The 72089-nt window shown below is 36.8% G+C and overlaps 7 protein-coding genes and 1 pseudogene across 7 annotated transcripts; 2 read left to right on the top strand and 6 right to left on the bottom strand.

Moving 5' to 3' along the window:
- Positions 1-210: 210 nt before the first annotated feature.
- LOC133851079 (pectinesterase-like) lies at positions 211-6512 on the bottom strand. The gene is made up of 3 exons (XM_062287382.1): positions 5379-6512; positions 4830-4990; positions 211-1142 (listed from the first exon to the last, which is right to left on the bottom strand). Exons 1-3 carry the CDS (start codon positions 6212-6214, stop codon positions 448-450), a joined length of 1692 nt encoding a protein of 563 aa, XP_062143366.1. The 5' UTR covers positions 6215-6512; the 3' UTR covers positions 211-447.
- Positions 6513-8470: 1958 nt separating this feature from the next.
- On the bottom strand, positions 8471-12606 carry LOC133851078 (pectinesterase-like). Its single transcript, XM_062287381.1, has 3 exons — positions 11630-12606; positions 11156-11316; positions 8471-9380 (listed from the first exon to the last, which is right to left on the bottom strand). The coding sequence occupies exons 1-3, from the start codon at positions 12466-12468 to the stop codon at positions 8686-8688; spliced, it is 1695 nt and encodes a 564-aa protein (XP_062143365.1). The 5' UTR covers positions 12469-12606; the 3' UTR covers positions 8471-8685.
- Positions 12607-16650: 4044 nt separating this feature from the next.
- LOC133851080 (pectinesterase-like) lies at positions 16651-17389 on the bottom strand (annotated as a pseudogene).
- A 15867-nt stretch (positions 17390-33256) lies between these two features.
- LOC133851584 (probable pectinesterase/pectinesterase inhibitor 7) lies at positions 33257-35372 on the top strand. Its single transcript, XM_062288054.1, has 2 exons — positions 33257-34308; positions 34598-35372. Exons 1-2 carry the CDS (start codon positions 33318-33320, stop codon positions 35287-35289), a joined length of 1683 nt encoding a protein of 560 aa, XP_062144038.1. The 5' UTR covers positions 33257-33317; the 3' UTR covers positions 35290-35372.
- A 1371-nt stretch (positions 35373-36743) lies between these two features.
- Positions 36744-37280, bottom strand: LOC133851498 (putative invertase inhibitor). The gene has a single exon (XM_062287939.1). The coding sequence runs from the start codon at positions 37278-37280 to the stop codon at positions 36744-36746; it is 537 nt and encodes a 178-aa protein (XP_062143923.1).
- Positions 37281-41996: 4716 nt separating this feature from the next.
- Positions 41997-44081, top strand: LOC133851499 (uncharacterized). Its single transcript, XM_062287940.1, has one exon. It carries the CDS (start codon positions 41997-41999, stop codon positions 44079-44081), a length of 2085 nt encoding a protein of 694 aa, XP_062143924.1.
- An 8951-nt stretch (positions 44082-53032) lies between these two features.
- LOC133851501 (pectinesterase inhibitor-like) lies at positions 53033-53584 on the bottom strand. Its single transcript, XM_062287942.1, has one exon. The coding sequence runs from the start codon at positions 53582-53584 to the stop codon at positions 53033-53035; it is 552 nt and encodes a 183-aa protein (XP_062143926.1).
- Positions 53585-59603: 6019 nt separating this feature from the next.
- On the bottom strand, positions 59604-60658 carry LOC133851709 (RING-H2 finger protein ATL64-like). The gene has a single exon (XM_062288257.1). The coding sequence runs from the start codon at positions 60606-60608 to the stop codon at positions 59901-59903; it is 708 nt and encodes a 235-aa protein (XP_062144241.1). The 5' UTR covers positions 60609-60658; the 3' UTR covers positions 59604-59900.
- Between the last annotated feature and the right edge of the window lie 11431 nt (positions 60659-72089).

Here is a 72089-nt window from a genome sequence, read left to right on the forward strand (position 1 = left end):
TTCAATCACCAAATTACAAGACTAGGACAAAATTATTTCGATTGATTTGCGAGGAAAGCACCGGATGAAGACCAAGATTGAGGGGCACGTATTGCTGGAGAGATCGATGAGAGAGAAAGAAGGGAAATGAATATAAAAATAACTAAAATGAAATAGAAAGAAAGATTGTTTCTCTAGACATAGAGTAGAAATCTGACAGAGTTAGATTAATTAATAGAGAATGAGTAGAGAGCTTGATAAATGAGTGCTTTTCTGAGTTTTCCCTAATTTTTGGAGAAACACTAAAAATAGAGAGCTTGATTATAATAATGCTCTTACAATCTACTGTCTCAATCCATTGGAATCTTTCTCAAAGGGGTTTTAGAAGAAAAACCAATACGAGTGTCATATATATATAGCTTCTAATGTTACCAATAAAACAAAAAGAGGAGACTTAATTTGCTGCCTTCAACTCAAATTGGCATAGTAAGGAATACTCGTAGAATTCAGCCACTCATTTCCCAGTATAAATGCCCCTACTGTAAACTGGCTTGCCTCGGTTGAGCTGTTGATGACCCTATAACCAGGCCATGTCACTCTTGCACTTGTATTTGAGCCCGGACCTCGGTTCATATACTCTCCATAGTAAAGAGTACTCAATGCAAATGTGCCATTCCATTCTAACCATCCAGCCGGGTCTACCAGATCATCAATGTAGGATTTAAGAAAAACAGTCCTAGAGTACTCTTTCCATGGACGGCCTAGATATGTCTTAAAAGATGATTTTACTGGGATTAAATCTGCAGCAGCCGTGACTTTACAGTTCAAGATTGAGATCCCTGTGTTCTGGTTAGGGTCTTCTCTCCCTTGGGCAGTGAAAATGTTCTTTTGGTTCTCGTTTGGTTGACGGGCATATAAGTTGCAGTTTTGGAGCACGACAGCAGCGTTACCAAAGATGAAGTCAACAGTGCCGTAGATGTCACAGTCGCGATAAAACTGTCTGAGGGAATGGACATAGAGGGTGTCTTGGTAGCCAACGAAGCTGCATTGGTAGAATGCTGAGAAATCTGAACCGCTCCTTAAGGCCACGGCTTGATGCTTGCTTGGCCCTGCTGAGTTCTCAATGGTTATGCCCTTGGCTATGAATCCATTCCCCACCACAGCTGTAAGTAATTAATCACAATAAATACAAGAAATATTAGATGGTGCTAATTAATTACTGCATATTATACATGACTATATATTCTTGGTCTCTTTATAGAGCATAGAGTTTCTAAGGGGTAACTTAATCGATCGGCTGGAGACTACGTATCATAAAATAGAGGTCACTAGTTCGAATTCCCGCTCCTCTTTCTGTGTGGACATGTAAAAAAAAAAAAAAAAAAAAAAAAAAAAGAGTACTCCCAAGACTTCACAATCATGTCATATATTGATGATACAGATATATATGTTCAGAGCATTCAGGGAAGGCAAAAGCTGAGCTACGTACAAAATAAATTTGATATTTCTTAGAAGCTTGCTCTAGCTGTTCAGAAAGTACCCGACGTGCATGCGAGTGGTAAAGATATAGATCATCTTGATTTAAAAATCAATTAATCTATTTTCAACTATATATATATATATATATATATATATATGTGATGGACTAAAATTTCTTATTTTTCTATTGAAGTTCGAAAAATGGACATTCTACAATACTCTACCGTCAAGATTAGGCTTGACAATTTTTAACATGACCTGTGAACCCGACACAAACATAATACAAAAATACAAAGTTTGAGTTTAGAGGTAATCGGGTTTGGGTCATAATCGGGTTGACCCGATTATGACACGGTTATAATCGTGTTTAGTGGGTTGACCCGCTAACACGATTATAACCCATTTATTTTTTTTAAAAAAACTGAAACAAACCCTAGCGGCCCCATCTTTTCTTTTTAGTTTTCACTCTCACGCCTCCTCTCCTTAAGCCGTTTCAATGGTTTCATGCCTCCTTCAAGTCTTCAACGAATTGACTTTCATTGTCTTCATATATACTTTCGCTTCAACGTCTTTACGCCTCCTTCACTAGTGAAAAATACAATCTTTTCAACGAATCAACCGAATCGACGCGATGGGCTTGGATGCAATGACGTGCATGTTTCAAATCTTTGATTTCCCAGTTGGCTTCAGTTCACGGCCATGGCTTGCTTGGATGCGATAGGCTTCACGCTTGTCTTCTTCAAACGAAGACCAAGAGTCGAAGACGATCCTTCTTCTTCTTCTGACGAAGTCACGAAGCTTCTTCACTCTTTAGTTCTTCTTCTTCTTCACAACGGGTTACCCAGGTCGTACTCGAATAACTTGGTGAACAATAGGGTCGTGTTCGGGTTTAAAGATTCAACCTTATTATTAATCGGGTCGGGTTTGTGTTGGACCCGATTATGTAATCGGGTCGGTCGGGTTGACACGAACCCGACCTGTTAACCCAAATTGCCAAGCCTACTCAAAATTAGTGCAAGTCCACGTCATCTAGATAAGTTCTAAATTCTTAGACTCCGTTAGTTTCGGTGTAAAATAATTTTCGTCGAAAAATATATGTTTTTATTGAAATAATGCTTTAAGAAAATATTTTTCACTAAAAATATTTTTCGGTGTTTGGCGCGTACATAATATCACAATTCTTTTAATATTTATTTTCATTCAATCATATTAACTTATAAAAATCAATTCTGATTTACAACATAAAAATATTAATATAAAATAATTAAAAATAAAATTAACCTAATAATTTGAGTTCCAAAAGTGGTATGGTTGAGGCCCATCGATGGTTTGTTGGTGGCAGACGGTGGCCTATCCGACGGTTTGAGAATGAGAAACTCAAACTCAAACTTAAAAAAAGATTTACAAAATTTAAAAATGAAAATAATTTTTCAGATTTAAAGAAGCTTTTTAATTTCAATCACACCAAGTACCAAGAAATATTTTACGTCTAAACAAAATGGGCCTTAGTCGAAGGTTATCCATAATTGCCTAATCGAGAAAGGTCTCGATAGTGTTAATCTTTCTGAATAAATTTAGAGCTATATACAATCCAATCAAAGGATTACAGCCACTTCTTAATATCTATAAAAATCAACAAGATGCAAACTAAACAGGAGCATAATGTAACAAAACCCTACTTTAGATCACTGGTCATTTGGCTCATTTGTCAACCAAAAGCAATTTTTATTTTTTTTTATTTTTTTTTTATTTTAAAAAAGCTAACCAAAAGCAATTAAAAGCCACGTCACATGGCTTTGCCGACAAAATAAGCAACTCACTCTCTTCAAGAATCGACTGCACGGGTTCACAGAACGCCGGTCCCAACCACGAGCCACCGACAGGCACTACAAATTATTGAATTATCTTTTGAATGTGGTCCGATCAAGGCACGGCTTCGCAGCTTTTTGATCGTATAATTGGGACCCCAACAATCATGATCACTATAAGCAAAAGTTTCCTCCAAATTCAAATATTAAATTTATTAAACCCACAATTCTTTACGTTTTTTTATTTTTGTTTTTACATGAACTTTAATAAGATAAATTTATTTTGTTAACGAATATTCAAGTGTATTTTTTTTAATTAAAAAAAATTTGTAATGTGACATAAAAGTAAAAGCTGTTTTTTTTTTTTGTTTTGTTTTTTATTTATTTGAATTGTTTGTGAATTTTTTTATTGTAAGAAAAGAAAACAAAAACCAAAATAAAAATTTTAACAAACAATTAAAGCTAATTCTTACATGTTTCATATTATCCTGCTCATAATCATCAAATTAACGACAAAATAAAAATGACTGAATGAAAGGTGTTGATCTGTTTAAGAACATTTGTCAAACTTCAAAAAGAAGAAACTAAAAAGTAATTGAGGCAGATTTGTCAACTATGCTTTTAATTAGACGTTGCCTATAAATGAAACAAATTATGACCGACAGCTATGTGATGGACACAATAAGTATCATAATTCAGTGAGTCTTAACTATCCAATTATTATTCAGTGAGTGTTAATTAATTACAACCTTGAATAATATTCAATCATAATCAAATTATGCGACCTTTAAATCTTACATGGACTCTCGATCTCTTATATATACTTATTCTTTTTGTATTTAAAAAAATATATAATTTTTAAAATTATTATTGAATTAAAATCTAATAATGAAGATCGATCCTCATACTAAAAACACATGTAAAGATGCGATGAGGGGTGTATAGTAGCACCCCTGCATTTTTCTTTGCCGTATGCCATCAGACAAGCCCCGTGAATATATAGGGAATGAACTAATATAGAGTAATTGTTACTAGTACTCTAAAGATGCGATGATGGGTGTATAGTAGCACCCCTGCATTTTTCTTTGCCGTATGCCATCAGGCAAGCCCCGTGAATATGTAGGCTTGTCGATTCTAAGACAAGAATAAAAGACAAAAGCAAAGAGCAAAAAAAATAATTAGATACGTTGAACCCAATTAGCTAAATTCTTGTGAGCAGATTGCCAAATGGTAAGGTTAGCCACAAACTCGTGTCCCACATTTCACGGGATTACGAAATAATTAACGTGTACGTACATCGATCATGCAATAAACGCAAAGGTCAAGAACATCACCGTACGTGTACGTCAAAAAACCAACACAAAACCCTATTTCTTCGTCAAATACCCAATCAAAAATGTTTGTTTTTATTTTATTTTTTTTATTTAAAAAAAATAGATAAAATGTGTTGAAGAATGACACTAAACATTAGAATACTAAATAATAAATATATAGTACTCACACAAATCAAATTAAGTTGAAAAAAAATATATGTATAGGAAAAGTTGAAGTTTTTAAACTCACCTACGGTGGCTGACTGGAATGTAGTCCACCCATCCACCACATTCCTACTCGCTTTCACAACTGTCTTTCCGATCCCATCACCGATGAACATCAAATTGATCTTCTTCCTCACAACCTCCACATTTTCAAAATATGCCCCGGCCTTTATGTATATCACAAACCTACATAACAAAAATATTATTACAAGTTTTTACAAACTTATGAAAGATTTTACGTTAATTACGTAATAAATAATTAAATTTATTTGAATTGTTAAATTATAATGCTAACTCTTTTTATTTATGTACTTATGTTATACCACGTGCATAACATGACACTCAACAGTGTACAATGACGTAAATTATTACATCAATTTATAAAAAGAAATAAAAATTATAGTAAAGTTAAGTACGTAAGTATTTTTGTCTTTAATAATAGACCAGTACTACTCTATGAAAACGGCTTTATTTATTCGTTTTATTTCAAAATAAAGTTAGAGATGACTAATAAAGTAATATCTCAAATTATTAGAATTAGAAGGCCAACTGTATCCGATTTTGTATGACAAACCTGGTTGTGCTTGAGTTTGGAGCTGCAGCCACTGCTTCACCAATGGTGGTGAAATTTCCAGTGCCATCCTTAGCCACCACCAAGTCATATTCGGTCCCATTCACCGAAGATTGTAACAGTTTCCGATCTTTCGGCGAAACCCATGACGGAAACCCATTTTTCATGCTTCCATACTCGGGGAAGACCTCGGACGACATGGATGTTTTAAGAACCCCTGGGATCTTCTTGAGCATGACGAGGGAGTTGCTAACGTGCTGAGAGATTTTATACAATCTGTTCTTGATTTTGTCTCTCACATTTCCTTTGCTATAAGCGAACCCGTCAAGACACGTGTATTGGTTCGTCATTGCGGCGCTCAACAACGTTTGACAGTCGTGGTAATGCTTGGAGACTACTGCTAATTTCTTGGGGGAGAGATCGGAGAGAATGGTTTTAAGCTGGGCAATGGTGTCATCAAAGAGCTCAACGCAGTCGTCGAGAGCCCTCTTTTGAAGCGGATCGAGTTTCTTGAGCCGCCCTCGGATGCCCGTGCAGTTTGACGACGAGGCTTTTACCTCGTACACGGTGTGGTTTACAGTGGCTGAGATTATTTGCGAGAGTGATTTGGAACCAATATCTGGGATGGAAGAGAGGGTCGAGACGCATAGGTTTGGGTAGAGTGTGCCTTGGCATGTTGAGTGGGCTACTTGGATGTGTTTGTGGAGGTGTACACGGGGGATATCTGTGGTTTTGGGGTTCTTTTTCAAATGGGTTATTGAGGAGAGTAGGAGTAGAACAATGGCTGAAATGGGTAAGAAAGTAAGCAAGAGTTTACATCTTTTTCTGAGGTTAAACATGGTGGCCTGGATGTTGAGATAGCTAGAGAGAGAGGAAGAAGCTAAGGGATAAATGAGTGATAAAAAATAAGGTGGTTTTGATGCTTGTTAAATGTAGTGATGGGGGGTTGCCTGTTGTCAGTTGATCTCACAACTCACAAGAACAGCATGGAAACTGGAAAGGAGATTTATTGGATATGGTTGGTAAAAAAGGAACTGAGCCAGGTCTACTTGAATTTGGTTTGGAGTGTAAATGGTGTGTAGGCATCATTCATTTCTTTGCCTCGGAGCACTGCTTTCTTTTATTCTCTTTGATAAATTCCATTGGCCGGACATAAAATTTGAGCCTTCAAAAAGATTTGTATGCTAACCCACGAAACCTAAAAGTAAGGGTACTTTTGTAATTTTATAGTAACCGTTAGGATTTAACTGAAAATCTTAACGGATCGGTAATAATACAAAAAACTAAAAATTCGATACACTAAATTTAGAGTTTTTAACTTTAGAGAGTGGGTAATTAATTTACAAATGTTATAAAAGTTCAAAAAAGATTAAAAAGAAAACTAGAAGAGATCTCATGTAATTTTTTTAACATCCAGATTTTTCATGAGAGAAAAAAAAAAAAAAAAAAAAAACAAGAGTAACTAAATTTGGACGTTGAAAAAACTATCTAAGCCCCCTAACCCCGCCCCCCCCCCCCCCCCCCCCCCCCCCAAAAAAAAAAAAAAAAAAGAAAAAGAAAAAGGGCAAATATCCCAAAACGAAATTGTTTGAGTGATCAATGTAGCACATGGGGTATTTAATCGAGCAAAGAGAAGCCATTGTTTAGGTAGAAAGTGGCTGTACTTTAATTTGATCATCAAAATGATCCTGAGATGCATTGCAAGATAGGGATTAGAGATGGAATAAGCACAGCACCGACAGCTTTTGCTTCTTGCCAGTTGCCCTCTACTTTCCAGAGTACTTTAATGATGAAGGCATTAAGCGAAGAAGAAGATACTCAGAAGGGCCCTCTCTCTAATCATATAGAAGTTGACCCAAGTTCTGCATGCATCTTTATCCTTACTGTGTATCTGAATTTTTTTTCAAATTATTTATCAAAATTTAAAAGAATTTGAGTATTTAATCCAATAAAAATTGAATTGTTCTAATTTATCTTCATCCTGATACATATTGGCACGATCTATAAACTTCACTATGTTAATTAAGTAGATAGTACATGCATGTGGGATTGATTAAGGTAAAAATTATTTAATTATCTAATTAATATTTTAACACAGTGAAATAAAGCTATAATTAATAGAATTACGGAAACTAGAGAAATTGCCACAATCTACAAGAGGGATATCGATCTATAATAGTCTATTTTTTTCTGCCAACTGCAAAATTGTAACCCTGAATTTGATGGTCCTCAAGTCACAAAATTCACTAGCGATCTCCAACAGGCAAAAATCTCAAACGATGTGAATACTGATCAATACTAGCAATCTAGCATTCAGGTCCTTAGCTTATTAAAAAATGACTACATAATGAAGAGCTAGAGGAAAAATAAATGCAAATTATCATACCCAAAATAAGTATTTCTCCAGTCACCGGTGTACCAAAAGAAGCTTAAATAAAATCGCATAAAATGTGAAATTAAATTTGAACCATTAAAAAAATTATAAAGAAAATTTTATAGTCTAAGTCAAATTCAACATTGTTGGGGTGCAATAATGCTGTTTTGCTCACGTAGACGGTTCTTAAAATGTCTTTCGAGATGTGATTTTAAATGTTATAAAAGATTTTGATTTTTCTCAATGAATTCCATTTAAATTTTAGAAGGAATATCGATGGGGTCGAGAACTACTGGTGATAAGATACGGATATTAGTAAATATGGTGGTTGTTAGTGATAAGATAGGAGATCAAATAGGGTTCATCATTTTAGATCTTACAAGGACAGCAGGTTGATCTAGTACTGCTTGCTTTCCCAAAACTACAAGCCTTGATGACAACATGTCGTCGGTGTAGGCCTATGATTAATGATTCATTCATCTTCCTCTTCACATTTGAAGTAGAAAGCGTTTTGCTTGATCCCGACCCACGAGTGCTCAAGATTAACTAATTATCGTACAATAATTAACTAATTTTAATAACGTTTATCTATAATTATTTTTTAATGTTGATATGATTGCTGGATCTAATCAACTCTTAGATTAATTATTGTAAAAAAAAATAAAAATCAAAGATTGATTTAAACTGTCATATAAATATTATAAGACAATTGCAAAAAAAATGCAATATATGACCTTATTTATTTATTTAACAAGGACTGCTCCAATTAAAATTTGACTGTTCTTGGACGAAAAATACACAAAAAGACCCAATTGAAAATTGGGAATAACTAAGAATTTAAAAGTCAAAATTAGAAACCCAAAAAAGAAATTGTAACGATCGAGGATTTATTTTATACTCTCCCCAAAACAAAAGAAGAGGCTTTATTTTCTACCTTCAACACAAACTGACACAGTAAGGGATACCGGTAGAATTCAGCCATTCGTTTCCCTGAATAAATTCTCCCACCGTAAACTGGCTTGCCTCAGCTGAGCTGTTGATGACCCTATAACCTGGCCACGTCACTCTTGCGCTTGTATTTGAGCCCGGACCTCCATTCATATACTCCCCATAATAAAGGGTACTCAATGCAAACGTGCCATCCCATTCCAACCATCCAGCAGGGTCTATCAGATCATCAAGGTAGGATTTAAGAAAAACGGTCCTAGAGTACTCTTTCCATGGACGGCCTAGATATGTTTTGAAGGAGGATTTTTCTGGGATTAAATCTGCCGCGGCCGTGACTTTGCAGTTTAATATTGAGATCCCTGTGTTTTGGTTAGGGTCAACTCTCCCTTGGGCAGTGAAAATGTTCTTTTGCTTCTCATCTGGTTTACGGGCGTATAAGTTGCAGTTTTGGAGAACCACAGCAGCGTTACCGAAGATGAAGTCAACAGTGCCGTAGATGTCACAGTCGCGATAAAATTGTCTGAGGGAATAGACATAGAGGGTGTCTTGGTAGCCAACAAAGCTGCATTGGTAGAATGCTGAGAGATCTGAACCGCTCCTTAAGGCCACGGCTTGATGTTTGCTTGGCCCTGCTGAGTTCTCAATGGTTATGCCCTTGGCTATGAATCCATCCCCCACCACAGCTGCAAGTAATTACAATAATACAAGGATTAGATTATGCTAAATCCTCCATCTTTTAATAATTACAATAACAGCCTTAATGTTCCTGTATGCTGTTCATGTACTTGTTTGAAGATTGGATATGCAGCGAACTATGACTAGATTTCAGCAAGTCATGTTACGTGGAGCCCAAGTACTTTTTGAGAAGTGATTCGATCACTACCAAAAAAAAAAAAAAAAAAGAGCAAATTTTGGATGGTTTTAAACTCATCCAAAAATACAGAAAAATCGTCTTGAATTAATTCCATACGGTTTAAAACCGTCTAAAATATAATGTTGCTAAATGAATTTCTAGATGGTTTAGGCAAAACCGTCTGGAATTGCAGACAGTTTGGTCCAGACCGTCCAAATTTATGTTTATTTATTTATTTATTTTTATTGCTTTTCGGCTTTCGGACCCCTTTTTATTTATATTAATGTAGTTAATTAATTATATAATGATATTGTTTTGTTTTGGGTTTAGGTGCCGCTAGGTTCATTTTGTCTAAGGTGTCAACGGTGCCGTCAGGTCAATCGACGGACGACGACGTCGAAGACTACGAGTGGATCGTCTGTAGCCAGTGGATCCGGATCGAGGGACAGAGCCTGGCTTGCATTTTCCAGTCTCTCAGCTCCAGCGACCGGAAACGCTGCTTGATCTCTCGTTTGTAGCCAATGGATCCGGATCGAGGGACAAAGCCGTCACCGTCTCTCCCTCAACACCCAATCAAATCTCCATCCTTTCCTCTTCTCCCGGCCGATTCGAAGCCGTCACCAAACTCGCCCTGAAATGCGACCGCAGATCCGCGAGCATCGGCGACGACGCGCGCATCCTCATCTCGCTCAAATGTCGCAACCTCATGCGCCTCAAGCTTCGAGCGTTGACGACTCCGCCACCAAAGATCTGAGGCAGTTGCTTCGATTGTCTCGATTCAGAAGTGCCAGAAGCGATCGAGGGTTAGGTCTTGGATGGTTGTGATGTTTCAGGGGGTTGTTTCTTTATACAAGTTTTTTGGGTGTCAAACGAAACGGAAGGTTGTGATTTTGACTTGGAAAAAAATCGGATGGATGTGGTGAAATTTGGAGGCATCACACGGATTGATGACATGGCGTGGGGAAAAATTTTTCCAGATGGTTTCAAAAGAAACCGTCCATAAAATTCTTTGGAAATAATATTTTTCGACGGTTTTGGATGAAACCGTCTATAAATTCATCCAAAACCGTCTGGAAATGTTATATTCTAGACGGTTTAGCTAAAACTGTCTGGAACTTTATAGACGGTTTAATCAAACCGTCCATAATAAATTTTTTAGAGACGGTTTTGAAAAAACCGTCGACAAATTTTGTTTTCTAGACAGTTTTAGAAACCGTTTAGAAAAAAATCGACTATAAATACTTTTTTTTTTGTAGTATTCTTACACAATAATTATACAATTCTATTTACATGAGGTGAGACTCATACGATAGATTTCACCTCATATAAGTAGAGTCGTGTATACTTATTATACAAGAAGTATTTTCCATACTCTTTTTATCCTCTCTTCAAGACATGTACCCGACATACATATTGGGTGTCGTAAACTTATTGGGTTTTGGTCTTCTCATTTTAACTAAGTTTGTGACCTTTCTTCATCACCGACATTTGTTTGTTTTTTCCTTAGCTGTTAATAAGAGATAAGGTTCAACCAATCAAATAAAAAAATCCAAAATTTTCAGCCAGAGAGAAAGAAAAGAAAGTCGAAGTTTTCAATTAACTCACCTACGGTGGCTGACTGGAATGTGGTCCACCCATCCACCACATTCCTACTCGCTTTCACAACTGTGTTTCCGATCCCATCACCAATGAACATCAAATTGATCTTCTTCCTCACTACCTCCACATTCTCAAAATATGCCCCGGCCTTTATGTATATCACAAACCTGCATAACCAAAGTTCAATTACTTTCATTTATCTAATAGACTGCTGCTGGATATTACTGCTTTTACTATAAATATGTGGTATGGTCTTACCTGAGTTTTTTTTTCATTTATGTTGGGACGTGGAGCAGTCATGTGAATTATCACCGCACTTTATAAAGAATTGTAATAAAAGTTATAGTAATTTAAACATTTTCCTCTTTACATATAGACCAGATTTTATTTAGTTTATTTCAAAATAATAAATTAAGTTATAGAGATCTCAAATTATTAGCTAGAAGGCCAACTGTATAAACACAATTTTGTATGACAAACCTGGTTGTGCTTGAGTTTGGAGCTGCAGCCACTGCCTCACCAATGGTGGTGAAATTTCCAGTGCCATCCTCAGCCACCACCAAGTCATATTTGGTCTCATTCACAGACGATTGCAACAGTTTTCGATCTTTCTTTGAAACCCATGAAGGAAATCCATTTTTCATGCTTCCATAGCCGGGGAAAACCTCGGACGACTTGGATGTTTTAACCCCGGGGGCCGGGATTTTCTTGAGCATGACCAAGGAGTTACTTAGGTGCTGAGAGATATTAGACAAGCTGTTCTTGATTTCGTCTCCCACTCCTGCTTTGCTATAAACCAGCTCGTCAAGGCACGTGTACTGGTTCGTCATTGCGGCGCTTAGCAACGTTTGACCTTCATGGTAATGCTTGGAGACTGATAATTTATCAGGGAAGAGATCGGAGAGAGTTGTTTTAAGTTTGGCAATGGTGTCATCAAAGAGCTCAAGGCAATCGTCGAGAGATCTCCTTTGAAAGAGAACGAGAGTCTTGATGAGCTTCTTTCGCAAGCGAGTGCAGTTTGTGAAGGATCCTTTGACCTCGTACATGGTGTGGTTTACATTGGCTGAGATTATCTGTGGGAGTGATTTGGAAGCAAGATCTGGGAAGGAAGAGAGGGTCGAGACGCATAGTTCTGGGTAGAGTGTGCCATGGCATGTTGTGCGGGCGACTTGGATGTGCTTGTGGAGGTGTATGCGGGGGATATCTGTGGTTTTGGGGCTCTTTTTTAAATGGGTTATTGAGGAGAGTAGGACTAAGACAATGGCTGAAATAGACAAGAAAGCATACGAGAGTTTACTTCTTTTTCTGAGAGTATACATGGCGGATGTTCAGACAGGACCGGAGATCAGAACTGAAGGAGAAATGTGGGAGAAATGCGGGAATGCGAAGGGATATATGAGAAGGGTCGTTGACTCGTTGATGCTTGTTCAATGTATCGTATTAATGGGGGTTGTCTGTAGGTGGGTCGCCGTGCTAGGCTGCTAGCTTATTAAATGTGATAATGTATTAAGGAATTGATTGGGTTACAACACCATCTCAATTTGGACACAACCTTCCTTTACAATTAGGTGAAACTCGTGTATGTGGGCTCCACTCTACTGTAAATGGGTTGTGTTGAAGTTATGCAAAAGAGTTGTACATTTAGCATTTTCCAATGTATTAACGGTACTTATTCACAAAGGTTGGCGTTGGAAATGAATTTTATTAAGAGTTAAGCCCTCGTTTGGTTTGTGGAATAGGCTTCTAGAATAAAATGATTATTCTATAGGAATAACTATTCTTTAGTTTTGTAAGGGTATATTCTATGGAATAGCAATTCTCATTGGAATAGCTATTCCCTTACGAAGAGGAATACCTATTCCTGTAAAAAATAAGAGGAATAGCTATTCTTTGGAGGTAAAGACAACATTTTTTTTAAAAAAAAATACTCATTTTTTATTTTCTTTCAAATATATATATATATATTTATTTTTTTTAAAAAAAGTAAATCTAAACCCCCAAAGTGGTTGGCCGACCACCCCAATGGATGGTCGGCCAGCCACTGCATGTGGAGGGTCCAGGGTGATCACACCATCCCTGAACTGCCTCGGGGGACCATTGAGGCATTCTAGGGAGTGGTGTGACCACCCTCAGAGCAAGTGGGGGTGGCCGGCCACCCCCAATGGGCTTCGGGGATGACCGCTGCCACCCCTGGAGGCCACTCGGAGGTGGTTGCGGCCACCCACCAGTTTAGTTCTTTAACTCCGATTAAAATGTGTGAGTTATTACCAAACAAAAGAATAGGAATAACCATTCTATTCCACCACCTTGTATTTCTAAGAATAGCTATTCATTTTCCTAATAGAATAGCATTCCGCAAATCAAACGAAACCTAAATACATTTTTCTTTGTCTGGTTTAAAATTTTTATTTTTTTGCTTTTTCAATTTTTATTTTTTTCATATATAACATCAGCGCTATACAAAAAGACAAAAATAATACTTCCGTCTATTTTTTCATTCAAAATTGACAGATTTTCACATCAGCTACACGTGACACCATTAAAATTGCGACACATGACCCCAAACTTTTTTTTTTAATTTTTGTTTTTTTTAAAAAAAATATAGGGGGTGGCTCAGCAATCTCTTTAGGTCACATGGGGTGGCTGGCCACCCTCATTTTGGCCAAGGGAGTGGCTCCCAAGGCCAGTTTTTGGGGGTGGCTAAAACCACCCCCATTTGGCTTGGGAGTGATTTGTCCACCCTCATGGCCAAAGTGAAAAAAAGAAAAAAAGAAAAAAGGAAAAAAAGAAAAAGGGTTTTGGCCATTGGGGTGGCCGAACCACCCCCAAGCCAAATGGGGGTGGCTTGGGAGTGGTTCGGTCACCTACATGTGGTCCAGCCACTCCTAAATTTTTATTTTATTTATATAAAAAAAAGGCTTAAAATTAAAAAAAAAAAAAAGAAAAAATTTGTGTAGTCACCTGTCGGTGACGTGAAAATCTGCTAGTTTTGAACGAAAAAATTGATAGAGATACTATCTCCATCTTTTCGCATAACACAAATATCATATATGAAAAATTAAAAACTGAAAAAAAAAAAGTAAAATTTTTAAACCACATTAAGTAAAAGGTATTTAACCCTTTTATTAATTATGGGCGTAAAAAAGGAACTGAAACAGGCACTAATTTTGTATGGAGGGTAAATGGCGTCTTTAATAATTTGTCCCAAATACTTCTCGCTGCTTGGCTTCGGCTTCGGCTTCTTTTACTTTAGAAAATTTTTTGAAAAAGAAAAAAGAACCCCTCCTCCAATGGCATCACCCAGAAGGCTAGAATCCCGACAACCTCGAGTGTGCTAAAAGTAATAAAGGTGAGTGACTGAGGACTCACAGTCACTGCAAAGAAAACACACCTTTCTAGGCGTCCAAACTTTTTATACGTACGACGTACGTTGGCTTAATCACTATTGCCGACAAACTTTTTACGGAGTATTTCACTTATAATTAGCGATATTTCATTATTGTTATAATTAATCTTGTGTTTGTTTTGATTAAAATAATTTTTGTAATTTTTTTTTTTAAGTAATTGGCTTTAGTAAAAAAATCACCAACAATAAAAAAACTATTGGTGGAGAGATTCCTTCGTTGGCAGGTAGAATTCCTGTTACTTTCACCAAATTTAGATGATGGAGGACAGAATCTGACAGCAATGGCCGAAATTTGGTCAGCGTGATGGTGACTGGACGTCGCCTAATTCCAGTAGAAATTTTTAGTTTTTAGTCGTACTGGTCAAATCCTGGCTAGTTTGGTCAGAATCTGATCGCTGAAATTCTGCGACAGTGACCGGACGTCGCTGGATACCAGCAGAAATTTTCTAGATTCCGGCTTGTTTTGCCAAGCCACATTCCGGCGGCGGTTGCCAAATTTCGGCAATTGAATACCAAAATTCGGGAACCTTCGACGGTAAATTCGGGTTACTAACAAACTCCAATGCCCAACAATGGCGGATTCTCACAAACGTGCGTGCAAGAATAAAGAGTTTAAATCCAGAAAACGATTTACAGTTTTCAAAAATTAAAGAGGCTTTTACTGTTAAATTGAAAATAATTTCCGTTGACAATCATTTTCGGTTGCACCAAACACCGGAAAATAGATAAAATTTTACGTCCAAACAAACGGAGCATAAGTACTATTCAAACTTTAAAAATTGTTAATTTAGAATATTCATCTTTTAATTATTATTATTATTTTTTTTTTAAATTTCAACTATTCATTAGAATTTTTCGTTAAATTATGTCAAAATTTTCAAAATATCCATTTTTTTTTTTAGGAAAAAAAGAAGAAATACTAATGCTTAAATCTTTGAAATTTTTTTATAAATTTGTTTATTTAAAAAAAATATAAGGGTATTTAGGAAATTTTAATAGAATTTAACTAAAAATTCTAAGGGATGGTTGAAATTGAAAAAAATGAAAGATAATTACTTTAAATTGATATTTTTAAAATTTTGAATAATTAATTACAAAAATAATGAAAAATCATAAAGTTATAAACGAAGTTTATCAACTTTCTAACATTCATGGGGTTCAATTTTTTTTATACAATGTCACACCCTGTGTCGGGAGTCGGGACAATCTTTTTCTCGCCGTAAAGCCGAATGCCGGAAAACTTTTCAACATTCTCGGCGTTCCTTCTGTGGCTTGTGTCGATGAACATTTTCGGTGTTTAGTATGCGCAACAGAATAAACACTCAGAAATCTTGAAACAATTATCGGCGTTTGTATACACGTCCAGCAATTTATCGCCGTTTGTCTAATTTTGATTTATGGGAGTTAATAATTAGTAAGAACACTTCGAGAAATTTGTAAGTGCTTTTACATTAGCAGCTTCTTTTGGAAAACGTCGTTAATTAGACCAGTAATTTTAAAAAATTATGCTGTTAATTAACCAGGATTAATGGTTAACACTAATGGGTCAAACAGCAATCCAAGAATTTATATTTCCTTCCTTTGAAATGGGCCTTTGAAAAATGGGTTGAGAAGCTCGCATGGGCCTTGAATAAATTAAATTACATCCAAAATAATCGTTCCGTCTAGGTCCAATGGCTATAATGGGTTGAAATTGTTTCTTTAGTAATGTTAGAAGCTACATTTTTATTATATAATTATCCTATAATGTTGACGTAACAGTCATAATCAAACTTTGGATCAATCATTATTTAAAAAAAAAAAAAAAATTAAAGGGTTAGTTGAATCTTCAACATTTTCATTGTAAAATAATTATAAGATAAAAATGTGATATATATATATATATATATATATATAACATTATTATTATTATTATTATTATTATGGACTAGTTAGGACGACTAGTATGTTATAATTAGACGAAAAATACACAAAAAGACCAAATTGAAAATTGCGAATAACTGAAGGATTTAAAACTCAAAATTAGACGTATATTTACTCATGGGTTTATTTTATACTTTCCCTAAACCAAAAAGAGGAGGCTTCATTTGCTGCTTCAACTGAAATTGACATGGTAAGGAATACTTGTAGAATTCAGCCACTCGTTTCCTTTTATAAACGCCGCCACTGTAAAATTGCTTGCCTCGGTTGAGCTGTTGATGAGTGATGACCCTATAAGTGGCTATAACCAGGCCATTTCACTCTTGCGCTTGTATTTGAGCCCGGACCTCCGTTCATATACTCCCCGTAGTAAAGGGTACTCAATGCAAACGGGCCATTCTATTCTAACCATCCAGCTGGGTCTACCAGATCATCAATGTAGGATTCAAGAAAAACGTAACAGTTCTAGAGTACTCTTTCCATGGACGGCCCAGATATGTTTTAAAGGATGATTTTACTGGGATTAAATCTGCAGCAGCCGTGATCGACTTTGCAGTTCAAGATTGAGATCCCTGTGTTTTGGTTAGGGTCAACTCTCCCTTCTGCAGTACTGAAAATGTTCGTTTGGTTGACAGGCATATAAGTTGCAGTACTTTTGGAGCACGACAGCAGCTAGCGTTACCGAAGTCCGAAGATGAAGTCAACAGTGCCGTAGATGTCGCAGTCGCGATAAAACTGTCTGAGGGAATGGACGTAGAGGGTGTCTTGGTAGCCAACGAAGCTGCATTGGTAGAATGCTGAGAAATCTGAACCGCTCCTTAAGGCCACGGCTTGATGCTTGCTTGGCCCTGCTGAGTTCTCAATGGTTATATATGCGCGTACATGCCCTTGGCTATGAATCCATCCCCCACCATATCTGCAAGTAATTAATCACAATAAATACAATGATTAGATGGTCCTAATTAGTGCATAATATTATACATGATTATCCTCCGTCTGTTTATAGAGCAATATAGACTCCAAAAGCTTTGCAAACATGTCACTAATGATAGAAATATATAATCTACATGCAGTTACTGATTAAGAAAAACATATATACCCATATTGGTAGCTAATCAGTATTAAATAAATGGGTAGGACCGTAGGAGAAATGGTAATCTACATTTACTTGATATGTGGCAGATCGAGATATTTGAGAACCCCTGTACTGGTTTGAAGATTGGATATATATGCAGCTAATTAAACTGTATGCAATGCATGCTAACTCAGACTTGATTTCATCAAGTCATGTTACATGGAACCCAAGTACTTTTTATATCCTATAGATCTTCAAGACATTTACCCGACATATGTGAAAATATAAAAATAAATGATTAAATCTATCTCTTCTTTTGTTGGGCCTCATAGAGTTTCTGAGTTTGCCGTCACTTTACTCTTCAATTTTAATTAAATATTTCACATATTAGACGTCACCTATTAGAAGGGAATTTGAGCCAATATTTAAGGAAGTGTGTTAAAATACAAAATAAATAATTAAATTTATCTATTCCTATCCGCTTCAGCTTTTCAAATAAATAGTGATTCAACAACATAAATATTGGGTTTTTGTCTTCTTACTTTAACCAGCTTTGTGACCTTTCTTCGTCAACAACTTCTTTTTTATTTATTTATTTTTAGCAACAATAAGAGATAAGGCTACATGGAATTAGAGGTGTACAAGTGATCGGCGGGTAGACGTTATTTAACCGTCAGCCGCAACTGCCTTAAGCGGTTATCAACTTTTGGTAACCGCAATGCTTTAGGCGGTTAGCAATTTCAAAATAACCATTTGTTAGCGGTTATTGAAACTGATAACCACACCGCATAACCGCTTTTTAGAAATACGCATTTCAAGCTTATTTTGGTATTTTAGGTCTTCCTTTTATGAATCTCTTTTAGGTGTCTATTTTAGGTTGTTTTGGGATTTTATAAATAAGGAATATATATATAGAAGATTTGGCTTAGGGGTCGACTGGGGATAAGACTCCAGCTAGGCATTCGTTTGCTGGTTCTACCTCTACGGAAGAACTAAAGCGGCGAGATCTAGAGTTGGAAAAAGAACTAAGAAAGCTTAAGTTAAAGGGAGTCCAGACGACCTCCCAAGTGAGTCATCCATGTTATACAGCTGACACACAGCTAGAAGATGAAGAATCCCAGGAAGGCAATGCCTCTCCTACGGAATCTGATTTCATAGTTGAAACGGCTGTAGACCCCCAACTATGCACCATAAGGAAACCTTTTGAGATGGATTCAGATCTGCTCAACAAGGATTTTATGTCAGAGGCAAATCTCGAAAGAAGATTAGCCTATAAGGAAAGATTCAATCTTGAGCAGAAGAAAGGAATCTTAAGTCACTTTAAGAAACACATAAGTGAAATAGAGATGCATATCTCTTATTTCGATTTTGTAGATGAGTTTTACCCGGTAGAAAACCAGGTCCAAACCGTCTCTAAGGAAAAGTGGGTAAAAGAAGATAACACAGTTGTGTCTTCAAGTCACCCTCCACAAGAAACCATAGTGTTCCAGCATAGAACCACTACGGTTAAGGCCTCACCCTTTAAGGTTGCATCTGAGAATTCAGATGTTAAGAAAGTCATTGAGCAAGCCAATTACACCAACCAGTACCTAAACTCCATAGGAAACCAGTTGGATAAGATTGAGGACAAGCTCGATAATAAGCCTCTCCCAAAAGAGAAACATAAGCCTTTTGAGAAACCAATAGTCAAGTTTCCAGATCTTAAATCAGGAACTAGTCTAAAGGTTAATAAGGAAAAGCCCTTTATTGATAAGATAGAGGATATGCTTAAGGATTTGGTTAAACCCAAACTAGAACAGCCCAGTAGTTCCAAAACTCTGTCTGTTACTAAGATCCCTAAGTCTTCTGAGAATTCATCTGAAACAGAATCCTCCTCGGAGTCTGAATCTGATGAAAACGTCAGAAAAGTTGAGAAAGCCTTTTCAGCCTTAGAACTGAATAGGATCCATAAGCCGAAGTTCTCTCCCATAAGTCTCACTAAGAATTGGTATCCCAGACCTACCCCTCCGGATATCCAGTTTGAGGAAAGAAACTTCCAAAGTCAATTTGCAGTTTCTTCTGATAAACTATACGAGTGGAACATCGATGGTTTAGCAGAGCAGCAAATTCTTGATAAGTTAACCCATATGACCATGGTCTCTAGCAGTTATGTTATGAACCATGATTTAAGCCAACCAGAGGTTGTTGACCTCTTGGTTAAGGGTTTCACAGGAACCCTTCAAGCCTGGTGGGAAAAGCATCTCACCGATGAGTCTAGAGATAGCATTAGAAGTGCTGTCAAAACCAATGAGGAAGGAATCCCCATATTCAATGAGAAAATTGGATTAGGAGATTCTGATGCTGTCAACACTTTGTTCTATACCATTGTAGAACATTTTATTGGCACGCCAAGTCACCTTGCGTCTAGGGTCCATGACCAACTGAGTAATCTAAGAAGCATAAGAAGTCTCGTAAGCATGAGGAAGATAGAAAGCATAAGAAACGGTTTAAAAGATTCAAGAAAAGAAGCTTTGAGCCGAATGATTTCTATAAGAGAGATAAGAGAAAACCTAAGAAGAGGTTTAAGAATTCTAAGAACAACAAAGATGGTTGTTATAAGTGTAGTAAGTCCGGTCACTTTGCAAAGGATTGCAAAGCTAAGGAAACCATTAAGTCCCTAAAAGTCTCTAACGAAGATAAGGAAAATTTAATAAGAATGTTAGAGATAAAAGACACTGAACCCAGTGACTATGAGTCTGAACTAAGTATTAGTTCAAGTGATAACAGCTACCGCTCCTGCAGTAGCAATGAGTCCGGTCCTAACATAAGTTTCGGTTGTAACGACACTTGTTGCAAAACAATTGGTGTTATGACCAAGGAAGAAGAACAAGAAGAGCTGCTTCTTGATCTTATAAGTAAAATTGAGAATCCTGAGTTAAAAAGGCAATATTTAGAAAAGTTAAGAAAACTTCTAACAAAAAGAGAAGTTAATAAGTCTAAAAGCCTTGATATAAGTTTAAGCAACACGCTTAAAAGATTTGATAAACCAAAGGAACAAATCACAATAAAAGATTTGCAACTTGAAGTTAATCAAATTAAGTCTGAGATTAAAATACTTAAGGAAGAAAATCAAGAGTTAAAACAGGATGTTAATCTCTTGAAAATTGAGCACAAGCTTAAGTCAGCCGCTAGCAGTCCTAATGACAACGAAGCCGAGTCCGAGCCTAAGCTTGAAGATACGCCTCCACAAGAAAATTCTATAAGTCTAATCAACAGAATCCATATTAGGAAATGGTATTCCAAGGTTAGAATTAAGATTCATGATTTTGAGTTATCTGTAGTTGTATTAATTGATACAGGTGCAGATCTGAACTGTATACAAGAAGGACTTGTTCCTACGAAGTATTACAGTAAGTCAAAAGAGAATTTGCGTTCTGCTAATGGCAGTAAGATGCAAATTACTTTTGAAATAAGCAAAGCCCATGTGTGTCAAGACAATGTTTGCTTCAAAACATCATTTGTCTTGGTTAAGAATATGACTGACAAAGTCATATTAGGTTTACCTTTCATTACTCTGTTGTATCCTTTTACAACAGACCAGGATGGTTTAATCACCTATCCCATGGATGAAAAGGTTAAGTTTAAGTTTCTGGCCAAACCAGAATTAAGTCAATTGAATGCCTTCAAAAGCAATTCAATTTCTAACCTAATCAAGTCTAAGACCCAACAGATAGGGTTCTTACAGGAGGAGATTAAGGTTAAAAGAATTGAGGAACAACTGAGTCAAAAGACCCTTCAACAAAGAATCCAGCTCTTTGAGGATAGGATCATAAGTGAAGTTTGTTCTGATGTCCCAACTGCCTTTTGGCATAGGAAGAAGCACACTGTAAGCCTTCCTTATATCAAAGATTTTGATGAAGGAAGAATCACCACTAAGGCAAGACCCATCCAGATGAGTCAAGAAGTTACTGAATTCTGCCGGAGAGAAATAGAAGATCTACTTCACAAAGGCATAATTCGTAAGAGTAAGTCACCTTGGTCTTGTTCAGCTTTTTATGTCCAGAAGAATGCTGAACTTGAGAGAGGAGCCCCCAGGTTAGTCATTAACTACAAGCCCCTCAACAAAGTCCTGGAATGGATAAGATATCCAATTCCAAACAAAAGAGACCTAATCAATAGGTTAAGTGGTTCTGTGATCTTCTCTAAGTTTGACATGAAAAGTGGATTTTGGCAGATCCAAATTCATGAGAAGGATAAGTATAAGACAGCCTTTGTCACACCCTTTGGACAATACGAATGGAACGTAATGCCCTTTGGTCTTAAGAATGCCCCTAGTGAGTTCCAGAATATTATGAATGATATTCTTAGTCCACTAAGCAAATATTCCATTGTTTATATAGATGATGTCCTCATCTTTTCTAAGTCTATTGAAGAACACTGGAAACACTTGAACTCGTTTCTAGAAGTTATCAATTCTAATGGATTGGTTGTTTCTGCTACCAAAATCAAGTTATTCCAAACCAACATTCGGTTCCTTGGATATAACATCCATCAATCGAAAATAAGCCCAATTAGCAGAGTAATCCAATTTGCTGATAAGTTTCCTGATGAAATCCTAGAAAAAACCCAACTCCAGCGGTTTTTAGGATCCCTCAATTATGTTGCTGATTTCTATCAAAACCTTCGCAAAAAATGCAAGCCATTGTTTGATAGACTTCAAAAGAACCCTCCTCCATGGACTACTGAACATACTTCAGTTGTCAAAGATATTAAGTCCTATGTCCAGACATTACCCTGTCTTGGCATTCCCACAAATAAGTCCTTTAAAATTGTTGAGACTGATGCCTCCGATATTGGGTACGGTGGTATTCTTAAGCAGCAGGTTCATTCCAACCAACCTGAACAAATTGTTCGTTTCCATTCAGGTGTTTGGAATTCAGCCCAGAAGAATTATAGTACTATTAAGAAAGAAATTTTATCTATAGTACTATGCATTTCTAAGTTTCAAGATGACCTCTTGAATCAAAAGTTTTTAATAAGAGTTGATTGCATGAGTGCAAAACATGTTTTAGAAAAGGATGTTCAAAACATTGCATCTAAACAGATTTTTGCTAGATGGCAAGCAATTCTAAGCATATTTGATTTTGACATTGAGTACATTAAGGGAAGTCAGAATTCTATCCCTGATTTCTTAACCCGTGAATTTTTGCAGGGAAAAAATGGCTGATAAAAAGAAAGAAAAGGCTTCGGCCTCTAAGCCCAATCTAAGTTCTTATGCTAAGCCTTTCAACCTTGTCACCCCAAGCCAACTAAGTTCCCAAGATCTCATCTTAAGAAATTCACCTACCCAAATGGTGAATCGATATACTACCTTAGGTAGTACCATAAGTCCAAGGCCGTCCTTCCAGTCTGCCTTAATAAGTCCTTCCAGCCCCTTTGAGGGTCCTCCCCCTAAAAAGACCTTCATAAAATATCCTAAGTCTTCCCCTTACCACATCAAAGAACCTCCCCACAATCTGTTCTTGGTTGAGCTTGATTTTAGTAACCTAAAATCCCCTGATGAAATTGCCAAAGCCTATTACCCTCCCCGTTGGCATTTCATTAACTACAAGCCCCTCAACAAAGTCCTGGAATGGATAAGATATCCAATTCCAAACAAAAGAGACCTAATCAATAGGTTAAGTGGTTCTGTGATCTTCTCTAAGTTTGATAAGTGGATTTTGGCAAGTTCAAATTATTTTGTCATTCACTTTGATCTAAGTAATAACTTTTTCAGTTCCATAAGTAAACATTCCATTTATTGGATATGTCTAAGTTTATTATTTGATCTTCTGAAAGATATATTCATATATTTTTCAAAAATGATTTTTAAGCATAATGTCATTTCTGAATTCTGGATTGTTTCTAACATCTTAATCTTTCAGGATAAAATGACCCCTCCTAAGTCCCTTTCTTCCACAAAAGAAAGAAAAGATAAGACACTTAAGTCATGGAATTTCCCACTAGAAATTCAAAATCCTAAGCACCTAACCCTAACAGGGAAAGGGAAAGCTAAGGTAGACTATGCAGATGGACCAGCGGAAAATCTGCAGAAAGTCTCTCAACAGATTGAGTTCTTCAATCTGGAAAATCCTAAGTGCCTAACTCCAGCGGAGGAAGGAACAACTAAGGTGGTTGAGTATGCAGAAAGACCAGCGGAACATCTGCAGAAAAAATCTCAACAGATTGATCCTTTCAATCTGGTAAATCCTAAGCGCCTGACTCCAGCGGAGAAGGGGAAAGCTAAGGTGGATGAGTACGGAGAATTTCCAACAGAGATTCGACAGAAAATTCCTCAACAGATTGAGTTCTTCAATCTGGATAAGACTAATAGTATTATCCTGGAAGAAGTCCTTCAGACTTCAACCAAGTATGCAAAGGGTGATCATTTCGATTTCCCTCCTCATATTCGAATACTATTAGATAATTTAACTCAAGCTTTCCTAAAAAGTCATAAGAATCTTCATGACAAATCCATGAAAGCCACTGAGTATCTTTTAACCTTCAACGAGATTTTGCAACAATCCGTTGAATCCATAAGTCATAAGAGGATTCGGTCTCCCACTGAGATTTACCAGCTCCAAAGGATCAGTCCTAAGGAAATGGGAAAAATCCGACAAAGGGTTCTCGACCTTCCTGGCGAGATCCAAAGCTTAATTTTTCTAAGTCCAGCATATACTGAATACTTTGATAGATGGATTCAGAGAATGATGCTGATTACTAATGGAAAGAATTTTGAGTACAAGAAAGTCTTTGGTATAAAGACTCTTCGAGTTTTTGAGCCTCACTGTGAGTTTCCAGGGTTAATTTATGTCCCTGACAAAGAATATGGTCTTTCAAGACAACTATGGAATGGTGACTGGGATCACTTTGAGATTGGATGTCCTGAACTAGGAGCTCAGCTCTTTGAAGAAGGATTTCTGTCTTACTACCCAGTTAAGCACCTGGAAGAATTACGTGACTTTCCCAAGATAGTCCGTGATACTGTCAAAATTATCCAGGATGAACATCTGAGAACAAGGACGATCAATAGTCCTATTATCCTAAGAATCTGGAGCACAGTTCCAGAATTTGATTCCAATAATTTCATGGAAGTTAAGCCTGCTAAACATTGCATCCTCATTAATCCTTCAGTTAATGATTATGCTGCAGAACTAAGAATGGGAAGAATCCCTCTTAAATTTGAAGATCCCCTGAGCATTATGAATCTCTGGAGAATTGTCAAAAAGGGATTTATGATGAACGCGGTCCAAGAATTAAGAAATAGACCAGTCTTAGCAAAAAATAATAGAATTATTATTTTTGGCGAAGATATGGCTGTTTTAGGTATTTGGGGCAAACGCCTCAAAGTAAGCAATTACCGCTACAACAATGGGCAATGGTGGAGCAAGACAGATTAAGATCCAAAGGACCTGATTGATCACAATCAGTTTTCAGGTTCTGACGGAACATGGCATCTGAACTACTGTACCACCTGTGAGGAATGGGGTCACAATGACTGTGACTTTGTTGAAGATGAGGAATGGGGGTCCCTTACCCATTATGATCCTTTTGATGATGAGTACGCCAATGATGACTAAATGCAGCGCATTTTCACCATCGGTATGATAAGTCAGAAGCAAATAGTGTCGCCGACACTAGAATACAAAAGTGAACAGTACTCGGTCGGCCACCCGACATGGTACTATTCATGAATAGTGACTTTTTCACTGTTCACCCTAAGTTTTACCCTGCTTTCGGTGCGAGTTACCTAAGGTAAAAGCAGATTCCTTCTGCTTTCGGTGCAAGCCTGACAAGCCTAAGCACGCTGGCATCCCGTGATCCCAGCCCCTGAGTCCTCCTGAAGCCTACTTAAGGAGCAGAAGTCTGAAGTTCAAGGCAGAGCTTGTTTCGGAGTTTACTCCTTTTGTAATCCCACCTGAACCTCTCATAAGCCAAACACTTGTAATGTTTCATTCTTGTGTTTCTAAGTCTAAGCTTGTAATCGCCAGCTGCGTTCTGGCCTGAGTTTATTTGTAAGTTTTTACATTCAAGTTATTTTGAATCTAAGCATTACTTTGAGTTTAATTTCATGATCATTACTGAATACTCTTTCATTTTGTATTCTGATTTTGATATTGAAATTACTATGCATGTATTTATGTTTTCATATGCTAACCACTACTCCATCCACACCACTGTCACCACCTCTTACTACTAAGCCCCCACTCCGTGCTTCCGCCCCCCTTTTGGTATCAGAGCCATAAGTGTTGTTGAGTTTGTTCCTATTATAATCTGAGCATCCGCCCAAGTGGCTGGTTATTAAGCTTGTTCTTATATTGTTCCAAGTTTGTCTGTTACACCACTCTCTGTTAAGATTCTAGGGTGAATAGGAAGGACACTGCCGTCAACGTGCCGTCAGCGCAGTTGAGAGCCGAGAGAAGGGCCAGGTAAGTCGGGAGGACACACGGATAGGACACAGGCGTATGACCTAGGAGACCTAGTTGGAGAACAGAGATGAAGTGTGGTAGAGAGATGTCCCGCGGTAGAGAGACCGGAACAGTAGAAGTCTAAGCAAGGTAACCCTAAACTTGTTGCGATGAATAGATTGTTCAGATCTAACTCATCAGTAAGCTCTAGATCCACTCGGATCCCTGAGATTCCAGAGGTAGTCAACGAAGAACACGTTGAATACCACGATGAGGATTCCTTCATTGATGTCAATGATTGGAATATACCTAAGGTCCCCAGTAGAGAAATCTACAGGAAGAAGTGGTCTGCACTTGCGTTCAAGACTGAACAGCATGTTAAGATTGTAGAGCAAGTCTATGCTCTCAATAAGGAACATGAGTTATGCCAGCTTTTTAGCCAAGAAGCCATTAAGCGACATAGAAGAGAAGGCCACAACTTTATCCACATAGGATTAGTTCAGGTCGCCATTAAGCCCCTAACACGGAGAGGTCTTAAAGCCTCTGTTATGTTAGGATTGAGAGATGCCCGTTTCACTGACTGGCAGGATAGTCTCCTCGGAGTCATTGAAGCAACCATGCATGATGGACCAGTCTATTTTGACTGTTTCCCTGATTTCACAGTAAGTCTAAGTGATCCTCACATCCTTAAGGTTTTGACCCTGAGTATTAGAACCCAAGGATATAAGATTCTAGAAGGTGTTCAGCCTCTAGCTTTGATTTACAGGATCTACTATAAGTGCACCGGAACCAACATAAATTTCGGAGCAATTAAGAGAAGCCCAAATGGTCAGACTATGTTGATCCAAAGTAGCCAGAGTAACGCGAATATTCACGTTCCTCGAACTATCCATTGGACTGACATTGAGTTACCCAAAGAATGTAGTTTGACCAATGAGAGTTTTAAGCCCGATCTCATAAGTCATAATCTAGGAGACCTAGATTATATCCAGCAGTACTTGGATGGTACTGTTAAGATAAGTTTTGATCGAGGTTCCCAGTCGACCCCTAAGCCAAATCTTCTCATAGAAGAAGTTGCAAGATCTAGTGCATCTAGATCTGAAGTGCCAAGGTCTAGATCTTCTAGACAACCTAAGGATAAGACTCCAGCTAGGCATTCGTTTGCTGGTTCTACCTCTACGGAAGAACTAAAGCGGCGAGATCTAGAGTTGGAAAAAGAACTAAGAAAGCTTAAGTTAAAGGGAGTCCAGACGACCTCCCAAGTGAGTCATCCATGTTATACAGCTGACACACAGCTAGAAGATGAAGAATCCCAGGAAGGCAATGCCTCTCCTACGGAATCTGATTTCATAGTTGAAACGGCTATAGACCCCCAACTATGCACCATAAGGAAACCTTTTGAGATGGATTCAGATCTGCTCAACAAGGATTTTATGTCAGAGGCAAATCTCGAAAGAAGATTAGCCTATAAGGAAAGATTCAATCTTGAGCAGAAGAAAGGAATCTTAAGTCACTTTAAGAAACACATAAGTGAAATAGAGATGCATATCTCTTATTTCGATTTTGTAGATGAGTTTTATCCGGTAGAAAAACAGGTCCAAACCGTCTCTAAGGAAAAGTGGGTAAAAGAAGATAACACAGTTGTGTCTTCAAGTCACCCTAACATAAGTTTTGGTTGTAACGACACTTGTTGCAAAACAATTGGTGTTATGACCAAGGAAGAAGAACAAGAAGAGCTGCTTCTTGATCTTATAAGTAAAATTGAGAATCCTGAGTTAAAAAGGCAATATTTAGAAAAGTTAAGAAAACTTCTAACAAAAAGAGAAGTTAATAAGTCTAAAAGCCTTGATATAAGTCAACACTTTGTTCTATACCATTGTAGAACATTTTATTGGCACACCAAGTCACCTTGCGTCTAGGGTCCATGACCAACTGAGTAATCTAAGATGTCCAACCCTGAGCGACTTTAGATGGTATAAGGATGTTTTCCTTTCTAGAGTCATGCTAAGAGAAGATAGCAACCAACCGTTTTGGAAAGAGAAATTCATAAACGGTCTGCCTCATCTCTTCGCCCATAAGATCAAAGAAGTCTTAGTCAATGAGAACAATGTGATAGAATATGATAATCTCACCTACGGGAATATCATAAGTGCTATCCAGAAAGAAGGCCTTAAGATGTGTATCGATATGAAAATATCGAACCAGGCCAATAAGGATAAGAAAAAGGCTAAGTACGAGATGGGTAATTTCTGTGAGCAATATGGTCTACCTTCAGTAGCACCATCTAAGAAGCATAAGAAGTCTCGTAAGCATGAGGAAGATAGAAAGCATAAGATTGTTCATCATCAAAAGGATCATAATGGGGGAGGGACCCCCATTCCTCATCTTCAACAAAGTCACAGTCATTGTGACCCCATTCCTCACAGGTGGTACAGTAGTCCAGATGCCATGTTCCGTCAGAACCTGAAAACTGATTGTGATCAATCAGGTCCTTTGGATCTTTATCTGTCTTGCTCCACCATTGCCCATTGCTGTAGCGGTAATTGCTTACTTTGAGGCGTTTGCCCCAAATACCTAAAACAGCCATATCTTCGCAAAAAATAATAATTCTATTATTTTTTGCTAAGACTGGTCTATTTCTTAATTCTTGGACCGCGTTCATCATAAATTCCTTTTTGACAATTCTCCAGAGATTCATAATGCTCAGGGGATCTTCAAACTTAAGAGGGATTCTTCCCATTCTTAGTTTTGCAGCATAATCATTAACTGAAGGATTAATGAGGATGCAATGTTTAGCAGGCTTAACTTCCATGAAATTATATATATATATATTAGCGTCCTGAATTATCACCAATTTGTTTGGCAAATGGTTGTAATTGTGGAATATTTGTTTGAATATTAGTAAAAAGTGATTGATGTGATATAAAGTATAAAAAAAGTTTGAAATTGTTTTATAAAAAAATGAAAATTTTTTGTTTTGTAGTGAATTTTTTTATTTGGATAATAATAAAAAATTATTGATGTGATATAAAAAGTAAAAAAAAAAAAAGAACGTTTTTTATTTGACCTTTTTGGGAGAAGTGAAAAAAAATAGAGGGGGAGTGAAAATTGTTTGCCAAACAAGCTCTTTTACATTTGTATCTCCAAAATACCCTTAAAGTTATGAAAAAAATAAACATTTGAAAAAATTACAAAATCCTTAGAGTTTTGGTGGTAGCATTGGGTGAAATTAATAAACACTATTAGCTTTGCATAGGCATGATGCAAAGGAAGCCACCAAGAATGTAGGCACTCATGTAGCCAATCCCATGACATTCGTAAGGATTGGTGGCGGACAGCAACCACCACCACCACAACCTTCGCCAAGCAGCAGTGGAGACACTAAACCCCGGCCGCCATGGCAATGATCGAGAGAGTGGCACACACCCTTTCATGGGCAGCCCCCTAGAGAAAGGTGTTGAGACAGGGAGATCAGACAGAGAATTGTGGGAGAAATGTGTGAGAATGCGAAGGGACAAGAAGGGTCGTTGATGCTTGTTAAATGTATTAATGGGGGGTTTCGGTCAACTATCAATCCATATGAACATTACAATTAGTTATACATCCAATGTGCTGCATGTTAATTAACCAGGAATGGTTAACAGTTCATGAAACAGCAATCCAAGAATTTATATATATTTGCTATAGAAGAAGACTTCCGAAACAAAAAAGAAAAAAGAATTTATATTTGCAATCGTATCCTTCCCTTGATGCAACTGTTGAAATGGGTTGAGAAGCTCAACTGGGCCTGGAATAAATTATATATAAAAAAAAAATGGGCCTTCCGTCTAGGTCAAGAGGCTGTAATTAATCCAGGTCCATCACAAGGCCTGGTTTTCAGGCTCTATGAGGGAGGGATCCATGTACACTTAAAAATAATTAAAAAAAAATTAATTTTAACCTATCTCAATTATCTTACCATTAATTCCTGTAGAATTGATGAGCAGAAACAGTTGACGGAAGCTTCTTTCCTTGTACAAGAAATGTTTCGAAAGTTGACTCTGAAAACTATGTTCAACAATTCCGGCCGGCTTAACGCAAACCTTTGCAATATATCACCACTAAATTGGCAGCAGCTATATCTCCGCGTTGCATTTTCTTTTTTTGGCAATAATAATATGCATTCGTGCTTGAATTGAAGGGCTCTTGATGATTAGCCATGAGGCCGGAGTCGGTGGGTTTTTGTCATTTGTGTTTACTGAAACCGTTGCGCCCAAACCACGTAAGAAAGCATCTCCAGGCTGTTGATGGGGCATAGTTTAATTCGTTGACTTGACCCACTTACAAACTCCATCGCCCAACGTTAACTTCAATTCAAACTGTTCACTCACTACAAATACAATCCAAAACGACTTTGACTTTTATTTTGTTTGACACATTCAACTGTCTACATCCTTTTAAAATAACAATTGAATAATATATATAAAACTATTCTTTCTTTCTTATTTTAACACATATATTTTTTTGTACATCTCGATGCAACTAAATTTTGAATCTACTATTTAATTTATAAGTTCTGTAAATTTAATTACAAATTTTTAAATGAGATGTGTAAAAAATATATTTATATTATTTTTCAAATTGAATAGAAAAAAATTATTCTAATTAATTTAGTCCGTTAATTAAATTAACATAAATTTTTAACGTGATCGTGGATAGCAGTTGCTTCACTAATTAATTAGGTTGAGGAAGCTTCACTTCCTTTGCAGCACATGTTTCCGGCCGTGTAAATCTCCGAGGTTTGGTATGCTGTAAAACCCTTGCTTTAAGATAACCCCCACTTGTAAGCTATAAATTTCCACCGTCTTATATATTCCAACTTGCTAAATCGGTCAATTTGACTTTATATATATATATATATATATATCTCGTATTCTCCGGTCAAGTGGCCAACTTTCTATTACCTTGTATGGAAAGCAAATAGGAGTAATGATACAAGTTTATTTTGTATTCACCTCGTGTCTATTTATATTAAAAAAAAAATGACGTAATTTTTTAAATTACTATTAAATATGTGATTGATCACTATTAAATTTTGATCGAATGGTAATTTTTAAAGTCACCCAATTTTTTTTATGGAAAAAAATTTCTTATAAACCGGTTTGTAGAAAATTTCATATAACCCACATGTAAAAGTGACATGTATCCTTTAAATATGTGAGAAACATACATTTTTATATTAATGCTATTAAAATATATATATGGATTGTATGAAGTTTTCTACAAATCAATTTGTGAGAAATTTCTGTTATTTTTTTATGGATACAAGATGGACGTACACAATATGAACATTTAGAATTACTCAAAAAAAAAAAAATAGAGAGTAATTATTTTACGGGTAAGATTAAATTTTGTGGGTATAATATTAATGTGACATTATATATGTACACTATTAAATATATTAAAATAAAATTTAGAGTATAATTTATTAATTATTAATGACTCATGTCCTAATCGGATAAACAGGTGGCGGTTCATTGTAACATTTATCAAATGATAGATTCATTTTTGTTTTTTTTTTTTTTTTTATATTACTCTTTAATGATGGTTTTATCTAAAACATAAAGGGTGGTTGGCCGGTCAAATCATTTGGCTGTTCTGTTGACTAAGAGGAGTAAATTCCAAACAGTTTGATACTGGAAAGATCTGAGCAAATCTAAGTCAAAAAAGACCCTCACCAAATGAAGTCTGGCAGGCCTACATTCTGTTTTTTCTTTAAATTATTATTATTATTATTATATTTTATTAACTCTTAGGGGCACTTAGCTAGCTTCTTGTAAAAGTTATTTTGAACCCTAGCCCCTGCTCACATCCATTCCTCCCAGGCTCCCTAGATCGATACAGCATTTGTTCAAAGTAACATATTATTCTTGGAAACCTTTCAAAGTGTCGGTAGTGCCAATTTGGGTGCACATTTGGTAGCCAAAGTGTGTCACTTTTGACTTCTTGTACCTTATGTGTAGAAGCATTTTTAATTTTTAATTTTTCTATTCGAATCAAGAGTATTATAGACCCTCCTTTAATGTAACATTTTTCCTTAATTAATAGAAAAAAAAATTAACAATTATGAATTTGACAAACTTCTTTGTTCACATATTTGATTATTTTTATATTAGTATTTATCGCCCTTAAAATGAAGAATAACTATTCATCTAAAAATGTAAGAAATAAGTATTCTACCATAAATGAAATAGCTAGCAAGCTCCGAAATAAATCATATTCTCAAAACCCACCTCCCCTTTTCTTTTTTGGCTCCTCAAAAGAAAATATTCAGAGTGGTCCACTACCCGTGGGCTAGGGATTCTACAAAATACTACTTTTGTGTGCTCAAAAAAGAAAGAGAAATACTATTATTCACACCATAATCACACTATGCTAACGTGCAATGGGTCACTAGCTGTTGGATTAATTTTTGTTAAAAAAAAAAAAAAAAATTAAAGAATGCTAATCCATATTATCACGTCAGTATAGTGTGATTTTGGTATAAAGTATAGCATTGCTAACAAAAGAGTGTTTAATTTTTTTTTTAAAAAAAAATGCTAGAGTTTTCAAATTTTTCTTCCAAAATGTAGTTCTCAAATAATGTGTCATAATCGCATGAGATGTGACACATTTTTCAAAATAATTGATCACATAAAATTGCAACACATAATTTAAATAACAAATTAGAGAGAATTTGAAAAGTCATGCATTTCTTCCTCTTCAAATTCTACGTACCTCTCATGGGTTGGACTGATCGATCCCCAGTGCTGGGGCGCCAAACAACGAAAAGAAAATGATATCTAGAATTTCGACATGTCATAAATCGTTCTTCTTCTTTTTAAAATAGGTAGGCAGATTGTAATTGGATTTGTCACCAACATGTTTGACACCTACCCCATGTTTGACAAAACGCAATTAATACATTATACATTCCAATGAGCAAGCCAATCAACAATTAAACAAGAACATCTATAAAAAAACAATTACACAAGAATATATATGTGATTATAATATATATCTAGTGGCCGGCCGGATTAGTTACGTACTTAACAAATTAATTAACATTTGCGTTACAGCTAGCTAGCTTGCTCTCCCTTTCTTCATGGCAACCACCTGCTAGCCAATAGATTATTTAACACCAAGCTAGCCGACGAACGACGCGCTTTGGACAAGTCATGTTGACTTAACATATTCAATACCCCACGTAAATTAAATTCTCTCTATGTATCCTACAATATTCTATATATTGAACCCCATGCACTGAATCTTCCACCACACAACACATTAATTCTTCAACTCGATATATCTTTTCAGTCTCCAATGGCTTCTTCCAAGCTCTTCTATTTCATGACATTTTCATATCTCCTTCTTCTTCCCTCTCTATCCTTTGCCGGCAGCAATTCATCCAGCCCAGTCTCACCAGGAACCGTTTGCAAGTCCACCCCGGATCCTTCTTACTGCAAATCTGTGCTCCCTTACAACCAGACTGCCAACGTCCATGACTACGGCAGGTATTCAGTCCGGAAAGCATTGTCTGAATCCCGCAAGTTTTTGAACATGGTGGACAGTTATCTAAACCACAAGTCCGCCTTGACAACATCGGCGATTCGGGCGCTCGAAGATTGCCAGCTGCTTGCCGGGCTGAACATGGATTTCCTCTTAACCAGCTTCCAAACTGTTACCACGACGAATCAAACTCTTTCTAGCTCGAAAGCAGAGGACATCCAAACATTGCTTAGTGCCATTTTAACAAACCAGCAAACTTGTTTGGATGGATTGCAAGCCACGGCGTCGGCTTGGAGCATAAAGAAGGGCCTCGCGGTCCCGCTTTCGAATGGCACGAAGCTGTATAGTGTCTCTCTAGCTCTCTTTACCAAGGGTTGGGTGCCTGAGAGAAAGAAAGCCACATCGTGGCAGCCTACGAGGAAACAACGTGGTTTCCGACACGGACGCTTGCCCTTAAAAATGTCTAGCCGGACGCGCGCCATTTACGAGTCGGTGAGCAGGAGAAAGCTGCTTCAGTCCGGAAATGATGACGAGGTTTTGGTGTCTGACATCGTGGTCGTGAGTCAAGATGGAAGTGGAAACTTCAGCACCATCAGTGACGCCATAGCTGCAGCTCCAAACAATTCTAAATCCAGCGATGGCTACTTCTTGATCTATGTCACGGCGGGTGTTTACCAAGAGTACGTGTCCATTGCCAAGAACAAGAAGTATTTGATGATGGTAGGAGATGGTATCAATCAGACTATTATCACAGGCAACCGGAGCGTCGTTGATGGCTGGACAACTTTCAATTCAGCAACATTTGGTAAGAATTATATTTAGCAAGCGTTTTAAATTGTAGTGTGCCAAACTCAACTAATTAGCTTTCGTTTGTTTCAACATAAATATTTTTCGGTGTCTAGTACTATCGAAAATCTTGGTTAAAACAAAAAACACTTTCACTCAAAATATTTTCTATCTAAACAAACGAAGCCTAAAACGGCACCATTTTCAATATGCTCTAGTAATTCAATTTGTATGAATATACAATGTAAAATGGTGCTGTAACTAACCTAGCTAGACATGATCTAATGAGTTTCATATGAATATTGCAGCTGTGGTGGCGCCAGGGTTTGTGGCCGTGAACATAACTATCCGTAACACCGCCGGGGCAATTAAGCACCAGGCCGTGGCGCTTCGAAGTGGTGCCGATTTATCTACATTTTATAGTTGTAGCTTTGAAGCGTACCAAGACACCTTATACACACATTCTCTCAGGCAGTTCTACAGAGAGTGTGACGTATACGGCACCGTCGATTTCATATTTGGTAACGCCGCAGTTGTTTTCCAAAATTGCAACTTATATCCCCGGCTGCCGATGAGCGGACAGTTCAACGCCATCACAGCACAAGGTCGAACGGACCCAAATCAGAACACTGGCACTTCAATTCAGAATTGTACTATCAAGGCTGCCGACGATCTGGCTTTGAGCAATAGCACTGTTAAGACGTACTTGGGAAGGCCATGGAAGGAGTATTCTCGGACAATTTACATGCAGAGTTTCTTGGATAGTTTGATCAATGCCGCAGGGTGGATGGCGTGGGATGGAGATTTTGCGCTAAGCACGTTGTATTACGCTGAGTATAATAACACGGGACCCGGATCGAACACTACAAACAGAGTGGCATGGCCTGGTTACCGTGTGATTAATTCGACCGATGTTGGTAATTTCACGGCTGCCAACTTCTTGCTCGTCGACGACTGGTTGCCTCAAACGGGAGTGCCCTACAGTGGTGGCTTAATATGAGCCATTGCTTTTATTTATATACTGTTCTTTCATTTATTTATTTATTTAATTTCATTCTCAAATTGAAATAGCAATTATAAGCATGTGATCGTGCCCAAGCTTTTCGAAAGTCCATGCAGCTTGGTATTGGTAATCAATTCAATTGTAATTGATTCACGAATGTCCATTATTTTCAAATAAACACTGAAAAACAGAGATTTAGATGACTGAGTAAGAGAGCTCACAACCAATTATATTTACGTCCCTGTCCCATTGTCCATATCCACACACACAAAAAAGAAACAGTCTAATTAATTAATGTTCAGAAAGTCCACAGAAATGACTAATCAAGATCATATGAAATCGTCAGTTTGGAAATCGACAATTTTCCATGACATGAAATGGCCGACCCTTCAAGACCTGTGCGTTGAAAAGCTTTATAGTTTGTTGAAATTTAGGGTAGAGTTCATGCATGTTTTCCAATTTGATAGAGAAATTAATGAAAACGACTAAAAAATCTTGCAAAAAATTGTGTACGTTTATTATTTCTCTGATCAAGACTAACGAACAAATAAGGCAAGAAATCTAATCATCTAAATCTTATTCTATTCAAAATGCTATCATTTTTTCTAAAACTTAAACCAAGAGGTTAATTTAATTATTTAATTAAAGAATTCAACATGTCCGTGAAATATTTAGTTGAAATATGGTAAATTAATTATAAAGTTAAGGATTAAACTTATAGTTTGTACTTTGATACCATGTTAAATTATCACTTATTTTTTTTAAAAATGAAGCTAATAAAAAAAATAAAAATATTTAATCATTTAATTAATTTTAATATTAATATTTAAGTTTGATCCTTATATATACCCGTGCAAAAACTATGATGGCCTGTGAGAGTGAGAACATCACCCAGCATTTATTCCGATTGACAAGGGATCTCTTACTCATTTGAGTAATTGAGTGCAAATTTTTAATAAGAATTATTGAGAAATTTTATTTTGTTATCGTACAATATTAGATTCGTTGCAACTTACGTAACCCTTTGGGTCAACAAAATGGGTAACATTAATCATGCTAATTTGGCAGAAATTACTACAGGGGAACCAGGATCCATTTAAATCGCAATGTGCCCGGCCGTACATGTAAACCCACCTAGGAGTTCATGCATTTTATTCACCCAAAAAAATGCACGAAAATCTTTAATTTATCATTATCAAACATGATCACGTCACTTGGATGAGATAATTAAGCTCAATGACATGGCCTTCCAAATTATAATTAATTAAACTCCCTAATAATACTTTTCCCTTGAGCATATATATATATATATATACTTTATACCTATCCCTTACAAACATGGCGATTAATCCATGGTTTCACCCTTTCCAGTTACAATAAATTAAAGTAGTAGCCATGCAAGTAGGTCGGATATAGATTCTCAACAATTTTATAATACGTGAAAATTAATATCACTTTCCGGCAACGGCCTTGGTGATGGCCAAGGCATTCTCGCATAGCTGCTGAAACAATACATTTTTCTTAGACATGCCGGTTTTGAGTCCCTTGATCGAGCTCTCGCATGAATTGGCATCAGCAATGGCTACATTCACCCAAGTACTCAAATCATGGTAGGCACCGGCCAACAAGGCGGCGACCGAGTCATCGAGCTGCTCAGCCGCGTCGACATAATTGTCCATGCAGTCAGACAGGCCCTGCTGGACCGCAGGCTCTAAACTCATGTCGGTAACCGACACCTTAATGTGTTCGGTTATGTCCGAGGCATTCGTTGACGCGACCCTCAGCGCCACCAAGGCCAGGCCAGTTTGGTTGGCTTGTTGGCTACTCGGGTCAGCCGCAAGGGTGGAGACACAGAGATCCTTGTGAGCCGTGTGCGCGCAGACTTGCTTAATTGTTTTGGTGACATTCCTTGGGCGCGCAGCTATTTCCTGTGGGAAAAGGGGGAGGCACAGCGTACAGAGAAAGATGAAGGTCGTAAATGGCTTCATTCTTTCTTTCTTTAATTTAATTTCTTCGTTTCGATTTGCTGAAAGGGAGAGTACGTTTGGTGATTATTAATTATGACTTGATATATATTTGAAATGCTTGGTGGTTATTATATGTTGAATATTGGGGAGATGCGCTTAGCCTCTCAAAGGAGTGGCTTACAGTAACTAATTAATTAACACGTTAATTTGTTCACTAGCTTGTTCCTAAACGCTTCAACTAAATATAGTTCTTTACCGTAAGTTTAGGAACAGTTGTCATGCATAATTAGTAAACTCTGGCATGTTTGAATTAGGATCGATCCTCTGTGCACGTTACAACAGTTTTCTAGTGCCAAATGTACGTTGGTCCAATCCAATTTACACCTACAAATGTTGGTCCAATCAAGCAAAATTGCAGCATGCTGGCCGGGTGCTGGCATGGCGCACATGCAGGGATAGTTCCGATGCTTATTAAGTCAGTATAATTGTTCAGAGTACAATATAATATGAATGTACAAAGTAAGAGTTTTGAGCTTAATTAATTAAGGTCAAATGTCCATTTTACCTCGCTTGGATTTACCATGGTGTAACTATCACTACATCACGTTCCGGCCTAATCGGGGGGGTACCCCATGATGGCATAGACTTAAGCATATTGTATACCAATTAGGATTGTATTGCACACTGGGCTTGAGTACGGTTATTTGGCTTGGAGCCCATTTCATTGATATTGGTCAGGATCCTCTGTGTTAACCTGAAAAAATAAAATACTTTTTTTTTTTAAAATAAAAAATAAAAAAATAAAAAAATGCACGTTCATTTTAAAACATATTTAATTAAGTGCGAGATGGTTCCATTTTTATTTCTCACGAATTCTATATATATATTTTTTTATTTTTTTATTATTTTTTTTTATGTATGGAAATTTGCCTGATACTCCATTTGTTTCGACGTAAAATAATTTCTATCGTAAAATATTTTCGACGAAATCATTTTTCAGAAAAAATAATTTTTTTCAAAAATATTTTTCGGGGTTTGGCTTGCATAAAAAAATTCCCAACGGCGAAAAATGGAATCTGGTAACGTCCGAACTCCATTGCTGGATTTTGGCCAAATTCGCCGGAATCTGGCCTAATGAGGCCGGATTCCTGTTGTACTGGTCGGAATCCGGCTAGATTTCGGCCAGAATTGGCTGGAATCTGGCCTAATACAGCCAGACTCTGATTGTATGGCCGGAATCTGGCCAGATTCCAACCAGATCTGGCCGACTTCGGTTGTCCTGGATAGATCTCGGTCGGAATCTGGCCTATACGGCCGGACTCTTGCTATATGGCCAGAATCTTGTTAGATCTGGCCGGTTTGGCCAGATTCCGGCCGAACTCCGGCTGTATTGGCCCAAATCTGGTCCGCCAGAATTCGGCGACAGCAGCCGGACATTGCCAATTTTCGACAAAAATTTTTAGATTCCGGTGTCGGAATCTGTCGATGGTCGACTGTTTGAGCATGAAAGTTGACTGCGTCTTTTAAAAGATGGTTGACTGCGTCTATTGTCTGAGGAAAATTTCAAAAAGCTTAAATTATTTTCCAAAATTAACTAAGTATTTTTTGTCAAACGGAAATAATTTTCTGGTTGACTATTATTTTCGCTTCGACCAAACACCGGAAAATGCCAATATCATTTTCCAAAAACCATTTTACGCCGAAACAAGTAGAAGCATGAGTTGCATGTTCGGACAAAATATTTTTTGAATCGCAAGAATCACACGCACAGCTGCAAGTTAAGTTTTCGAAACTTATTTAAAGTTATATGATGAGAACATTAATTATTTCACAGTATTGTGGCTTGCTGAAAATGGTATGTTAGCTTAATAATGATGCAACATATTTGTTGCATCACATTTGGGTAGATGTAATAACGGATTGCAAATCACTTCAATTAATCCTAACAAGTTGTCCTTATAATTAATTTCATTCACCTATCTAGTAATGATTGAGTGATCATAAAACTAGCTAGTTTGCACAATGTGAATTTCAGTCTAAGTGATTTTCAAATTCAGTAAACTAATTAAGGATCTAAGTTTTCTGTTTTGGTTTAGTCAAGAAAATTATTCTCAACAAGGATAGGGAAATTGAGGTTTCTATTAAAACTATTTACATTTTTCAATGTGAAGTGCTTTATAATTTTTTGTAAAAAGGCATTTGATAAGCGTTGAATGTTTACATTCAAAGCCCCTTAATTTACATATGTTAAACCCTAGTTTGTGTTGTTAAATAATGTGTTATTATGTTTTTGTGTTTCATCTCTTTTTTAGGTCTTAATTGAAAACAAGAAAAAGATCAACAAGTTAAGCCTAATGAAGACATGTGAAGTTCAAGTGCTCCTGCCTAAAAGAGAAAAATCGATCAAGTATATTCGATCGATCGAAATTTCATTGAGTGAAAAAATCGATCGATCTACATTAGATCGATCGAAATCTCCAAGGCAAAATAATTCGATTGATCGACTTCGGATATTTCAAAAAGATCTTCAGATGTCAGCAGCTTTTTGTGTGGCTCAAATTCATCCTCAAGTTGTGCGGTTCTAATCAGAAGTTGTCACCATCATTTTGTGCGGCTGAGAGTGATTGTTTGAGCTTGGTTTTTTGTACCAAATCCTCCATAAATAGAGGATGGCGTGAGAGTGAAAATGTAGAGAGTTTTAGTTATTATTTTTCCTTTTAGTCTTTTTTGTACTTCATGTGATGCACACTTTCCTTCACGTTTTCTAGAGAGCATAGCTTCAAGGTATGTTAATGTTGTAACCTATTCTAAATTCGTTTTTAGTAAAGTAAACTTGAAATTTAGTTAATGCAAATACTCTTTACATTTTCCAGCACTTCTTTCTTTTTTCTTTCTCTTGTTTGTGTTATTTTATGTTGAATGTAACTCTGGAATCCTTAGATTCCAGAGCTCATAGCTTGTTCTTTAGTGTTCTTCTTAGATTTTCTTTCCTTTAAAGCTTGTTTTTGAGTATTATTATGTGTTAAGTTAGATTCCTTTATTAAAGTTAGTTGTTGTACCTCTTGTTAGTGGTGGTTATAGTTTTTATATCTCTTAGAGGAATGGGTTCTTCTTCTTCTATAAGAGAATCCCATAACTCCATGAGTAGCTAATTTAATTGTAGGGTGTTGATAAACTCTTTCTAAGTGCCATGGGTTGATTATGTTGTTCTTGGATTTCCATACAAGTGTAATGATTACATAGCCTAAGATGAGTGTGTAATGGTATTTATGACACAATTTATGTGAATTTGATAACTCATGCTAGGAAACACATATTACTCCACACTCTTTTTAGTTTAATTATTGCTTAAATGTTTTTTCTATTCTAGTATAAGTTTATGTGGAGATTATGTGTTAAACTAAGATGGTTTATGCTTTTTCCATAAGATGTGTATGCTTATTAATAGGCCTTATAGTCCATACTAGGGAGCATGAATCATTCAACCCTAGTTATTAGTTGAATGACTTTTGTATGAATAGATGGATTATCATTGTCTTTAACTAAAGTAAATTCATGTTGAGGTCGTCGTGTGATTGGCAATCATTACGCGCTCGTATTACACTTGTGAAGGAAATCCGGGAGGAATATAGTATGCCATGTGTACGAGGATTGAGTGAAATCAATGCCCTATATTTTCCTTGTTATTAAACTCTCCATTTTTACTTGTTTAGCTTAGTGATAAAACAAAACAATTCATCTTTTTTTAATTAAATTAGGCAACGTCTTAAGTATTTCATAACTTAAAACAACCCTCCCAATCCTTGTGGTAAGATACCCTCCTTAGTACTATACTACAAAATCACGTACTATTGCGAGTGGTTAAATATATTAAAATCTACGTAGTTGTGAAAACCGATAAAGTGTAAAACCAAATTCTTATTTTTAAACATCGGTTGGAATAGCTACCAATTTTTGGCGCCGTTGCCAGGGATTGCAAACGGTTGTTTATGAAGTATTTAGGATTTTCTCTAGTTTGATTCTCTGCATATTGTATATTCTGTGCATAAGCGGTTTCGGTTCTGTCTAAAAACTGTTTTTGGGTGTATAAACTGTTTTGATTCTGTTTCTGCAAAATTCTGTTTTCTGCAGAACACAAATCGATCGATCTATTTTTCAAAACCAAAAGAATCAATCGATCGAAAAATCGGTCGATCGCAATATATTTCGATCGATCGATTTATCTTAGTGACATCTCAGCAGCTGTTTCAAGGCAGAAACTAAATTTCTTTTTTTATTATTATTATTGTCAATATTTCATGTTTTTGTGCAAATATCTCTCTTTTAGGATTCGGTAGAATTTGTTCTTTTGCAGAGAAGATTCGATCGTGCGATACTTTATTCGATCGATCGACAAATCGATTGATCCATTTTGAAATCGATTGAGCGACTTTATTGGAGCAACAGAAACTACTGCAGCAATTGGAACTCTGCTGAAATTGTTAGTTTATGTTCGGTCGACGGTTGCTATTATTGCCTATTATTCCATACGACCTAGACCTAGAGCGGATTCCTTGACGTCGTAGATCCGAACGGAAGTCACGTCGAAAAGCCTGCTCGAAAACACCTATGGCTGAAGAACAAAAGCCCGTGTTGTTGAGGGATCATTATGTTCCCACTACATACACCCCTTCTTCAAGCCTTTAGCTGCCGGACATTACGGCAGCTCATTATGAAATTAAGCCCAGCATTATTCAAATGCTCCCATCTTTTTATGGGCTTGATAACGAGGACCCCTATAAGCATCTTGATGAATTCCTTGAAATCTGTTTAACTATAAGATTACAGAACATCTCTGAAGATGCTTTGCGTATGCGTTTGTTTCCATTTTCTTTAAAAAATAAAGCAAAATATTGGTTGAATTCCCTAAAGACTAACTCCATCACTTCTTGGGCTCAGATGCAACACGAGTTCCTTAAGAGGTATTTTACCATAGGGAAAACAAACCAAATACGGAAAGCCATAACCGGTTTTTCACAAATAGAGGGGGAACCTTTTCATGAAACTTGGGATAGGATGAAGGACCTTCTACGGAGGTGTCCACATCATGCTGTTCCCAAGTGGCAACTTATTCAGTGTTTCTATGATGGCTTAACAGAGCCTCATAGACAAATGGTAGATGCCTCCTGTGGGGGTACGTTTATGCTTAAAAGTGAAGATGATGCGTGGATCCTGTTTGAAAACTTAGCTGAAAATTCTTTACACCATTCATCATCTGGTCGTAGGGCACCTACATCTAAGAACCAAAGAAGTGAGACAATTTTCGGAGTAAGCCATTCCTTAGATGTGACTACTAAGGTAGATGCCTTATCAAGAAAATTAGATCAAATTATGGCTGCTGGTTTTGCACCTACAACTGTTTCTCACATTCCACCTCCACAGGAAGTTTGCTCATTTTGGTCTAATCCATCGCATCAGGAGAAAGATTGCTCCGTCATAGGACAATTCTCTGAAGTTCCTCATGAGCAAGTAAATGCAGCCATCTCCAGACCGGTTAATGATCCATATTCTCATTCGTATAACCCGGGATGGAGAAATCATCCGAACTTCTCTTGGCGAGCTCCAGGGAATCAGGGACCAACTATAGGAGTGCATAATCAGGCACACCCTTTGCCTCCTAATCAATCCTATAATCCCAATTATCAGCCCCATCGGTATCAGTACCAGTCAGCTGTTCCTCCAAGAAATTCTGCTTTTGAGGATAAGGTTTTAACTGCACTTGGTAACTTGGAAGCAAATACTCAATTGCTGAATTCTCATTCCCAATCGATTGCCAAGTTAGAAGGTCAAGTTGGACAGCTGGCAAATGCGTTTAATCAGAGAAAAGAAGGGAAACTTCCCTCACAACCAATAGCCAACCCTAAGGGACAATACATGGTCGATGGGAGTGCTTCCGGCAGAACCACCCATGAGCAAGTCCAAGCGGTTACAACCTTAAGGAGTGGAAGGACAGTCGATAATCAGGTCAGGCAGAAAGACACTGAAGAAGGTGAATCCCGATCAAATCTAAAGATACCCCTTGAGAATCTAAAAGATAAGTTGAAAACCACTCCTGAGATACCTTATGAGCCTAGAGCTCCATTCCCTGAACGTCTCAAGGAGCCTCCTAGTGCTGTGAAGCAAGGAGAAAGATACCAAGAAATGATGGATGTTTTTAAAAAGGTACAAGTTAATATACCATTTCTTGATGCTATCCGACAGATCCCACCTTATGCTAAGTTTCTAAAAGATTTGTGTACTCAAAAGCGTAAGATGAGGAAGCGTAGTCCAGAAAAAATTATTTTGACCGAAAAAGTAAGTTCTTTGATACAACATGCTGTAGCCCCCAAAGTTAAGGATCTGGGTGCTCCCACTATTTCTTGTATTATTGGAGACCATACCATTGACAAGGCACTCCTTGATTTAGGTGCAGGTGTTAATTTGTTACCTTACTCGGTCTATGAGCAATTAGGACTCGAAGAGTTAAAGCCCATGACGGTTATCTTGCAACTTGTAGACAGATCCGTAAAGAAACCTCGTGGTATAATTGAAGATGTAATCATTAGAGTGGACAGGTTCTACTTCCCAGTAGATTTCATTGTTCTTGATACAGAACCTGTCCCAGACCCCGCAAAGTTTATCCCAGTCATCCTTGGACGCCCTTTCTTAGCTACGGCTAACGCTTGCATAAATTGCAGGACAGGAGAAATGGAGATAACCTTTGGGAACATGAAGGTAAAGCTGAACATTTTCAATCTTTTCAGCATCCATCAGATATTAATGAGTGTTTCTTATTGGACATGATTGAAGAAACTGTTAAAGACACACTCCCCCACCTTTTGATTAAAGATCCATTGGAGGCTTGTCTATCTCACTTTGACTTTGAGGACTTTGATATTGAGCAGTATGTTGGTGAAGTCAATTCATTACTTGATAATGCGGCTGCAATAGACTTTCCTCCTTGGAGAGTACCAAAGGAGTCGTTACCTAGTACGTCAGGCATCCCTCCTATTCCTTCTCTGATCTCCCTACCAAAGCTTGAGCTTAAGCAGCTTCCTGCGACCCTTAAGTATGTTTTCTTAGGTACAAATGATACTCTCCCAGTTATTATTGCATCTAATCTACAGGATGACCAAGAGAGTAATCTACTAGATGTTCTAAAGGAACACAAGGAAGCAATTGGTTGGAGTGTGGGAGACTTGAAAGGGATTGATCCTTCCATATTTATGCATCGTATTCATCTTGAGGATAATGTTAAGCCCTCCAGGGAGACACAGAGGAGATTGAATCCTAACATGAAGGAAGTAGTCATGAAAGAGGTGGTAAAATTATTAGATGCGGGTATCATCTATCCCAACTCGGATAGTACATGGGTGAGTCCCATACAAGTGGTACCTAAAAAGTCTGGTATCACTGTGGTTGAGAGTTCTTCTGGTGACCTAATTCCTCAACGCACGACCACTGGATGGCGTGTGTGTATAGATTATAGGAGACTCAACTCTACAACTAGGAAGGATCATTTTCCATTGCCATTTATTGATCAGATCCTAGAACGTCTTGCGGGCCAAAGTTATTATTGTTTCCTGGATGGTTATTCGGGATATAACCAAGTGGCCGTTGATCCCAAGGATCAAGAGAAAACGACTTTTACCTGTCCCTTTGGTACCTTTGCTTATAGACGCATGCCCTTTGGATTATGTAATGCACCTGCAACATTCCAAAGGTGTATAATGTCTATCTTTTCGGATATGGTAGAAAAATTCCTTGAAGTGTTCATGGACGATTTTTCCGTCTTTGGACCTACATTTGATGAATGTCTTCATAACCTTTCACTCGTTCTTCAACGATGCAAGGAGACAAACTTGATATTAAGTTGGGAGAAGAGCCATTTTATGGTTCAAGAAGGGATTGTTCTGGGACATATAGTGTCCAAAAGAGGTATAGAAGTAGACAAAGCAAAAGTGGAGTTGATTTCTAAACTTCCACCACCTACCACGGTTAGGCAAATACGCTCATTTCTCGAACATGCCGGCTTTTATCGTTGCTTCATCAAGGATTTTAGCAAAATTTCACGACCCTTGTGCAACCTTCTTGCCAAGGAAACTTCGTTCAACTTTGATGAAGCATGTTTAGATGCATTCGAGACACTTTGCTCTCTTCTATCCTCAGCTCCGATTATGAAGACTCCCAATTGGTCTCTCCCTTTTGAGATCATGTGTGATGCATCCGACTATGCAGTGGGTGCTGTTTTAGGTCAACGTGAGGACAAGCTCCCTCACGCGATTTATTATGCTAGTAAGACTCTGTTAGAAGCACAAGCAAATGATACCACCACAGAGAAGGAGTTACTAGCAGTTGTTTTCGCCTTGGACAAATTCCGCTCTTATCTTTTAGGGTCCAAGGTGATTATATACTCTGATCATGCCGCATTGAGGCATTTAATGGCCAAAAAGAAAACAAAGCCCCGTTTGATTCGATGGATACTCTTACTACAAGAGTTTGATCTAGAGATACGGGACAAGAAAGGATCTGAAAATGTTGTAGCTGACCATCTTTCTCGTATATTTCTTGAGTCCTCTCTCATCCCAGTGCATGATTCCTTTCCGGATGAGCAACTGTTAGAGATCACGCCTCAAGGAATACCTTGGTATGCTGGCATAGTTAATTATCTTGCTACAGGTAAGGTCCCTTCTTATTGGTCTAAGCAAGCTAAGGATCATTTCTTCAAGCAGATCCGATCCTATTTTTGGGAGGATCCTGAACTTTTCAAGTACTGTGCTGATCAGATTATTCGCCGTTGTGTACCGCAAGGTGAAATTCATAGTATCCTCATGTTTTGCCATACTCTAGCATGTGGAGGACATTTTAGTGCGCAAAAGACTGCGGCGAAGGTTTTGCAGAGTGGATTCTTCTGGCCATCCTTGTTTAAGGATTCTTTCAAGTTTTGTAAGGCGTGTGATCGATGTCAACGCCTTGGAACAATATCTTGGAGGGACATGATGCCTCTAAACCCCATCCTAATTGTGGAAATTTTTGATGTATAGGGGATAGACTTCATGGGACCCTTCCCGCCATCTTTCGGATTTGAGTATATTTTAGTGGCGGTAGACTATATATCAAAATGGATAGAGGTTGTGGCAACCAAAACCAATGATCATAAAGTTGTTGTGAAGTTCATTCAGACAAATATTTTTAGTAGATTTGGTATGCCTCGTGCAATTATCAGTGACGGAGGAACACATTTTTGTAATCGATTCATAAAAACATTACTTTTCAAATATTCTGTCACTCATAAAGTTGCCACACCCTACCATCCTCAGACAAGTGGCCAGGTGGAATTATCTAATAGGGAGATAAAGAGAATTTTAGAGAAAACGGTTCGGCTGGATCGCAAGGATTGGTCAATGCGCCTCAATGATGCATTATGGGCCTACCGTACAGCTTTCAAGACACCGATTGGCATGTCGCCATATCGGCTTGTTTATGGAAAGGCATGCCATCTCCCTGTAGAGTTAGAGCACAAGGCTTGGTGGGCAATCAAGACCTATAATTTTGATATGAAATCTGCAGGGTCCCACAGAAGGTTACAATTGAGCGAGCTTGAAGAGCTCCACAATGATGCTTACGAAAGTGCCCGGATGTACAAAAAAAGAACGAAAGCATTTCATGATAAACACATCCGGCCAAAGACTTTCGTTCCAGATCAGAAGGTATGGCTTTACAATTCTAGACTTAGCCTGTTTCCTGGTAAACTCTGTTCGAGATGGGATAGGCCCTTTATAGTCACATTTGTATCCCCTCACGGAGCGGTTGAGTTAAAAGATCCTAAAACTGACTAATTTTTTAAGGTTAACGGTCAGAGATTAACACCCTACATTCAGGGCATTGCGCATAACGAAGATGTGGAAACCGTTGATCTAACAGATCCCATCTACTTTTGATACTTAGAGCTTCATCTTGTACATTATTTACCTAAGTATACTCGGTTGTACTTTTGTTTTGTTGTGCATACGTTTCATCGCCATTTATTTTGTTTTGTATAATTTCTTTTTACTATTTTTATTTCTCTGTATAAATAAAATAAAAAAAAAAAAAAAAAAAGAAAAAGAAAAGGGAGGGGGATTCGATCAATCACATTCCAAGTAGATCGATCGATTTTAAATTCGATCGATCGACATCGCCCAGTAGTCACGTGACAGGGTTTTAAAACCCCCGTGCCCCCTCATTCCCTCATTTTCTTCCTCTCTTTTTCAAACCCACCAAGAGCCCTCCCTCACTACTCTCGATACTCTCTTCCCAACCTTCCCATTTTCTCAATTTCCCATCTTTTTCCTTCATTTCTTTTCCATTTAATCTCTTCCTCTTCCCTTTTCTTCCATTTCTCACCAATTAACAATTCAAAAATTTGCCTTCCTTGGCAAATTTATTTTGGCCCACCAAGTGTTCGTAAAAAGTCCTCAAAGAGCCTTTCTAATGGAAGAAGCCTCTCCTCTCTCCCCCGACAGTCCCAGCCACCTCGGTGAGTTCGTTACACCAGAATGGAAGCATAGACCGTTCAATGTCGAAACTCGTTTCGACATTGTCGGTGCCTTCCGAGAGAAAGAAGAAGTAAAGTGGGCGTATCGCCAATTTCGGAAGCGCAACTTGTTGCCACTTTTGAATCCCACCGGTGATTTCTTCTACCTGCCATTTGGCCGTGTGTTCTACCAGAATCTCACATATGACACGGACAATCCGGCTTACTTGTCTTCCATCGTCTTGGACCAACGAGTGTACGTGAGCGTTGATGATATTGCTAGAGCACTTGATTGCCCCACTACCGACCCGAGAGACCGCTTTGGTGAGTACCCTCCACACTGTGATTTGCATTTCATTATTCATGACATGTTTGGAGGGGCTTACGGCCATATTAAACGCACTTGTGCGAAGAGAGCACAATTGCCACCTCACCTATTACTAGTCGACTCGGTCTTAAAGAAGAATGTGTGTCCATTGGGGAATAAGACATAGAGGATAGGTGACGTTTTATATGCTCTTTTTGCTTTTGAGAAGAGATATTGGGTGAACATCCCAGAGATAATTTGGAAGCAAATGTACAAGTCTTGGGAAGATATGATCGAGAAGCGGCTGCAGAACGCTGCACAGAGACCACTTCCATTTCCGTGCCTCATTACCAAGCTTATAATTTCTAGTGGAATTCGTCTTCCGGAGCAGGCCAATTTAGATAGGAGTATTCCAGTGTTCGGTCTAGCTCAGTGGACGCAAAGTATTTCCCACATGCCACAGTTGGGCGAACCACAGGCCGACATGGAGGTCGTTGATGCACGTGCGGAGGAGACGCACGAGGGTGAGCAGTCATCTCCCGGGCAGACTTCAGTTCCGTCCTCTGTCACCGATTTTTCATTACTGTAGAGTCAATTGGACACTTTAGCTGGAGAGATGCGTGACACGCGTACTGAGATGCGAGAGACTCGCACGGAGATCCTGGCTCAACAGAGTGCTATGGAGGACATGTTACGACAGATTCTAGGACGTCTTCCACCACCCCCGGATGCCGCGCCATGAGTGCTGTTGGGCATCTATTTTTCTTTGTTTTGTTTTGATCATGACATGTATTTTTTTTTAGACATTGTGTTTTCTTTTGGGATATTTTATGTTTTGCACAATTTACTTTTGATATGTCATTTTGATGTAACGGATAACGTTTTTGTTTTAATATTGCCGTTCGGAATGTGAAATATTTCTTTATTGTTTCTTTTTCTTTTGTATATTACTCTTGTTTCTAGTTTTGCTTTTCAGGTTAAACTATTTCCACCCTCTAAGTTTGGGGGTATGCTTTGAGCCATACCTTCCCCAATTAGGTTTTCTTTTATACCTCATCTTGTGCTTACCTTTGATATACACATTGACGACCATGTGTCCTTTAAGTTTGGGGGTATGGAGATACTTTTCAAATTTTGTCCATAATTTTTGTTTTAATATGTACATATTACTCCTTAGAATACTGTTGATTTATAATTGTGAATTGCGTTTCATTGGCAAATTTAAACTTTCGAACATATAAACACAAGTAGAGACTCTAATTTTGTTCACTCACCTTGGGCTATGAGAATGCATATGTTGAAAAATTTGAAAATCATGAAATACATTAGCATTTTGCTTGTGGGGTATGATTTTAAGTTGTAACCATACATAGTTGTTTTGAGTGTCTTAGATTGAATTTGAATGCCTTGTGGGATGGATGACTTGGGCATTATAATGGCATAGTTAAAAAAGAAAAGAAAAAAAAGAGAGCTTCATTGAGTGACCGGACCTCTTGCCTCATTAAGCATTGAGTGTTCGCGTCAAAAGATGTAAGTAAATAAATATAATGGTTAGTTTGACTTCGTAGTTCTTTTTGACTTAAGTTATTAATCCCTTTGGGATGTTCTACATCTAGTGCCCTGAAGCCGTCTGGTTTGGGAGTCATTGGCCTAACACTTGTACATAGGTCAATTAGACGCTTAATGGAGTTAAGCATTGCACAACCATATTAATATTGTAAATAAAATTAAAACATTGCCTATGCCTTGGTCATTCCATCTTGTGAGAAATTTGAAGAAATTTGAGACATTAGAAGCACATATATGTAGGAAATACTTTGAAACCCCATAGCTATATGTTAATATCTGAGTGCATCGATTTGAACATATGATATCTTGTCCAGCCATTTGTGAGTAAATAGAAAGGAATTTTCTAAATTGTGTAAGATGAGTTTGTTAGTTTAAAATTATTCATGAATAGGAGTCCATTATTTTGAAGATACTTTATTCTTGGAGTTAACATAAATGTTTGTAGGTAGCATTTTCTACTAAACCTTCACGAGACTTCACTCGTCCACTAGGGTAGCCTAGGGGTTTAAAAGGCTTATTGCATGTGCTAAGTGCAATCGTGATTCCCGCAAAAGAGGCTTTATAGTAGTTGTTTAAATTTAATCTTTAAATTGTAATGCTAGGGACTAGCATTATGTAAGTTTGGGGGTGTGATAAACGTTGAATGTTTACATTCAAAGCCCCTTAATTTACATATGTTAAACCCTAGTTTGTGTTGTTAAATAATGTGTTATTATGTTTTAGTGTTTCATCTCTTTTTTAGGTCTTAATTGAAAACAAGAAAAAAATTAACAAGTTAAGCCTAATGAAGACATGTGAAGTTCAAGTGCTCCTGCCTAGAAGAGAAAAATCAATCAAGTATATTCGATCGATCGAAATTTCATTGAGTGAAAAAATCGATCGATCTACATTAGATCGATCGAAATCTCCAAGGCAAAATAATTCGATCGATCGACTTCGGATATTTCAGAAAGATCTTCAGATGTCGGCAGCTTTTTGTGTGGCTCAAATTCATCCTCAAGTTGTGCGGTTCTAATCAGAAGTTGTCACCATCTTTTTGTGCGGCTGAGAGTGATTGTTTGAGCTTGGTTTTTTGTACCAAATCCTCCATAAATAGAGGATGGATGTGAGAGTGAAAATGTAGAGAGTTTTAGTTATTATTTTTCCTTTTAGTCTTTTTTGTGCTTCATGTGATGCACCATTTCCTTCACGTTTTCCAGAGAGCATAGCTTCAAGGTATGTTAATGTTGTAACCTATTCTAAATTCGTTTTTAGTAAAGTAAACTTGAAATTTAGTTAATGCAAATACTCTTTACATTTTCCAGCACTTCTTTCTTTCTTCTTTCTCTTGTTTGTGTTATTTTATGTTGAATGTAACTCTGGAATCCTTAGATTCCAGAGCTCATAACTTGTTCTTTAGTGTTCTTCTTAGATTTTCTTTCCTTTAAAGCTTGTTTTTGAGTATTATTATGTGTTAAGTTAGATTCCTTTATTAAAGTTAGTTGTTGTACCTCTTGTTAGTGGTGGTTATAGTTTTTATATCTCTTAGAGGAATGGGTTCTTCTTCTTCTTCTATAAGAAAATCCCATAACTCCATGAGTAGCTAATTTAATTGTAGGGTGTTGATAAACTCTTTCTAAGTGCTATGGGTTGATTATGTTGTTCTTGAATTTCCGTACAAGTGTAATGATTACATAGCCTAAGATGGGTGTGTAATGGTATTTATGACACAATTTATGTGAATTTGATAACTCATGCTAGGAAACACATATTACACCACACTCTTTTTAGTTTAATTATTGCTTAAATGTTTTTTCCATTCTAGTATAAGTTTATGTGGAGAATATGTGTTAAACTAAGATGGTTTATGCTTTTTCCATAAGATGTGTATGCTTATTAATAGGCCTTATAGTCCATACTAGGGAGCATGAATCATTCAATCCTAGTTATTAGTTGAATGACTTTTGTATGAATAGATGGATTATCATTGTCTTTAACTAAAGTAAATTCATGTTGAGGTCGTCGTGTGATTGACAATCATTAGGCGCTCATATTACACTTGTGAAGGAAATCCGAGAGGAATATAGTATGCCATGTGTACGAGGATTGAGTGAAATCAATGCCCTATATTTTCCTTGTTATTAAACTCTCCATTTTTACTTGTTTAGCTTAGTGATAAAACAAAACAATTCATCTTTTTTCTAATTAAATTAGGCAACGTCTTAAGTATTTCATAACTTAAAACAACCCTCCCAATCCTTGTGGTACGATACCCTCCTTAGTACTATACTACAAAATCCCGTACTATTGCGAGTGGTTAAATATATTAAAATCCACGTAGTTGTGAAAACCAATAAAGTGTAAAACCAAATTCTTATTTTTAAACATCGGTTGGAATAGCTACCAGCATTTTAATTTGGAAAAAAAAAAAGTTATCCTGCCTTAATTATTAATATTTTTTATATCAATGTTCGCCAAGAATAGTGGACTAATAATTTGGCTAGTGAGAGTATACAACTATATAAATGTTTTGTCTAGTAAGAGTGAACCACTAGAGGAATGAATTTCAAATTTGTGATGGAATATAAAATCCATATTGATTAGTGTAGTAGCGATATAAAATTTATTCTCTCGTCACTCATAGACTAAAAGAAATTTTTTTATATGTGCTCTTTGGAAGTAATGAATTCAAATGATAGGAATGATTATTATAGAATATTAGATTCCTTCTACTTAAATACGAAAAAAATAAAATAAAATACATTGAGACACATGGCTGGAGCATGCCCTCTGTGTGCAGGTGTGAGATATTAGTGATGAACTCGCACAGTGGGTGCCCCGGGCCCCGGCCTCTTTACAGGAAACGCCTGGCTTCAATGGCCAGGCGTAATGCCTCGTCAGTTATAGTCGAATTGACGGCCATTGGAGTAATGCCTCTCGGGGGTTACTCCAAACGGCTAGTAATAGCCGAGTGAATAATGTCCAAGGCATTACTCGATGTCTATTTTTTCACCGTCCCATCAATGGGGTTGAGACATATATATGAAAAAACATATAGAACAATTTGTGTGATTGTGAGGCAGACAAAAATTCTCTCTCTTAGTGTGACATTCTTGTGCTCTTATGCCATGAATATTGTGGATATCGCTCTAATAGCATGCTCCACCGCCAGAGAAAGAAATTGTTGGAAATTTAAGGGATAGAGCACGTAGAACAACCAAGCAAGATCCAACTTCGGCATGAGAAGTACCGAATATTTTATTCCGCTAAGTATTATTTTCTAACATCTTAGTTATGTATATATTAAATTATGATGGTATGAAAGATTGACCTATAATACCAACTATTAGCACCATGAGGCCACGTACATGCATGTGAAAATCATTATCCAGTCAAGACCTGAACGGTGGCGAAGGCATTCTTGGCTAACAGAATAAATACTCTGTTCTGGTGGGACAGCTCAAACTTCAGTCCCTCAACGGCGGCCTCACATGATTTAGCATCAGCAATCGCTGCCTTCACCCAATTGCTCACGTCAGCGTCGTGGTAGGAATTCTCCGAGAGAGCGGCGAGTGAGTTCTCAAGCTGCTCGGCTGCGTCCAGGTAATTATCCGAGCAATCGTATAGGCCCTGCTGAGCGGCAGGGTCTGTACTAATGGTGTCATTGTTAGCCAAAACGGCAATGTGGTCCATCAGGTCGGTGGCATTTTTATGGGCGAGCTTGATTGCTATCGACGCTAAGCCTCTTAGGTCGGCATGTTGGCTACTAGGATCAGACGCAAGGCTAGAGACACAAAAATCTCTACTTCTTGAGCGCTGGCAAGCATGTTCTATTAGATTATTGGTGCTTTTGGCAGGATCATCTGCGACAATTTGGTGTGGCACTAAGGAGAGGCAGAGGATTGAGAGCATGAAAAGGGTTGTAATGGGTTTCATATTTCTTATAATTAAGTTTTGCTAATTAACGATTATGGGTGTGTTTATATGGGAAGGTGGTTATTTTGTTTTGAACGGTGAGCTGAGCTTTGCGTAGACTTGTTGAAGGCGTTTTGTACGTTTACTAAACTTGCACCAACTATATATATTATGTTGCTTCAGTCATAGGGATAAATATAGTATATATGTGGTTAATAAATACTCGGATTTCACACGAATAAATGTTATATGAGAAATGTTAGAACTCCTTCTAGTGTCATTCTAGAGTCATTTTATGCTGACATGACACTTTTTTTTTAAAAAAAAAAAAATAATAAAAGCAAGGGAAAGAAATCAAACTGTAATTTTTATTATTATTATTTATTAAAAACAGGTTGTCATGTCAATATAGAAGGACCTCAAAAATATACTAGAATGAGCTATAGTCTTCCATGGACGACCAGATAACTTATCCAGGGCTTTAGAGCCACTATAAGATTGTTGAAGTTGGGAGCAATTGGTACCAATATATATTGGATCAGGCTTTAGACAGATGGGTAAAGAAATGTTACTGCTTGGTTCAGCTTAAAAGAATTAGTTAACACTAGAGCACAGTTTGTTATTAATTGGTTATTACAAATGGTATCATTGTAATGACTCATAAAAAAGTACTAGTTACATCTGAGCTATCACTCTAAAAATACTAGTCAATTTAAAGATTCTCTAGAATCACTTATAAAAAGCTCAGTTTTTGCCTTTTTGCAACCTTGGAGGGATATTGACAATTTTTTATAGTTTGAGTGAGACATTGTGGCAATATAAAATTTGGAGAAGACATTGTCAATTAGGTGGTAGTTTGTGTTATAAATATTTATAGATTGTTATATTAATGATGGCTAAGTGGTATAGGCCTTTTCTTTTATGTTCTAGGTGAGAGGTTCAAAACTCCTATACTATGAAAGTGGGCATTTTATTTTTCATTTAACATACAGGCCTAGTCCACTTGGACGCACACGGGCTTGGACCCACGTCCTTCTCAAGGCCCATACTTCAGTTGTGACAGTTATTAAAAAAGTAACTACATTGGGTACAACTGTGAGGAGTCAAACCATTGCCATTGTCTTTGTAAGAGGCACCTTTGAACCACTAGGCCAACTGCAACGATTTTGTGAGTTGTAACCAACTCTATTATTTATATATTATTTATATATGTAACCGTTTGCATCTAAAAATTGAAAAGCTATAACTTTTCAATAAGTGTCATTCAAAATCTATAAATAGATATATTTTTCTTACAAATTTGATGATCATATTTTTTTTCACTCTCTCAAATCAATTAAACAACTTTGATAGAGAAAGTTTAAAGAATAAACTTCAGAATTGTTGTTTGCAGTTGGTGACTTTGTATCCTGGAGGTGAATTGCTTGTAACCTGGCAACAAACTCTTTCGAGTGGGGGCAATTATCACCTTAAAGATAGTGTTCATACACACCTCAAAGTTGTGTTGATTTTTTTTTTTTTCCTGATTATTGTTTCCACTCAATTTTCTTCAACAATTTTAAGGTGATATTCCGCAATGTGATCAGAATATGATATGGTGACTTTCAAAATGATGAATCAAGACTTCATGAAATTGGACAGATTTGATGGGACAAATTTCACTCGTTGGAAAGATAAGTTGATGTTCTTGCTCACAGCATTGAAGATTTCATACATTTTGGATCCGAATTTGCCTAAACTTCCAGTACCTGAGCCTGATGAAGATACACAAAGAAATGTAGAATGGAAGAAACGTGAAGAAGATGAAGTGGTATGTAGAGGACACATTCTAAACACACTTTTTGATTGTCTCTACAACCTATTCACTTCAATCAAGTCACCAAGAGAAATTTGGGAGGCTTTGAAATTCAAGTATAAAACTGAAAAGTAAGGTACGGATAAATTTCTCATCATGAAGTTTTTTGAATTTACAATGGTTGATAATATTTCTGTAATGGACCAAGTCCATGAATTGCAAGTTCTGGTAAATAAACTTCGGGACCTTAAGGTTGAAGTTTCAGAACCTCTGCAAGTTGGGGCCGTAATTGCTAAACTTCCTCCAAATTGAAATGATTATGGAAAGAAATTTATACACACAACAGAAGATTTCACTATAGAGCAAATTCAAAAACATTTATGAATTGAAGAGGAAACTCGAATTCGTGATAAGAACCTATTTTTCCCAAGTAGCTCTAAAGTGAACTTTGTTGGTGAGAAAAATAAGTTTCAAAATAATCATGGAGGAAACAAGAGAAAATATAATGGAGTTGTTTGGTAATGGATTGTGAATTGGAATATTTATTTGAATAGTAATAAAAAGTGATTGATGTGATATAAAATTTGAGAATGTTTTTTAGAAAAGTGAAAAAAAAAAAAAAAATTGTTTTGTAGTGAATTTTTTTATTTGAATAGTAATAAAAAATTATTGATATGATGTAAAAAGTGTAAAAAAGTTAGAATGTTTTTGATTTGATGTTTTTGGGAGAAGTGAAATGGGAATTGGAAAATTTTCAATTGGTTACCAAACAGGCTCAATGATTTTAGCAACAACTCCGGCAACGATAACAAGTTTAAGAAAAACAAAACTTGTTACAATTGCAGAAAGAATGGACATCTTAAGCGTGAATGCAGGTACAAGAAGAAACAAAAGAAGGAGGATACAAAAGTTCCCAATAGTGCAAATCTAATTAAAAATGAGACTTCTGAAATCATAGTTATGATTTTTGAAATGCACATTAGCATGATTATGGAGTTACACATGGCTGCATCAACCAAATCTTCTGGTTGGTGGTATGATTCGGGCGCTACTGTTCACGTTTGCAACAATAAAACTGTTGGTACAGTTTCTAGTATGGTGACGTGTCGCCTTGTGCTTCGTCAATCAAACTCTTCCTTGGGATATCTAAAAAATAACAAACGACTAGTCGGGGGCACCGACTTCGCCCACTCCAATGACTAAGTCAGTACAAAGCTTTATGACTTTCAAGGAGAACTAAAATCTCAGAGCTTAGAAAGTTATCTTTAATATCTGATGTAGTAGTTTTATTTATAGACTTATAGGAGTTCTTGAAGGACTAGGAGTCTTGGCCATGAATCGTGTAGGTTTGATCCTTATAGTTATAGATTTTGAATTGCATACAAGTTGGATAGGACTCCACCTCTTTTAGCTGAATTCCACGTTGATAGGGATCTATATCCCATCAATGTTGGGATATAGATACATTTCGTATATCTTGGGATTGGGTACTTAACAAAAATCCCACGAATCATGGATATAGATTTCTAACGGTTAATAGATACTTACTTGCCTAATCTGAGAAGATAGCTTCAAGGCGCTTACTGTAGACAGACCAATCCTCCGAGGCGAAAATATTCGAGACGTATTGACTCCATACAAACTTGGAGATCTCGATTTATTCCATATCCTGCGGAGTCTTGAAGACCTAGGTGATCAAGCCAAGTCGGACCGGGTCAAGCCGAGGTGTTCTAATCGAGATATTCTGACCTAGATGACCGAGGTGTTCTCACCGAGGTGACCGAGCTAGGTCGGACCAGGTCAGGCCTATGGGTTGAAACTCCGACTTGACTTGGGGGCCACGTGGCTTCGGGACCGATTATTTCCCCAACAAAATCTCAATTCAAAATTTATGAAGAAGCTGTTGATGGACAAGAAGTGCTAATGGAAAATTCCAACACTGCAAAAGTTATGGGAAAATGAACTGTTGAACTTCAGTTTACATCTGGAAAGAAACTTATCCTTATAAATGTTCTTCATATTCCAGAAATTAGGAAAAATCTTGTATCTGCAAATCTTCTTTGTAAGAAAGGTGTCAAGGCTGTAATAGAGTTTGATAACCTAATTCTATCCAAACAATGAGTGTTTGTTGGAAAAGGATACTCTTGTGATGGCATGTATAAGTTGAGTATTAATAATATAAACTCTTGTTCTACTTATATTATTGAGTCTTCAATTTTGTGGCATAATCGTTTAGTACACTTAAATTTTAGATTTTTAAAATTTATGTCTAAGCATGGTTTAATTTCATATAATCATAATCATAGTGCTAAATGTGAAATTTGCATTCAAGCGAAAATGACAAAGAAGCTTTTCCCCATAACAAACAGAAATTCAAAATTATTAGAACTTGTGCATTCTGATGTTTGTGAACTTAATGGTGTTTTAACTAGAGGAAGCAATAGATACTTTATTACCATCACTGATGATTTTTCTAGATATACAAACAATCCTAGTATGGAACATTGGAAAGCAATTGGTAGAGTTCTTGGGTTTCTTAAAAGAACAATTGAAGTAGGATTGTGTTATACAAATTTTCCATCAGTACTAGAAGGATATACTGATGCTAGTTGGATAACTAGTGCGAGTGATAATAAGGCTACGTCTAGGTGGGTATTTACCCTTGGTGGTGGAGTAGTTTCATGGGCTTCTAAGAAATAAACGTGTATTTCACATTCCACAATGGAATTCGAATTTATAGCCTTGGCAGCAGCGGGCAAAGAGGCAGAATGACTGCGGAATTTGTTATTAGATATAAAGTTGTGGCCACAACCGATGCCAGCCATTTCTTTGCGCTGTGATAGTGAAGCTACTATGTCTAGGGCATATAGTAAAGTTTATAATGGAAAATCTAGACATATTAGCTCTTAGCTTGAGACATGAATATGTCAAACAATTGATCATATAGTAAGTCTATAATGGAAAATCTAGACATATTAGCTCTTAGCTTGAGACATGAATATGTCAAACAGTTGATAATAGATGGCATTATCACTATTGTGTATGTGCGGTCAAGTAAAAACTTGGCAAATCCATTTACTAAAGGACTCTCGAGAGATTTAGTGAAAAGTACATCTAGTAGAATGTCTTTGAAACCTTTCTTTAAAAAGTTACCTGTAACGGGAACCCAACCTAACACTATTTGAAATAGTTTTAGGTTTAAAGGGTAATAACAAGTTACAATTAAGTGGCTGCAAAGCACTGAAATTTGTATTTTCATGATAAACCCATTTTAGGATGTTCAGTGCTGGCTGTTATGATAAATGAAGGATGAGTGTTATACTTTTAATAAAATTCAATAATTCTCTAAAAGTTTGAAGTAACAGATACTGTAAAGGAACTTCACCTATATGAACATAAGAAGTGAAACAATTTCTAGCAAAAGTTTAAGATTTACTTTTGTAAATGTTCATGAAAACTAGGATGGAACATATATATAAGTGCAATTAAATTCGTGAGTTTTTTGTTAAAGTTGGATAGAATCATGTGTATGGTATTTCCGTTTCTAACATAAAGTCTTGATTTAAGCTTAGGCCACCATTGATTTTGTTAGAAATTTGAAATGCTTACGCTAATTGAAGGTTTAAATCGAAAAATACATTCTTGTATGCATGAGGATATTTGTATATGTAACCGTTTGCAACTGAAAAATTGAAAAGCTAGAACTTTTCAATAAGTGTCTTTTAAAATCTATAAATAGATATAATTTTCCTACAAATTTGATGATCATTTTTTTTTTTCACTCTCTCAAATCAATTACACAACTTTGATAGAGAAACTCTAAAAAACAAACTTCAGAATTGTTATCGGCAGTTGATGACTTTGTTGTATCCTGGAGGTGAATTGCTTGTAATCTGGCAACATACTCTTTCGAGTGGGGGCAATTATCACCTTAAAGATAGTGTTCATACACGCCTCAAAGTCGTATTGATTTTTTCTGATTATTGTTTCGGCACAATTTTTTTCAACAGTTTGAGGGGAGTATGTGGACTTTTTTTTTTTTTTTTTTTTCCTTTCTTAACAATGATTAATTCAATGATTAGTTGAAACTGACATATCAGCATTGTGAGATAAATAATGCTCATCTTACTGGGTAGATGTGGTAGTGCTCATCAACGCTTAAATTTTTTATTTATTTATTTTAAAGATAATTGATTCAAAGGCTAATGAGAACGATCATATCAGTCCAGTTAAATTAAAATGTGATTGAAATATAATTTATAGCATTTTTTATTTAAAATATTTGTGGAATAAAAATATAATAATTTTGACATCGCTCTTTCCGTGTTAAATAAGTAGTTATCTACATCCCGACAAGAGTGAGGTAAGCTCCAAGTCTCCAGCCAACAGCCAAGAAAACAGTTTTACATCAGCCACGCATGCAAAACCTACAGCCACGTGTTCCAAGACTGTGCTTCTGCTAACACGAAACAAACTCCCATTGCTCGTCGTCTCGGGTTCGATCGACCGGCCTCCGATTCATGAGCAGCAGTGAATATTCCCTTATATGCTCCAAATCCTCTTCATAGACAGGACCCGATTACCCGAAGACTTGAACCCGTGTCCCCCGGGTGAAGCCAAACCAAACTCATCCAACCCTCTCAACCTAGGCGCCTCCACAACTACGCCCACCAGCTCCAATATTGGTTTTCTATGGCCATCCGAGAACCCCAAACTCACCGGCTGCTGAAAACTCGAGCAACCCATTTCAGGCGCTTTCCTCTGGCTCGGGTCTGTCCATGAACCGGCCGGCTGATTCTCCGTTTCGGCCGAAATATCGGCCTGAACAGGAGCTCTACAGAGTGGGCACTTAGAGTGAGACTGGAACCACGTATCAATGCAGTCGACGTGAAAAGTATGTCCACATTTGTGCAAGGCTCTGCCTTGCTCGCCGTCTTCGAACTCGGATAAGCACACGGCGCATTCTGGCGGAGAGTCGTGGGTTTTGGAGGAGTAAGTGAAGGTAGATAGGGCTTTGAGGACGAAGGGGTCGAGGCCTTGATCAGTAGTAGTGGTGGTGGCGTTGGGGGTAATGGGGTGATGGAATAGGTGGCGAGCATGACGGCGGCGATGGCTATTACGGCGGTGGTGGCAGTGGAGGCAGCACCGCAAGCTATGGAAGCACACTATGATAAGTACCAAAAAGAAGAGAATGGTCACCGAGCATAGCATAATCTTCCCGTTGAGAGCAAAGCTTGCATTATACTCCATAAGCGAGAGAGAGAGAGAGAGAGAGAGAGAGAGAGAGAGAGGGGTTGATGGAAGTGAGTGTCTGGCAGGGTCATTTATGGAGGTGGGGTGGGAAGGGCAGAGGAAGGTTCCACCCTCATTAGGATATTTTACAATTTTAAAGAAATTTGAAATTTTTAAATTTGTTTAAAACCAAGTCATTTTTTATATCGAAATGGTGTGAAAAATGCTACATATTAAAGATATGGTGTGAAAAATGGTGTAAAAAATGCTGCATATTAAAGATATGACATGTTAATAATAAAATTAAAAAAAAAAAATCATTCCAAAAGGATTTTTCTTCACTTTTAAAAAGACGCTTCTTTTTTACTAAATCGAAAGACAGATGTTTGCTCAAAGCGTTTATACGACATAAAGTGTAAGAAAAAATCTTTTTGAATGATTTTTTTTTTTTTCGGTTTCATTATTAACATGCCATATCTTTAATATGCAGCATTTTTCACGTCATTTCGATGTAAAATAGGGATTGATTTAAATTGAGAATCTCAAATTTCTTTGAAATTGTAGGGAATCCTAATCCAAACCCAAGTGCTCGGCAAATGGATTCATTTTTGTTTTTTTTAGCTTTGGCATGCATATTGGCAGGATTTTTATTAGAATATAATTGGCTTTGTAATATCTAATTGAATCTAATACGCAATTATAATATTATAAGTCTAAACAATTTGAGTGGCAATTATTATGTAAATAAAAGTGATTGAGATAACATCATCACATAAACTATCACGTTAATGTGTAAGTTTACATTAAAATAATTATAATTTGATTATAATTTGATATAACAATGTTACATGTATTGTCAAATTAATTTATAAGGATTTTAATTTTGATAAAAGTAATAACACCTAATATGTACTTGTATGATTTGGCAAAACTATTTTAAGCTATTACTTCAAATGGATAAAGACTTCTCCTGTTCAAATGAATTATAGAGTATTCAGTTAATGTAATGTGAATGGCAAAATTATTCACAAAAAATGTGAAAAATTAATTTTACCTTTGATCACATTACACTAACCGAATACTTTCCCGTTCAAATGAACTGTAAAGGATCCAAATCCGCTTCAAATGACTTGGCTTGGTCATTTATATAGATCTATATATTAATGCTTTCAAGATCAAAGTGCTTTTTCATTATTAAATATCCTTCTTCTTTTTTTTGTCTCTAGCTGATCGATTGCAAATTAGCAGCGTGAAGAAGTTCAAGATGACAGCTATAAAAAGAAAGAAAAGAACTAAAGAAGCTGACTTTTATAGGATAAGGCACCACTAAGATCAGAATACATGTAAATTTTCTAATCTCGTATTATATATGGTGGGTGTTAGTGGTGTTAACCATTAATTAATAGGGCCAACCTTTTGTGATTATTGGAGAAGATACTAATTAATCCACTTTGTGCGTTTAATGCAAAACCAGCTGGCCATTTAGAAGTTAATTAAACTCGCAATGCAACCTTATCCCTTCATTTTTTTTTTTTTTTTTTTTTTTTTTTTTTTTTTTTTTTTTTTTTTTTTTTTTTTTTTATCAAGGTATCTTAGTTTACTTAAAATCGAATAGTACTTCAGACTAGCCCAAGACTGAGCAATTACCTAACAGTGCCTCATCCTTTCTGCTGTTTCTTTTGTGCTATGGCAATCAAAAGATTCAAAAGTGATGTTGATCATTAACTCTCAGTCCGCAATGTTGATTCCCTTGAATCATAGTCCTTAGGAGGGGAAAATAAGGGAGAGCTATAATTGTATACGTCTTTCAAATTGTCTAGCATTTAATTCTCCCTTCTTCTTCTTCTTCTTCTTTTTCTTTTTATTATTGTTATTATTATTTTGATACCGGGGTATTCAGAGTTTTGCACCAACTAGATTTGGTGGACACGGTACAAAGTGTCCCCTCTACACGAGTTACCGTACAAAGCAATCCCTTCAAACAAATTGCGTAATTAAAGCTTGGGCTTTCGCTTGCATGCGTTGTCCCAATGAATTGTTTATACTTAAGAGGGGTCGAACCTTAAATCTGATGTTTCATGATACACCAAAGCCAAGTGACTTACCACACGAGCTAATCGAGCATAATATGATAAATTTGTTACTCATATGAAGTTACTGTTAAAGTTAATTAAATAATTAAATTTATTATTTATATGTTTAAACTATACGATATCATAATAAATACTTTGAGTTCTTATTAAGTCTCATTTGTTGAAGAAGAATTTGAACGCATATATATATATATATATATATATATATATATATATATATATATATATATATATATATATATATTAAATTTACCATTTCTATAAAGTTAAAAGTTATGAAATAAATGATAATTTAAGGACTATTGTCGGCGAACATGTAGTCATATATTCTCAAGCTTTATGTGAGGACTGAGGACCTAGTTGGGTGGGAAAGAAAAGGCAAGAGCATAACTTGATGCTGCAACATGGCAGGGTATGGGTGAACTTATCCCAACTCCAACTTATACCTTACAAAAGAAAGGACAAACGCAACAAATTAAGGGCCAATGTGGTTGATGGGAAAGGAATCAAACCACGAGGATATGGTGGTACAAACAGTACTTGGGGCTCAGTTTCGTAAATGGTTGTATTGTGAAATTTTTGTTTGCAGAATAGTAAAATGTGATTTATGTAATATAAAGTATAAAAAAAGTATATTAGAATTGTTTTATATATATAAAAAATAAAATATATAAATAAAAGTTATTTTGTAGTAAGGTTTTTTTAGTTGAACTGTAATAAAGAAATGGCCTAGACTTCACCCCTCAAAAAACAGATCTGAGAGGAGGAGGAGGGAGCCGATCTGCCCCCTCTTCCTCTCCCTTTCCCTTTCTACTCTCCGCTCTTATCCTATCCCTCCCATTCTGGTTTTTTCTTTTGTTTGTAGGTGTTCTTCGATCAGATCAGCATTTTTTGTCTCTTCGCTATGCATCTGTTCATCTTCCTCCATACTGTGCATTTCATCTCCTCCCTGGCCGCTGCTGTTGTTTGCTGATTGTGTTTTTGCTTTGAACAAGAGTTTTCTTCTCTTTAGATCTGTTATCATGGACGATTTATGGGATTAAGGTTAGTCAGGTGTGAGGGGTTATCTCTCACGACCAGTTTAAATAATTTCTAGAATATTTGGCTACCCTTGTCTTAAATATAGTCTGCATAGAGCAAATCTGCTCTTTAATTATTTTTATACATGGATTAGCAAAAAGATGAAAGTCATAGATAACAATTTATTGTAAGAATTTTATTTGTATATATAACTGTGTAACCTCATAATATGTGGTTATGATTTTTTAGAATTTTATGTTTTGTGATGTAAAAGCTTTATGCTCATAATCTTTGATCAATGAAATACTCAAATCTTTCGTAAAAAAGAAAAAAGAAAAAATGTTCAAACGAAAGGATTATGGTGCAAATGTGCTAGGGAGGAGCTTTTAAAGCACCAGCTCTTCTCCGGATCAAATATGGTTCCTTTTCACCATTGGGTTCATCAATATAGGGAGTTGCCAAAAAAAAAGAGAGGAAAAGCATGCGTATTTGGGGAGTGAAAGAGTGTTTGAAAACTTCATCCATTTGATTTACCAAAAAAAAAAAAAAAACTTCGTTCATTCGATAACTGTCGCCTCTTTCACTTTCACTTTCACTTAGTCTTGGACCATCACAATTAAGCTCTCCCGTCATCAAGACAATTTCAAGCTCCCATCGCAGAGGTGTTTGAACGCTTCTTCCATGCCGACCACCATGGCTCTATAAGTTCACTCCCAAGCCAATAAGCCAATTGCCTGTTTTATTTGTTTCGACGTAAAATGTTTTTTGCTGTAAAATATTTTCAACGAAATCATTTTTCAGGAAAAAAAAATCAAAAATATTTTTCGTTATTTGGTTCGTATGAAAAAATCACCACGACAAAAAATAATTGCTGACGAGATTCTACCATTAGCCAGAAAGATTTCAGCCACTTTCACAAGATTTTGACTACTATTACTCGATTCCAGCAATGGCTAGATTCCGACGAAGGTGGTCAGAATCTGGCACAGTACAGCCGAATTCCGACTAGTTTTGCTGGAATAAAGCTGGATTCCGGTGAAGGTTGTTGGAATCCGTTCATTTGTGTTGGATTCCGGCTAAACTAGCCGGAATTTGGCACAATAAAGCCGAATTCTGACAAACTGGCTGGATTCCGACAGTACTGGCTAGATTCTGTCCAGTTTTGCTGAAATTTGGCTTGGCCGAATTCCAATGACAGTTTCGAATTTCGTTCCAGCATGTTTTGCCGGAATCCAGTGGCAGTCGATGGCGCCGGAATTCGGCGATCGGATAATAAAATTCGGGCTACCAACAAACTTCAATGCCCAAAGGTTGTGGATTCTCACAAACATGCCTGCAAAAATGAAGAGTTTAAAACTGTAAACCATTTTCTAAAAATTAAAGAAGCTTTTACGGTCAAACTGAAATGATTTCTGTTGACCATCATTTTTTATTACACCAAACACCAAAAAAATATAAAAATATATTTTTTAAAAATTACTTTACACCTAAACAAGCGGAGTAGTAATTTACGGAGTCGTTCTCATCTTTTTGCTTCTCATGTCCTCTCTTTTGGCTTGTATGCGTTCACGCGCCAACAAATAGTGCATGCATGTGCATTTTCTATCGACAAAGACATCACTCTTGGCTTCTAGGGTTTGTTGTTTTTTTTAAGAAAAATTATGACTTCTTGTTCTAAGCATCAATCATTCTTAGATCCAATTTTTTTTTTTTTTTTTTTTTTTTTTTTTTTTAAAGGCTTTTCGTTCTACGCGTCAATCATGCATTGATCCAATTTGCCTTCTTCTTTTTTAATGTTTTTAACGCTTAGTGTTCTAAGCATCATCCTGCTTAGATCCAAATTTGCTTTTTTTCTTTTGTTTTTTCCAAATTGTTTTTTTGCTAGACTTATCATTCTAAGTATCGATTAACCTATTCGCAAGAAACTCATATAAATCAGTCTCTAAAAGTAACATATGTCCTTTACATGTGAGAAGCACACAAAATTAACCCTCCATAATTTTCTACAAACTAGTTTATAAAGAATATCTGTACGTCATTTTCTAATTATGAGAAACAAGTATTTCTAAGTTCTTAATTGTCGAAATTAAAAACCTAATTACAACAAAATTAATTAAAATCACATAAAACTTTAAGATTGAATTTCACTCCCTTTTTCTCATATATATATATATATATATATATATATATATATATGTAAGTGCTCCGAAATAGATTAATTAATCAAGAATCAATGATCATCAATGCTGTAAATTTTGCCTACGACACTTTTATAGATATTTTTCCAAATTGACGAGATGAACTCCAAGGTGACTGTATCACTATCATATCGTTTGGAATTTGAGATATCACTCGACAATTTACGCAATCCTTGAACCCAACACAAAATTATTGAGCTAAAGTTTTGGGGTCTAACTCGTTTAATTAAATAGTTTAAGTTAGAGTTAACGTATATAGTTTTCTACTCATATCTCGACACAACCCAAATTTGATATGCAAATACGAATTAATTTATTGATGATTGCAATAAATTAGGATTTGGTATTCAATTAAATACTAAATTCTAATGCCCCAAATCTCTCTTGCTTTCAAATAACTCAAATAAGCGATCTGCCGAAGCTGTTGAATGTAAACGGGAGAGCCCATGGCACAAGGAAACCCAACACTGAAGAAACAAAAAGACATGCAGCCTTGGTACTTCAGTTGTATTTCTCTAAAGAATCAAATGAATATGCCGTTGCAAATGCTTCAGCTAGTACTGCACCACTTAACATATAAGAAAGTGGCTCATAATTATCCACAAATTCCTCTAGTTTCAACTCCAAGAACAGATTGGAGAGGCTGCAAAATTGTTCTTAGCCCGACAAAATCTTGCTAGTTAAAAGGTTGGAAATGGAACCGTTAAAAAAAAAAAAGTCCTGCAATTTTTTTGTACAACACCTAAACTAAACACTTTCAACCATATGATCCTGTGAATCGGAGGGCAGCTAGCATTGACGATGGAGATGGAGAGAGCCCAAGGGGTCGTCCCCAGCCGATCTTAAAAAAAGTCTTGTCAACATTGATATCACTCATTAGGCTTTGATTTCTATTGGAGCCGGCAATGGTGGGCATCTTAATTGAAATTAACATCGTCGATCTGATTTTTAGAACAAAATCTTGATATATTATATAGTGTGTAGGAAGATGCTTTGGCTGCAAGGTAAAATAGTCAAAATTGCAAGAGAACATATATATATATAGAGAAGGACGCCGATCGACCCGCTTACAGCCGGCGAAGGTCATTGACATAGACAATTATACATATTAATCTAATTAATGACTTTGATTTAGACAATTAAATATCATTTTAATTACTCCTAATTTTATCGCCATGAGTTTCGCATATTCTCTTCTGCCCTGACTCTATCTGTATCTAAAACAATCTGTTCTTAATTTGGTTTTACAGCCTGTAGGCTGCAGCACACTGGTCTCCGAGTGGTTAAGGTTAAAACAGACAATTTTTTATCTCACTCGTAAATTTGACACAAAATTATAAAATTATTATTTGATATATATAATTGGATTCGGGTCACAATTAAGTTGACCCTCTAGACCCATTTAATAGACAGGTCAAGTAACAATTTTTTTTTTTTTTTCATTATTATTATTTTACAATTAAAATCAAGAAATTACACTAAAACTTAAAAATAAAAAAGGGTGAAAAGTAGTTTCCCATCAACACATATGTAAGATGTAACGATTCAAGCAAAACTCTAGTTAAATTTGGGCTAACACTCTAAAAGGAGGACTAGTCAAATTGAAGATTCTATAGAATCATTTATAAAGTCCAGTTTTACTTAATAAAAATAGGTAATGTGTAACTTAACATTCATGAGTTATAACTATCTTTATAAACCACTCAATATACGTAGATTATTCCTTATTTTCCTAATGTAAAACATGAGTGTTACAACATAGGTGAGGTATCTTACTCCGACATGGGACTCTTTAGAGAGAGTAAGACTAGAATAAAAACAAATAATGTGAGATCAAATTTTGCTTTCGGGTGGTGTTTATGTTTGTGGGAAGGAATACATGTGTCATTCAGTTTATTGTCGTTTCCTCCATATCAAGCAAACAGAAGCAACGAAAGTAGACAATGCATGCATCTTGAAGAAAGTATATTTAGAAAGTAAAGTTTTTGAGTCCATATCACCACCTCAGCTGCTTGTCCTCATCGTATTTGAATGTATAAAACCTAGTTAGAATGTATTATCTTTCTTATTATATTGGAGGGTTTCATTATGCTGTATGAGTTTTGTAGATTGATGATTTTTTTTTATTTTTTTATATTTTTTTTTTTAGTTTATCAAATAATGGGTCAAATGGACTTGGTTGAGTTGAGTTTTGTAGATTAATATTTTTTTTTTTAGCTTATCAAATAACGGGTCAAACGGGCCGTGCTTGGGTCAACTCAACATAACCTATTTAGGCTTGGTTAGAAGGTAATAGAATTAAGTTAAATTGTTTTGTTACAAACCTAAATATTAAGTTTGTTACAGGATAAATTGGGTAGTACTTTCTAAGAGGGAACTTAGACCATACAAAGTAAACGCTGATTTGCTGAATAATTCTCTGTCAATATATACTGCACCTAAATAAAGGTTACAACACTGACTTAGACTAGAATTAGGACTTAATTATAGTCGTACTCTTACATAACTAGAATTAGGGTTTATAGTCCCACGAGGATTATGACTATAACTCTTACGTAAAGATAAAGACTAAAACAAGACTGTTTCCAATAATTTGAGAGAAGTAGAGAGAGATATACTTATAGTCTTAAATTGCTTAGGATCATAATATTCCTCCCCCCTTAAAAAGTCTCTGCGTACAAACGCTTCCATGGTGGCTATTTCGGGATTAGGATATCTTCCTTCTCAACATGTGACCTCCTTGCAACAAGCTTCGATTGGGTCACCCTCCAATCCATGCCCGATAAAACTTCGACACATGCAACTGTTGTGATCTTTGGTCACTGTACTCCCTTGAAATCGGTCAGATTGGTATCGATTTGGTCAAAAATGGTGGCCCTACGATAGGGCCAAGGGGTATTGGTTGAATCGGGTGGGTTTTGAATACTTGAATTTCAAGTGGTGACAGGTTGAATTTTTGTGGAATTTTTGGTGTTAATGGTGGAATTAATGGGGAGTTGGGGGCTTTTGGTACGTACCATTGGTTGCTGTGGCATCAAATGATCTAATCATGTGTTCAAGGCGGCTATTAACTTATTTACCTAACAAAGCATATCTAAGTCAAACTTTGCCTTAAAGGCTAGTGCATGTGAAGTTAAGTGATCCGATACACTTCATTGATAGTCGATCACGTTAAATATTCAAACTAAGTATAACAAAAAAATAATTTTTCATTTTCTTTCTTTTTTTTTTCTTTTTTTTTTTGGGAATTAAGCATAACCAAAAAAAAAAAATTTAAATATTTAAAGTGAAATACTCAAACACAAGTGTATTTGTTTTTATTTTAATAACAAGTCAAGATGTATTTGTCTACACCTTGTTGCGAAAATGTGAGACTCGATCCTTCAAGAGTGTTGCTAAGTATTATGATTTTTACTTTTTTTTTTTTTTGTAATTATGTGATAGTTTACATTACATCTGTTACGTTAGTTACTAAAATATGAATTATCACATAGCAATCCACATGTAAGGGTGGGACTAAAAATTTAGGGTTGGGGGCAAAACTAAAAAGAATACTCTTTAAAGGGTAAGAAATTAATTACAAGGTAAACATGAAAAAAGTTTAAAATTTTGGAAGAAATATTATTAAAAGTTTGAGGGGGCTACTGCCCCTTCACCCATACACCTAGTTTGACAACTATTCACGTGAAACTTACAATAGTTACCTATTAACGTGACAATTCACACCCTAGACATGGCCGGGGGTGATGCGTGGCCACCCCTAAATGCTTATGGGGGTGGCCGTGCGCCACCCTAGCCACCTTGCTATGGGGTAGCGTGATTCTTACGATGTCAATTACTAAAATGCGAAATACCATGTCATATTCATTTTTATAAAATGTGAATCATCGCATAAATTTGTAAAGAATTGTAATAATAAGTACAGTACCTCAAGCATTTTCTGATTTAACTTAAAAAGAAAAGAAAAAAAAAAAAAGAAAAAAAAAAAAGAGAGGAAGAACGAAGAATAAAAAGAAGGGCTCCTTGATATAGATATTTCAATATCGGTTTAAATGACCCATACTTTTCTTGAGTGATACAGGTCGATTTTGGGCCTTTGGCTCAGAAAAACTCCTTAAAAGAACTTTAAGATTTATGGAGGATATTATTATTATTATTAGTTGAAAAAGGAAGAATATATAAACCCATTAATTGCAAGCCTAAATGTATCTTTAACATTCCCTCTCGTAATGTTAAATATATAAACTCATTAATTGCTAATTAGTTGTGTTTTTAGTTGTGTGAAAAATCTAACCCAATTTTTTTTTTAAGAAAAATATTTTTGTTGGAACTTTATATATAAGAAAATTTTTAAAAAACTGTGAGAAAGTCAAGGGGTTTCCATTTCCAGCAACTTGCTTTGACATGTAATAGTAATGGTAGAAGAAAGATTTTTGTTCCATTCTTATTTCTGTAAAGGTGATGTGACTTTTAAAATTATCATTAGATAAAATTCAATAGTGATCAATTTTAAAAATTTTAGTGCTAAGGGACACGCTTGTTTACATATGTGATAACTGTTTTTTCTCTCTACGGGATTCTTGAATCCATAGAGTTGGAAGGTTTTTTTTTTTCTTTTTTTCTTTCTTTCTTTCTTTCTTTCTGGTCTTTTGACTTAGAAGTTGTTTTTGATTGGGTTCTTTTGATTCATTGGTGTTTGTTTTGATCATGATGGATGATCTAACAAATCTCTGGAAGAATTTTACGTTGATGGAGGAGGAAAGCTGTGCGGTGGAAGCTTCTGTTCAGGGGCTACATCACATTGTTGATAGGGGGAAAACTTGCCTTGTGGGGAAGCTATTGGCGGATCGTCTCTTTGGGAAGAATGCAATTCGGTCTACGTTGATTAAGGGCTGGAGACTGGCTAGTAACACTAGTTTTACAAATCTAGGGGACAATTTGTTCCTTATTGAATTTGAACTTTTTTGGGGAAAAGACCAAGTCCTTGAAGGTCGTCCTTGGGTGTTTGAGGGGAATCTCTTTTCTTTGGAGGAGTATAATGGGACTGTTGCCCCTTCTGCTATGGAGTTTGCGAAAGTGTTGTTTTGGGTGCGGATGTTCCAACTGCCTCTTTCGTGTATGTCTGAAACCAAGGGTGTTCAATTGGGTAGTTCGGTTGGCCAAGTGGTGGAGGTTGAGACTGATAAAGATGGAGTGGGCTGAGGGAATACCTTCGGGTGCGTGTTCGGGTGGACCTTTCTAAACCTTTGGTTCGAGGGCGTATGCTGAAGTTGAATGGAAATTCAACTTGGATAGTTTTTCAGTATGAAAAATTACCTAATTTTTGTTTCCAACGTGGCATGGTCCGACATGGAGTGGGTGATTGTTTAAACCTGAGAGTGGCGGGTAGGAAGGGTAATCCCTCTCAAGTGCAATTTGGTGTCTGGCTTTGAGCAGATGGTTATGGTTGTTGTCCCATGGCAGGGGGAAGCTTTCGTCCCTCTTCTTCTGGCGTGGCCGGCACTCAGTTGGGTGCCATCTCTGGCAGTGCTTTAGGGGAATGGGGCCGATTGAGCGTAGGATCCCGGGCTTCTGATGGGGCGGTGGAGCTGCCTTCTAGCGGTTTGGCTCAACATGCAACTATCTCCATACAGGACATGGTTTTGGAAGTCCATCTTGGTGACACGTCTTTGCATGTTCTCCCAGAACTGCAATTTTCTAAAGAGTCGGTTATGTTGCCACTTGGCAATGGCCTTTTGCAGGAGGTTCCTTTTGAGGGTGTTACTTTTAAGGCATTTAACATCAGTGATGTCCCTTGTTTGGGTGTTAACGTGGCCATGCATGGAGATAACGTGGCCAGGAGAAGTTCACAGGGGCCAGTAGGTGAGCCTAGCTTGGATTTTACGAAGTAGGTAGTGGCTTCTAGTGGATTGGATTCCGCGGCTAAGGACACGATTGGGTCTGGGGCCCCTCACGTCCAGAGGGCAACTCCCGCTTGTCCCGATCCAAAGGACCCTCCAATTCTTTCAACGGGTATCCCCTGTAATCTCAGTCCCATTATTTTTATGCTCAATTGGATGCACCTTCTCCATCCTTACAGAAATGCAAGAAACACGCTCGACGATCCAGTAATGGACAAACTTCTTCACTTTCGGTTGTGGGGAAGAGGAAACCAAGGTCTGCTAAGTTATTGGCTAACTCGGTTCCTG

Source organism: Alnus glutinosa, chromosome 12, assembly GCF_958979055.1.
Source record: "Alnus glutinosa chromosome 12, dhAlnGlut1.1, whole genome shotgun sequence".
In the NCBI taxonomy this organism is placed as follows: domain Eukaryota; kingdom Viridiplantae; phylum Streptophyta; class Magnoliopsida; order Fagales; family Betulaceae; genus Alnus; species Alnus glutinosa.

Coding starts and splice junctions, on each gene's coding strand:
- LOC133851501 (XM_062287942.1), bottom strand. CDS start 53,584: ATGAAACCCATTACAACCCTTTTCATGCTCTCAATCCTCTGCCTCTCC.
- LOC133851584 (XM_062288054.1), top strand. CDS start 33,318: ATGGCTTCTTCCAAGCTCTTCTATTTCATGACATTTTCATATCTCCTT. Junction 34,309..34,597: donor TTTCAATTCAGCAACATTTG/GTAAGAATTATA, acceptor TGAATATTGCAG/CTGTGGTGGCGCCAGGGTTT.
- LOC133851078 (XM_062287381.1), bottom strand. CDS start 12,468: ATGTATACTCTCAGAAAAAGAAGTAAACTCTCGTATGCTTTCTTGTCT. Junction 11,317..11,629: donor CCAAACTCAAGCACAACCAG/GTTTGTCATACA, acceptor TTGGTTATGCAG/GTTTGTGATATACATAAAGG. Junction 9,381..11,155: donor ATTCCAGTCAGCCACCGTAG/GTGAGTTAATTG, acceptor AATTACTTGCAG/CTGTGGTGGGGGATGGATTC.
- LOC133851709 (XM_062288257.1), bottom strand. CDS start 60,608: ATGGAGTATAATGCAAGCTTTGCTCTCAACGGGAAGATTATGCTATGC.
- LOC133851498 (XM_062287939.1), bottom strand. CDS start 37,280: ATGAAGCCATTTACGACCTTCATCTTTCTCTGTACGCTGTGCCTCCCC.
- LOC133851499 (XM_062287940.1), top strand. CDS start 41,997: ATGCTCCCATCTTTTTATGGGCTTGATAACGAGGACCCCTATAAGCAT.
- LOC133851079 (XM_062287382.1), bottom strand. CDS start 6,214: ATGTTTAACCTCAGAAAAAGATGTAAACTCTTGCTTACTTTCTTACCC. Junction 4,991..5,378: donor CCAAACTCAAGCACAACCAG/GTTTGTCATACA, acceptor TTTGTTATGTAG/GTTTGTGATATACATAAAGG. Junction 1,143..4,829: donor ATTCCAGTCAGCCACCGTAG/GTGAGTTTAAAA, acceptor AATTACTTACAG/CTGTGGTGGGGAATGGATTC.